At 37.5% G+C, this 72,089-nt stretch overlaps 3 protein-coding genes and 5 pseudogenes across 6 annotated transcripts; 7 read left to right on the forward strand and 1 right to left on the reverse strand.

The window, feature by feature from the left end:
• Positions 1 to 4,658: 4,658 nt before the first annotated feature.
• LOC143532191 (S-adenosyl-L-methionine:benzoic acid/salicylic acid carboxyl methyltransferase 3-like) lies at positions 4,659 to 6,150 on the forward strand (annotated as a pseudogene).
• A 7,009-nt stretch (positions 6,151 to 13,159) lies between these two features.
• Positions 13,160 to 14,787, forward strand: LOC143532157 (S-adenosyl-L-methionine:benzoic acid/salicylic acid carboxyl methyltransferase 3-like; annotated as a pseudogene). Its single transcript, XR_013135129.1, has 4 exons — positions 13,160 to 13,241; positions 13,333 to 13,742; positions 14,032 to 14,286; positions 14,459 to 14,787. The product of XR_013135129.1 is annotated as an S-adenosyl-L-methionine:benzoic acid/salicylic acid carboxyl methyltransferase 3-like (transcript).
• Positions 14,788 to 21,999: 7,212 nt separating this feature from the next.
• Positions 22,000 to 24,048, forward strand: LOC143532192 (putative methyltransferase TCM_000331; annotated as a pseudogene). The gene is made up of 4 exons (XR_013135135.1): positions 22,000 to 22,080; positions 22,227 to 22,636; positions 23,328 to 23,582; positions 23,693 to 24,048. The product of XR_013135135.1 is annotated as a putative methyltransferase TCM_000331 (transcript).
• Positions 24,049 to 26,715: 2,667 nt separating this feature from the next.
• Positions 26,716 to 32,291, reverse strand: LOC143532193 (casein kinase 1-like protein HD16). Its single transcript, XM_077027308.1, has 16 exons — positions 31,835 to 32,291; positions 30,778 to 30,903; positions 30,618 to 30,691; positions 30,444 to 30,513; positions 30,308 to 30,363; positions 30,130 to 30,201; positions 29,937 to 30,031; positions 29,751 to 29,817; positions 29,527 to 29,656; positions 29,214 to 29,432; positions 28,619 to 28,749; positions 28,116 to 28,290; positions 27,935 to 28,025; positions 27,251 to 27,408; positions 26,988 to 27,176; positions 26,716 to 26,905 (listed from the first exon to the last, which is right to left on the reverse strand). The coding sequence occupies exons 1-16, from the start codon at positions 32,210 to 32,212 to the stop codon at positions 26,846 to 26,848; spliced, it is 2,091 nt and encodes a 696-aa protein (XP_076883423.1). The 5' UTR covers positions 32,213 to 32,291; the 3' UTR covers positions 26,716 to 26,845.
• A 4,416-nt stretch (positions 32,292 to 36,707) lies between these two features.
• Positions 36,708 to 38,849, forward strand: LOC143532195 (photosynthetic NDH subunit of subcomplex B 2, chloroplastic-like). The gene is made up of 3 exons (XM_077027311.1): positions 36,708 to 37,189; positions 38,018 to 38,461; positions 38,541 to 38,849. The coding sequence occupies exons 1-3, from the start codon at positions 36,773 to 36,775 to the stop codon at positions 38,733 to 38,735; spliced, it is 1,056 nt and encodes a 351-aa protein (XP_076883426.1). The 5' UTR covers positions 36,708 to 36,772; the 3' UTR covers positions 38,736 to 38,849.
• Positions 38,850 to 41,531: 2,682 nt separating this feature from the next.
• Positions 41,532 to 45,208, forward strand: LOC143532194 (cellulose synthase-like protein D4). Of its 2 annotated transcripts, XM_077027310.1 has the most exons (4): positions 41,708 to 42,024; positions 42,187 to 43,873; positions 43,943 to 44,495; positions 44,798 to 45,208. In XM_077027310.1, the coding sequence occupies exons 1-4, from the start codon at positions 41,808 to 41,810 to the stop codon at positions 45,206 to 45,208; spliced, it is 2,868 nt and encodes a 955-aa protein (XP_076883425.1). In that variant the 5' UTR covers positions 41,708 to 41,807. The 2 variants fall into 2 exon arrangements, with proteins under 2 accessions (XP_076883424.1, XP_076883425.1); XM_077027309.1 differs by having other exon boundaries at positions 41,532 to 43,873.
• Positions 45,209 to 46,844: 1,636 nt separating this feature from the next.
• LOC143532197 (NADPH-dependent aldehyde reductase-like protein, chloroplastic) lies at positions 46,845 to 51,550 on the forward strand (annotated as a pseudogene).
• Positions 51,551 to 55,869: 4,319 nt separating this feature from the next.
• On the forward strand, positions 55,870 to 56,688 carry LOC143532196 (NADPH-dependent aldehyde reductase-like protein, chloroplastic pseudogene; annotated as a pseudogene).
• The last annotated feature ends 15,401 nt before the right edge of the window (positions 56,689 to 72,089 follow it).

The raw sequence follows: 72,089 nt of genomic DNA on the forward strand, positions 1-72,089 counted from the left end.
AATATTAATTATTATAATTAATCTTCATTCACAATATTATATTTTTCTAACAATCCCTTACATGAATGGAGATTGATCAAAACACACCAAAATGTCCAATAGAACCTCGACAGTTGAGTATTGCAGGATAGGTAGGTGTTAGTTTTGAACATTCCTTTGTGAAGCATACTTAGTCTCCTAGCGGTTAGTAGACGTGATGTCCTTGAATAAACCCCCATTTGTGTAGATGACAATACACTTCACACAATACTCTTTCTAGCTGGGCACATCCCCTCATTGTCGTGTCCATTATGGTCCTAGAACACTAGCCTGGTTTTGTGAAAGCTCTAGGAATTACGCGTCCCACAATTTTATTCGAAACGGCCTCACTTCTCTTTCACATAGGCGATTATCCTTAAATCATTAAAAGCATTCAAGATCGCTCCCCTACTTTCTCAAAACCTCCAAACTCTGATACCAATTGTTGAAAACTAGGCCTATAAACACGAACACGTAATTTTTATCTAATCCAAAATCGACTATTTCTTTTTATTATCATTCTTGATGCTTTAACCGCTTCAAGTTTCTATATCACTCTTTCAATTAGATTAAGGTGCTGTTTGTTTTTTAAGGGTAAAATGTCTGCATGCAATCTACGGACCACATCTGCAAACATCTGTAGAAGAAGAGGTGAACCAACCCCTCTGCAGTCTGCAAGAAGAAGACTGTTAGTTTTTTTAACGTATGAAGAATGCTAAAATAAACTAGTGGTGGTGTATGAACGGTGGTAATGGTTGGTGGTGGTGGACGGTGGTGTTGGTGGTGGTGGACAATGGTGGTAGGTGTGGCGAACGTACCACATCTGCAAGAAGAAGATTGTTAGTTTTTTTTAACGTATGAAGAATGCTAAAATAAACTAGTGGTGGTGTATGAACGGTGGTAATGGTTGGTGGTGGTGGACGGTGGTGGTGGACAATGGTGGTAGGTGTGGCGGACGGGGGTGGTGGTGGTGATGAACTTTGGTGGGTTGTGGTGGTGGACGGTGGTGGTAGACGGCGGTGGTGGGTGGTGGATGATGGGTGGTAAGTGTGGTGGACGGTGGTGGTGGGCGGTGGGTGTTGGTAGGTGGTGCTGTTTAACCCTCTGCAGATCTTAGAAGACCTTAGAAGTTAATGGCCAAGTCTGCACCAAGAAGAATTCACGGAGACGTTTTTTTAATGAAATGTCTTAAAAAAAACAAACTGTTTGCAGATAATAATGTCTGTGCGTGATTTATATACGACATAGACAAAAAAGCTTACGCATACAATATTTGAAAAAACAAACACACCAAACTTTCAATGCATGCAACGTACAACACCTTGTTTTTGCCGATGGCCCAATTAAGTTACAAGAGTTACAACCAATAATGTTTTATCCTTTTCTTTTCACTCAAACTTTCTTATTTTACATTTTATTAAGCTATAATAATAATAATAATGATAATAATAATTATTGTAAACTGTATTCACAGTGATGGAGCCATATGTGCTTCACCAGGTGCGGCCGAACCTAGTCAATTTTCGGTTTCATATAAAACCTATAGGTATGATTTAACGAGCGAACCCATTTTTTCTGGCGAGCGAACCTAACATCATTTTTAAAAAGTATTCGAACCAGTTGATTATGAAAAAAATGGTTAAAAAGGTTTTTTAGTAATGAATAATATTCTATAAAATATAAAAACTTTTAAAAAAACTACAAATATTAGTAACAAACGTTATTAATCAGACCAATAATAACCCACATATGTTATATAGCTTATAAAAAAGCCCAAAATTATAAATAATATGTGTTAATAAGCCCTACCCAATTAACATTAAATATAATACTAAAATAAACGTTAAATAGAAAAATAGCCAAAAACAACGACCGGACAATTTTTGTATATCAACCAGTTCCAGACTATAGCCTCTTTCACCAGTTCAAGCTGAAAACAACGATGATGTACATTTGTTGTGATAGCGATATTGTGTTTTATTTATTAGGCCAAATGACCGACCCGACACATCCGGGCCCACAAACTTTGACGCCGGAAAAAGATTGAGCACCTAAAACTTTCAAACCCATAAAAGAAAATTCCTACTTCCACCACTGTGTATTCAAAACTGGATTTATTTAGCTATTTATTTGATTCATTCTCCATATAGGTTCACTCGAAAAGAAAGTTTATATGCAAGATATATATTCCATAAAAAAATACGTTATCTTTTAACCCAAGAAGAGTATTCTCCAGTGCGTTATTTCATGTCCACGGCTTGCTTATCGGCGTGAAGTACGTGAAGTTTGTCTCGACTCTCAAGTGATAAGCAAGCTCTACAGCAACTTTGGTCGTACAATTTGTACGCTTTAAGACGATGAGACTTTTTTACCTTTTCTTTTCTTGTCTCTATATATGTTTTCAAAGTAATTAAATATGTAAAATTAATCCTTAAATTTATAGAAAAAATCTAGAGCCACTGTTCACAATCTAAAGCGGCGTGTTATACTCGCGGGCTTTCCCACTCTACCGCAAGCCACCGGCGTGATGTTCCAAACTTCCGCCGTTCCGCGTACTCCATGTCAGTCTCCTTTCCCACATCTCCCTATTTTCTTCTTGTTGTGCGGTATACCAATCATCTCCTTTCCCACATCTCCTAAATGGCTTAAGTTCAAGTCCACATTGTAGCATATTTTCTTTTCTTTTTTCTTCTTTCTTCTTTCTTTTTTTTGCTTTTTCTTTGTATCCATCTATGTATTGATTGTTGTATTAGTTTTTTTTATTAAGTTTTATTTGTTTATTGTTTATTTCTTTTAAATAAGACCAAATTATTTTTTATGTTTAGTTCTCGTACATGTAATGAACCTAATTGACACCGATATAATTCGCATCGAGTCGGTTTAACGCCAATGTTTTTGTTTTAATCCCGTATACTCACTGACTCAACGCCCGGAATCGACAATGGTCGGGTTTTACCAACGCTCGAGTTTTACCTACAGACGCCACCCTATTGGTTCACCTCATTTTTTATTTTATATTTGGTTTTAATTCTGATACGATAATGCGCCTCACCGAGTTCGCATTGACTTACCGGTTCAACGCTTGGGTTTTACCACTGTCCAAATTTTACCGACCTGCCCGACGCAACGCGCCGGGTTAAAAACTAGTTCTTAACAATCTTAGACCATACAACCTTGTGGGGTGGCGCCCCATGCCACCTCTCTAAAAAACTTAGAGCATCTATAACGTTGGATCCTCACAAACTGACAAATCAGCGTCATATTAGATTTCAAACTCCTTTCAAAAACCTCTATTTTCTTCTAGAACACCAAACCTTATTAAAAATTATTAAAACTAATTAAAAATTATTAAAACTATATATATAATAGGTATGCATATATTTATGTGAGATGGGTGTGGTGATGTGGCGTCCATTTGTAAGTTTGCAGCCAAGGTCTTAAGCTCCACAAAGCTACACTCCTTCCACACTAATCATAATATAAATCAAAATATGTCGGGTGCATGCTTATTTGATCTTATTATGATTTAATAACTCTATCGGTACGTAGAGGTAAAAGAACAAAAAATATAGTTACTTGGAAATGTGTAAATCCGTAAATTTTAATATAAAGAGTAAAATAGTCATTCTATAATTTATTTTAAGACAATATTTTAAAATGGGTAAATTTGATATTTTTAATTTAAGGGCCGGGATATATATAATTGAAATTTTGGGTTGGTATATATGTAACTAAAATTAAGGGTAAAATAGTCATTTAATCAGATAATTTAAATGAAATGTGTAAATATGTAATATATGTGGTTTAGGAATAAGAAATATGTAACTGATTTTTATGAGTTGGGTAAATATGTAATAAGAGATATATGTAAATGCCCCTAATTAAAATTTGATCTGTTGATGATTTCAATTACTTCAAGCTTATCAATTTGAAGTTGTTTACAATTTGCTTTAATAAAGCGTAATAAAAATTGAAGGGATATATCCCGGATCTAGCTCGGATCCGAGCGCAAGCTTAAGCAGACCAAAACTGTCAAGAGTGAAAACGCCAAAAAAGGGGAACACACAGACGCATCACTTGGAGCAAATGAGTCCAAGAATGCCATACATATGGAGGTACATTCGGGACCACCATTAGTATCAGAGCTACGCATAGTAATAAGCACTAACAGGGTGGCGCTACTTATACCTCAGGTTTGCGTCAAACCACGGCGACAACCACACAAACGAGACAATATTACTAAGCAGTGGGCCCAGTGCAAAACGGCATCCACTATCGACATTCCATACCCGGACACCATCAGATGGTAAAAGGAATCTGATCTTACTCTAGCCCCCCCCCCCTCTTCATATAACGAGGCTAACAACATTGTTATTGTAGATCACAACATATTCATGGATTCTAGATTCTCGGTTCATCCACAACCCATTCACACCCCGGTCAAACTCGTGTTTCTTCAGTTATTAATACAAAACTATCATAATTAAACAATTAAGTATAGTCTAATCCATAAAGGTTTATTATTGGATATTGACATTGACGCTCTCCTGACCTGTTAACTTTTGCCCTTTGGAAGTCCTCAAGGCCTATTTAAAGCCATAACATGAAGCACTACCAGTAGCACAGAGTAACCACTAACCATGACATTAGAAGACATTCTTCATATGAATAGTGGGAGTGGAGATTCAAGTTATGCCAACAACTCCATTTTACGGTCTCTTTTTAATCTCGAAGTCAAATTTTTTGAGCATACTATTAATTGTTCTAACTTATACTTTTAATAATGGTTTCGCTAATTGTTTTATTCTTGCTTTCTGATCTAGAATATCGTGATGCAAAAAACGGCACCATTTTTAAAGCGTACAATTAAGGCTATGGCAAATCAAGATATCTTCTTCGGCCATTGTTTCATGGTTGCAGATTTAGGATGCTCCTCTGGTATGAATACGTTGTTGGTTGCATATGACATTATAAATACAGTCTATGAGGTGTGTCAAGAAAATAATCACAAGACACCACAGTTTCAAGTGTGCTTAAATGACCTCTTTGGAAATGATTTCAACAATGTTTTCAAATTACTACCCAACTTTTATAAAACCCTTAGAAAGGACAAGGGCGAATGTCCTTGTTTTGTTTCAGCTGCTCCCGGATCCTTCTATGGGAGACTCTTTCCAGACAAAAGTTTGCATCTTATTCACTCCTCATACAGTGTTCACTGGCTTTCTCAGGTTTGTGTAGTATTTAACTAGACACTAGTGATGGAACATATGTCTAGAACATCCTGCATGTATTATTCTCAAGATGGAATTAAAATATAATATAAGAGACAAGTTTTTGAGAAACAAATCTGCATAGATGTGTTTCGTAGGAATCCCATTTAACCAGTATCATATTTAGGTTATTTTGTGACTGTTTTAGATGATAAACTTCGGTTCATGTAATATGTGAAGGTACCTGAAGGCCTTGAAAATAATAAGCTAAATGTGTACTAGCGAAAACAAGTCCTGTAGATGTATTGCAAGCATATGTAAAGCAATTTCACACCGATTTTACAAAGTTTTTACGACTAAGATCTGAGGAAATCGTACAAGGGGGCCGCATGGTTTTAACATTTCATAGTCGGAGTAGCCTTGATCCTACTAAAGATGATTGTAGCACTTTCTGGGAGTTACTCACCATGTCACTTCTCGAAATGCTTAAAGAGGTATAAAGGTTTCATGTATCCATGTATAATATACTAACTCGAATTAACGAAGAATATGCTAGGCTAACTGTTTATGCTTTCACTCACAGGGGCTGGTTCGAGAACCAGATATTAACTCATTCAATCTTCCATTTTATTTTCCACACGAGGATGAACTTAGAAACATTATTGAAGCAGATGGATCATTTGCTCTTGTGGACATGGATATTTTTGAAGTCAACTGGGATCAACATGATACCGATTGTAATAACCGTGTGAACAACACAACCAAATTGATAAGAGCTGTTACAGAACCATTGTTCACTTCTCATTTCGGGAACTCCATTATCGACGAGCTATTTAAGAAGTATGAGAAGAATGCGGCTGAACAATTAGCTACTAACAAAACAAGACACTTAACTGTCGTCATTTCATTGATAAAAAAATGAATCACTCAAATGTTCAGACGGGTATATGCTGTTTGATTAATCTTGACAAATTCAAAGTGGGTCATGGATACGGGTCTGAAGCGGATCAAAGAGGTTGCAGAAGTTGGGTTATTTTATTAGTTACGTTTATTTTATGATTTATTAGGTCTATGATCGTGGTTTGAGTCGTCGGATGTTAATTTTAGTTATCTTTTATTGCTTTAACTTAATCTTCTTTGTCACACACACCAAGTCTGACTCTAAATCACACCTGCTTTGCTCAAGAACAATACAAGAACAGAGGAATACAAATGAGAACGAGTGAACAGCCAAATTGAGACTATTAACGCAACGATTTGACCAAATCAACGTACAAAATCATGAAACCTTCAATGAAAGTCTAAATCTGACGAAAGATTAGTGATAATTATTATTTTTTTCCATATCCTTGATATCTATCGTTTATATAACAAGCTAACCCATTAACCAAAGCAGCAAGCACCAGCCCAGCATCAAAAGCCGAAGTTGCCCAGCATCAAGCTTAAGTTAATGTCTTCAGCTTTCAAGCCCACGAACTCTCCAATTACTAGCCCAAACACAAGAAAACACCATTAAACATCAAACCTGTTTGATATAAAATTGATAGATACATGTTGCATTTTCAACATTCTTAATTCTATCAGACAATCATGAAATTACAACCATCCTCATAGCTTTAAGCATGCTAGATGTCGACTACAACATTCTCCTTAATTAATTATATATATAGGTTACAGAAGAGTGGAAATTGATCTAAGCCATCCAAATTCAACCAACATTCAATCACAGCCGTCTAATATCATAAAAAAGCAGTTACTTCTTTCATCACGTGTTAATTCGTCTCTTCCGGCGGTTGCGGTCAATCTCTCCCACGTTTATCAAGCATTAAAAATGACATATATATAATCGGAGTTCATCCTTTCCGTCGAATCTCTTCTCAACCAGTTTCTATAAATCGGTAATTTATTCACAGTCATCTTCGTGGTCTTCATAATTTACAGGATTTGTGGGTAAACCCTCGATGTCAGAAGTTGAGATTAAGAAAGGTAGCTGCTTATTACATCAAGGTTATACATCTTTAATTAAGGATCATCCTCCAACGACGTAAGAGATTTATTCCATTGCACATCAGTTGTCATCTGTCGGTTTACTCTACTAGGAATTCTCCTAATTATTGTTTGGATATGTAAATGCTAATTTCCTTAGAGTTGAGTTGAGATTTTTGACAAGATTTCAATTTGGAAGGCTTCTGATATGCCGGTTATGTACCACAGGTGATCTATTTCACGTCATGCATTGCTCAATTTCACAATGAATTGCAAATTGAGCCCTTTAAATTCATGGAACCGTTACCATCCAATGTGGTGTAGTGGTAGGGTACTTGGGTTTCTCAATTGGAGACTCAAGTTCAATTCCCACTTACAACACTTTGGAGGAATATGGGTGGCTCAATGAAGGAAGACTGAGATCTTTATGATTTTCAGTTCGATCCTTTTGGCATCTGAGTTTTACCACCAGTGGGCCTTCGAGCGATGAGTTTTCCCCGGAACTGGAGATAACTTGGAGGCGTTTAGGGGCTCCGTACGGCTGGGTTGGGCCAGCTGATGGTGGACTTTTACCAATGGGTCACCCCGTACGGAGTACCTAGGCATTCTATGTTTGTTGGCCGTTAAAAAAAATCATGGAACTGTTGGAAAATATGGTGAATGGATAATTGATGGTTTTATTATATGTGACTCTTCAAGTGATGAATTGAAGACTAAACTCTTAATTGATGTTTTATGTTTCTTAACTATAATACTTATATCACTTTATTAAAGGTTTAATGTATAATAATATTAAGTCTCTAATTAATAAGAGTTTCTTCAAGCATGCATGGTTCTATATAAGAGTTCTATTGTGTCTCATTCATAGAGAGAAAGAATTCTTGAAGAAGTGAGAACACTTGAATACCTCATATGTGGAAACCTATAGAGAGGAGTACTCACTACTCATTTCCGTAAACATCTTATTCTTTCCTATTTCTTTTCAATAACACCACTTTACCTAATGCAATCTTGGGTGCGAGTGCCATCTCCGGCAGTACACGCACTGTTCCGGTTGTTGTATCGTGGGAGGCAGACGGACTCTTTAGTAGAGACCCGAAATCTGTTTTAAGGGAAACGTATTAAATGCGTGCCTCAACCACGCTTAATATGTATATTTTTTTGTTCATCCTTTGTTGCAGTCAATGGAGTTAGCCACACCAAAGAAAACTAAGACGAATGTGAAGACACTCAATGGGTGGAAGACTCAAGTCAAGAAGTTACTGTTGAAGTTTTCACCAAAGACATCAGCATGAATATTTATATACTTTATATTTATTTCCTTATTTTTTTTAATTTTGCACACGGTATTGTACTAATGTATTTTTCTTGTATAACGAGAGTATCGTTATACTTATTTTATTTTATTATTTTTATAAATATTGTGACTCTATGTCCTACAGAAACTTTAAAATTTAGAGCAGATTTCAAAATTATTTTGTTTATTTCTAGCTAAATTTCAAAATTGATTTGCTTAGTTAGGCCTAAAGTTCAAAGCCGATTTGTTTACTTACGGCTGGATTTCAAAATTGTTTTTTTTAATCCGTAATTTGTATATTTGCTGGCATGATTAACTACAGAAAGGAAGTGGGACTGTGGTTCACTGCTGTTGGCGCAAGGATATTCTTATCATATGTTGTATTATTAGAGGTTCAGTTATAGCTTTTCTTTTTTCTTTTCCTCTACATTTTTTTCCCATATTGCTTTGTATTAAGCTGTTCTTACTGTAGGTGTAGACGTATTTGCAGTGCAACTTCTCGCCTTGTAAGTATGTATTGTTGATTAAATACGTTATGCAGTATTAGTATTCATTGGATTTATGATTATGTAATTTATTTATGTTGATATTTCATTAAAGTTTTTAATAGACTTATATTTATCATTTATATCATATTGTAATTAATATTATTTAGTATCGATGACTAGGATCTTATCTCCAAAATATGAGATCACATACGTATTATCTTAAAGGTGAATGAGAGGAACGAAGGGACTTGAGCAAAAATATTATCTCTTTCATATTTCTATCATGGTATCAAAGCAATTAACCTAGCTAGCCACCACCTACCTTTTTTTTTTCACTTGCGGCATTTTATTCCGATCCCACACTTCCGCCCCATACTACATCTCCTTCTAACCTCTCTTCATCATCTTTTGAACAATGGAATCTAAACTACATCCTGCCGTCACCGTTACAAACATAAAAAATTTTATTCCCATAACCCTAGACAACGAATCCGGCCAATATATCTCGTGGTCGGAACTCTTTAAGATCCATTGCAAAGCGTTTTTGGTATTTGATCATTTCACTACAAACAAACCTACACCCACCCAGAGCTCCTCAAAGACAGCAGATGACAAAACCTCGTTACCTCCTCCTCTTGCCCTTGATTTGTGGGAAAGAATTGATGCCATCGTACTTCAATGGATTTATAGTACCATCTCAAACGGTTTACTTCAAACCATCTTAAACAAAGATACCACTGCCTTTGACGCGTGGAGTGCCTTAGAACAGATCTTCAATGACAGTAAAGCTACTCGTGCCGTCTATTTGAAAACGAAGTTTGCCAACACCCCGTCTTGATAATTTTCCTAATATGCATGCATATTGTCAAGAATTAAAAGTGCTCTCCGATCAACTTGCAAAAGTGGATGCTCCAGTTTCTGAAGCCCACTTGGTCATTCAATTAATTACGGGTCTTAATGAACAATACGAAGGAATCGGAATGTCATTCAAAACACCGAACCCCTTCCATCGTTCTATGCTGCCCGCTTTCGTGTCACAATGGAAGAACAACGAAAAAATATCAATCAGCAGCGGCCGCTTCGACTGCCGGTACAGCCCTACATGCAACTACAAACTGAGCCAGTAATTCCCCTGACCCTCGTTTAGATTATGCATCGGATAAGGGACGTGGTCGCGGCCGTACGCTTGGCCGAGGTCGTGGTTATGGTCGAAATTATTTGGGCAGAGGACGTGGCTATGGAACCGGAAATTATGGGAATTCTAATCCTAACACCACAAATTGGAATGGCGAGAACCAACAGTACCCATCCCACCCTACTTGGACTCAATAAATTTCTTAAGCCCGAAACCAAACCTGACCCAATCAGCAAAATCAAACCTGACCCAATCAGTTTCCTTGGCGAACTCAACAAACCTGGCCCAACTCACCAAGCCCATACCCAACAGCTTCTCGGCCCATCAACACAAATGCTAATCCTGGTAATGGCCTACTTGGACCGAGACCAAATCAAGCCTATGCTGCTGCTTATGCTCCTACCATTATCGAGCAGGCACTTTACACAATGTCACTCAACCTCCCGACCAATGGCTTATAGACACTGAAACTACATCCCATATGACCAATAACCCGGGTAATTTTCAATCTCTATTTACTTTCTTTAACAGGATTAGGTGTCACGTGTTTACCAGTTTTAGCTGGCTTATCGATTTTAGTAGAAGACATGTCATTATTAATAGCAAAAAGTAAAGCTTCAACCACACCGTTGTTTTTGCTCTTAAAAATAGAGCCCACACAACCATCAAAAACATTCAAAATACTAGGAAAGGAAACTGTTTTAAGTTTATTATTATATAAAGCACAAACTTTAGTCCAGTTCTCAATTATTACTTCATCTGCACATGACGTAGAAGCATTAGTATTGCTCTGCCATTCAGGCGCTGACTCAACGGGCTTGATTGAGCTCGTTTCAACGGTGACCTCTTCAACTCTTTTTCCATACGTTAGCTTAGATTCCATCTCTTCGTCCTCTTTAGTTAGTTGAAGAAACATATAGTTATGATTGTAAGGAGTAGGAACTCTATCAAACGCAATCCCTTCACCCCTTTTATCTTTCCATTTTAATTGGGTTTCAATTATGTTTTCAACAACCTTACTAGAAACATCAAATTTTTTAAAATTAAAATTAGCATTTTCAAATTTGATTTTTAATGTGTCCAGTTCAGCCCTAAGTTTAGCAATTTTGGCTTTGGCATCTAGATAGACATAACATTTTTCACTAAAGTCATTCTTAAGTTTAGAAATATCTTTTGACTAAACATCTATCTTTTCTTTATAGTCATTCTTTTTAATTGTGTTACTTTCACGTCTAATGTCCTCTAATTCCCTAACAAAGGTCATTCTTTTTAATTGTGTTAGTTTCACTTCTTTTGACTAAGCATCTATCTTTTCTTTATAGAGTTTTTCATTCTTTTTAATTGTGTTACTTTCACATATGATGGAATAGATGGATGAGCTCTGGAGGAAGCTTGATTTGATTTTTTTTATATATAATACCCAATCATTTGATTTTTTTTTTTAAATATCACAGTTTTTATAAACAAAAGTTACAAAATAGTAGTCAAATAGTAAAAAGTTTTTTTTTATAAAACTCAAAATTGAAGGGGGCTATTTGATCTGACCTGAACCGAATCACCGACACGAACCAAATCGTTAACCGGAAAATTCTTAGGTTCGTGATTTCGGTCACCCCGTAACTAAGTCCAAGCTTCGCCACATGATATACTTACGCTGTTGCACATGTGACTAGTGAGGGACACCAACACATGCTATCGGGATACCCCATAACTGTGCTATTTAGGCTTTTGGAGGCATGTGTATGTGGTCGACTGCTAATTAAACGTGACACTTAGTGTTGTCATTTTACTGACCACACCAAAACAAAAATCTCAAGCGTTCAGATCACTCTATCTGACGTAAACAATCTTCAGCCGTCTATTTATTTGGGTCTTATCTAGATATGTTTTTCATATTTAAAGTATTAGTTTATATAATTTATATAAAATTATATGTTTTCTATGAGACTGTGACAGCCTAATTGAAGGTACGATCTACGAATAGAAAGTAATGCATAGATAGCAGTTTAATACTAGAAATTACTATAGCGTGAATACTAATTGTTTAATAATTAAAATTTGTTTACAAGAATTGCAATTAAAACAAGCTATGACGGCATAATGCAACGTTGCAAACAGTGTTAGCATCTTTAGATAAACAAAGAAACCTACACATTAAAATCCCACGTTACCACATATGTAGCATAGAGGGTGTGTAAAATCGTAGAGTACTATGGAGGAAAAAGTTTTAAGAGTTTATGTTTGGCAAAACTAGCTGGAAGCTGTAGCTTTTAGATATATTTACGTGTTTGGCAGCGAAAGCTTTTAATAAAATGTATATGATCAAAATGGGCATAACTAAAAAACAATAATATTAAATGTACTTATTTTGAAAGGTTATTTAAGTAATTAAAATACTAAAAGCTTGTAGCTCTTTCTAAACGCTACTAGTTGGAGCTTTAAGCTTTAAACTTTTTCTCATGACCTAAAAACTTCAAGCTCCTTCAACCAAACAAGGCTTTTAATTGAGTATGAGTTTTTTCTTAAAAGCATGAAGCCTCTAAAAGCTCCTTGCCAAACATACGGTGTGAGAGATGAGCATTGTAATAAATATATTACTATTTACATTTTACTATTAAGCATGTATATGTGTATTTTAAGTTTTTTGGCTATTAAGAACCAAAACCAATCCAAATTAATAATTGATTCCAATACAAAATAAACCATAAATCTAAACCATGGTAAATCCAAAAAGGGTTTTGCGATAGTAATGTTATGGCTTCAAGATCAGCAAATATAGTTTTTAAAAGATTGGGTTTTACGATTCAAAAAGGGGTAACGGTGCAGTTTGTTGCCCGCTTGCCTTCTGTTTCGATGTAATTTAATTTGTATAAACTAGATTGTTTGTTGGATTTCAATAATTAAAAGATCCAAAATTACAGGTGTCGGTTTCATAAAAATAGTAAACAACCCTATCATGACTTGACTTGTGGAAGGCCTATGTAAAACATTAGCATGAAGGGCATGCAAGAGCAGGGCAAAGGAAAGTAACCATGACACTAGTAGACATTCTTCATATGAATATTGGCTATGGAGATTCAAGTTATGCCAACAACTCCCTTCTCCAGGTACTCTTTTTAACTTTTTTAGTCAAATGTTTTGAAAATACTATGCATCAATACTGGTTTCTCAAGTGATTCATTCTTGCTTACTTTTCAGAAAACTGTGATACAGAAAGCTACACCAATCTTAAAGTGTGCAATCAAGGATATGGCGAATCATGGTGTCTTCTTCGACACTTGTTTCATGATTGCGGATTTAGGATGCTCCTCCGGCATGAATACATTGTTGGTTGCATCTAACATTATTGACATGGTCCATGAGGCGTGTCAAGAAAATAATCGTAAGACGCCTCAGTTTCAGGTGTGCTTAAATGACCTTTTTGGAAACGATTTCAACAATCTTTTCAAATTATTGCCAACTTTTATGAAGCCCTTAAGAAGGACAAGGGAGAAAAGTTTGGTCCATGTTTTATTTCAGGCGTTCCAGGTTCCTTCTATGATAGACTCTTCCCTAATGACAGTCTACACCTCGTTCACTCCTCTTACAGTGTCCATTGGCTTTCTCAGGTTTGTGTAATATCTAACTATGTAAGTATATAATAATAGTCAACGAAAGAAAAATATACACTACTACATCATGTTAATACAACCGGTTTAAATAAGTAATATAACCCCAAAATCCAACCGGGTTGTGATCCAAGGAGTCCAATACAAAGGCGAATAAGGTTGCAAAATTTACCAAGTACTAAAGTGTCAAAATTTTAATACAACTTGGCCAATTTAGAATTCCATCTAATTAACCAATTGAGATCATATTTGGGTTGTTTTGTGACTATAGCCTATGCAATATGTGAAGGTACCCGAAGGTCTTGAAAATAATAAATTAAATATACACATGGCGAAAACAAGTCCTCTAAATGTGTTTCAAGCATATGCAAAGCAATTTCATACTGACTTTACAAAGTTTTTACAACTACGCTCTAAAGAAATAGTATGTGGTGGACACATGATACTAACATTACGTAGTCGGGGTAGCCACGATCCAACTAGCGATGATGGTAGCATTTTATGGGAGTTTCTCAGTGCATCACTTCTTGAAATGCTCAAAGAGGTATGTTAGCGGATATAATATATTAGTTATTATATTGTGTGTTATTGATCAACTGTTTATGAAAGTACAATGACGACGATTGCAAAGGAAGCTTAATCATATTGTCTCTCATATATGGTATAGAATAAAAATTGCAATAAACCGTAACTAATATATATTGTTTAACGCCCAGGGGTTGGTTCAAGAATCAGATATTATCTCATTCAATCTCCCACTTTATTTTCCACATGAGGATGAACTTAGGAACATTATTGAAGCCGATGGATGGTTCTCTCTTGATAACATGAATGTTATTGAATTCAACTGGGGGCAAGATGATACTGATTACAACGATAGATTGATCAGGGCCATTACAGAACCATTGTTAACCTCTCACTTTGGGAAATACATGATTGGCGCATTATTTAAGAAGTTTGGGAAGAAAGTGGCGGAATATCTAGCTACTAAGAAGATTAGCAATTAAGTGTTGTCGTTTCATTGACCAAAAAATAAATTATTCAAGTATACCTGTGTGCGTAGTAGTGTACCATGTTAGGTTGTACTGGTGGCGGTATCTATGTAGGTCGAGTAAACGTTCACTTACACAAGGGACGTGCCTTTCTTACTCTTTTTTAAATGTAGCTTTAGGCTGATCTAAACTGAAGCAACTAGGCCTGTAAACGAACCAAACGTTAGGTGAACTATTCGTGAACTGTTCGACGGGAAGTTCGTTTATCTTCGTTTATTTAATGAACGAACGAACACGAACAAGATATTTGTGTTCGTTTAATTAAAAGAACGAGCATGAACACATGCTTCGTTCGTTCATTTATTTTCACGAATGTTCATTTATTTATGTTCGTTTGTGTCTGTTTATTTATGTTCGTTTAGTAATAATAGAAAATAATTAATTATTATCAGGATGAGACATTTAATTAAAGGTTTATATTTTTTAATTTGAGTTCATTTAAGTGTTTTCATTTATGTTTGTTTATGTTCATTTATGTTCGTTTATCTTTGTTCAGTTATGTTTGTTTAGATTATGAACAAATGAACATAAATGAACACAAATGTGTTAAATATAACAGTGGAGTCGATGAAGATCAAGAATAACTGATCTCCTTTATGCAGAATACAAAACAAATATTGTTGATCTGCAGCTGCTGTACGTACAGCAAAGAACAAAGGACAAAACCAAAAAACAACTCAAGTTGGGCTGCACTATTATAAATTGGAAACAAAGAATTCTGTTGACAAACAAAAGAAACCTTCGACTCCTTCTTATTAAGAAAAAGACTAACTTAAAAAACTTAATAAACCAATAGGAATTAGGATAAGACTAACTTAATTAAAAAATAATAAATGAATTGTTATTTAAAATCTCCTCCAAGCCACCCCATGAGATTTACCGAACCGCCCTTAAATATCGTCTCGTTTAACACTCCCTCTCGATATTTGCTTCCTTCATTCCCAAGCGAGTACAAAACTTCACAAGCTTCTCTTTTGGCAAACTCTTCGTGAACATATCAGCAGCTTGCTCCAACGTGTTAACATATTTAAAATCAATTTCTCCGTTCAACACCTTCTCACGAATAAAGTGATAATGAACTTCTATATGTCTCGTACGCGCATGAAACGTGGGATTCTTAGCCAACAATATTGAAGACACATTATCCCCATACAAGGTTACCTTCTCGTTTTTACCTTGATTTAACTCGTTTATAAAACGAGCCTGCCACACGCACTCTTGCGCAGCCATAGTCGCAGCCCGATACTCCGCCACGGTAGTCGAAAGTGACACCGTCGGCTGCCTTTTGCTACACCAAGTAACAGCACTTGAACCAATCAAGAAAACATACCCGGTTGTACACCGTCTCGTGTCCGGATCTTTAGCATAATCGGCATCGCAAAACCCGATTAATTCCATACTCGACTCCCTCTTAAACTTAACACCATAGCTCGGAGTCGACTTCACATACCGCAACACTAACCGAGTGGCTTCAAGGTGCGGTTTTCTCGGAGCTTGAACAAATCTACTAAGCACACCAACGACATACGCGATGTCGGGTCGAGTCAAGGTCAAATAAATAAGACTTCCAATTATTTGTCGAGTCAAGGTCAAATAAATAAGACTTCCAATTATTTGCCTATACATGGTTACTTCTTCCAACTCTTTTCCTTCTTCGGCTTGAAGAGACCCGTTTGGTTCGATGGGTACCTGTATCGGTTTGCAACTTTCCATACCGAATTTTACCAAAAGATTAACGACATACCGATTTTGGTAAAGGATAAACCCATCATTCTCGTACTCGAGCTCTAGACCCAAAAAGTGCTTTAATTTTCCCAAGTCTTTCATGAAAAAACGAGTGCACAGATTCGTTTTTAATTGCTCCACCACGTAGACTAAATCGCCGGTTATAATTAAGTCGTCTACATAAATGAGGACAATTGCGGTTTTGTCACCTTCGGCTCGTATGAACACACTGTTATCGGCTATTGTAGGAACAAATCCGTTAAGTTCTAAAAACTCACCGATCTTACCGAACCAGGCCCGCGGTGACTGTTTTAAGCCGTAAATTGCTTTCTTTAACTGACAAACATAATTAGGAAAATTTTGACTTACAAAACCTCCCGGGTGGTCCATGTATATTACCCGATCCAAATCGCCATATAAAAATGCATTACTCACATCCGTTTGCCATAAATCCCAACCTTTGCATGCGGTGATAGCTAAAATTACTCGAACCGAAACGAGCTTAGCTACGGGACTAAACGTATCTTCATAATCGATCCCGTACTCCTGTGAAAAACCCCGTGCCACTAATCGAGCTTTATATCTTTCTATTGACCCGTCGGCCCGCCTTTTAATTTTAAAAACCCACTTACACAAAATCGGATTGACATCACCCGGCTTCGGAACAAGATGCCAGGTCTCGTTACTGGCTAAAGCATCTAACTCTTGCTTCATTGCTTCCATCCACTTAAGATCTCGTATAGCTTGTTCTACCGTCTCGGGTTTGGTTTCTTGACTAACAAGTAAGGCGACATTTGCATATTTCGGGTTCTGTTTTCTCTCCCGTTCGCACCTTCGAACAACTTGCACATTGTCTTCAATGGTTGCTGAACTGTTAGGATTGTCGGACTGAGACCCAGACTGACAGGTCGACAACCCGGTGCGCCAGGGGCTGATCCGTGGGCTGCTGTGTAAACCCGCACTTTCTGTTTGATTCTCAATCGGTTGAACAGTGGGTTCAACCTCCTCTTCATTGTTTAACTCCACAGCAACATACTTGTCCACTTCTTGTCTTAAGTCTTGAGTTTCGGGTAACACTTCTTTACTCGGTGACCACCATGATGAGTTTTCATCAAATATTACGTCTCGAGACACGTAAATTCGCCCGGTACTCGGCTCACAACATCGCCACCCTTTCTTTTCGTTATCGTAACCAACAAAAATACATCTCGTTGCCTTTTTCTCTAACTTGTGTCTGAGATGCCCCGGGATGAACACGTAACACATGCATCCAAAGACTCAAAAATAACTAACATTCGGTCGGATTTTGAACATCTTCTCGTATGGTGACTCGTAGCCCTTTCCTTGTTGTGGCAATCGGTTGCCTGTAAACGCAGCGGTACTCATTGCCTCAGCCCAAAATCTCCCCGGTACATTCTTGTTGTGCATCATGCTTCCGATCATGTCGGTTAGGGTCCGGTTCTTTCTCTCCGAAACCCCGTTTTGCTCGGGAGCATTAGAACACGTTAGTTGGCGTTTAATTCTATTTTCTTTAAGAAACAAAGAAAATTCACGGGATGTATACTCGCCTCCGTTATCGGAACGAAGGCACTCGATGCTTCGTTTTAAGTCTCGTTCAGCTTCCAACTTAAATTCTTTGAAATGTTCGAACGCCTCGGCTTTCTCCTTCATGAAATATACCCACAAATATTTCGAATAATCGTCAATAAATGATATCATAAAAATCATACCTTTGACCGTTGGTTGCTTTACCGGACCGAACACATCGGTATGAACGAGCTCGAGAGGGGCTTTGGCTCGATAACTAGAGTTCTCAAACGGTTGCTTATGAGCCTTTCCAAACTGACAACCGCCACACACTACATCCGTTTTTATTTTATTAAAGGAATTCAAAGAAGCAAAGGAGAATGTTTGTAAACATAACATTCTAGTTCCTTAAATATATGGAAAATTTTATTTTCTTATGCTTAATATAATAATTCATAAACTATTATTCACTTTATATTACAATGAAATTTTCTATAACACATACATATATTAAGATCAGAATAGAACACACGAATTACAAATCATTATCATTATTTATTTATAATATTAATATAGGTATAAACCGTAGAGAAGTGGAAAAGCAATTTACTCCAAGACCTTAGATTTCTTGTAAACATTCCGTTATTTCAAGCAAGTGAGTTTTCATGACAAATCCTTTTTTTATATTTTTTTTTTTGGGATACATGCAAGCTAATATTTATCAAGATGAATGTATTTAAGTGTATCTACTTTAAAGTAAACGTATGTTAATCATTAAGCTTCTTATGTCGAGGTATGTATACATTGATATCACCACTATATATATTTTAGAATTCATTCTTGCGTAGAATGTGGTGTGGTGTGTTTATGGAGGTTGTGAACTAAAAGTGTGTGTGTATATATATATGTGTGTGTGTTAGCAAATATTCTTGTGGGAATAATAATTGATTTATCGGCATGTTTTTTTTTTTGTACTTTACAAGATGATACACATAAACTGATTATTGTTTTATACTTTCATGAACTCAACAACTTTATGTTGAAACGAATATTTTTTGAGCATGCATTCAGAAAAAGAGTAGTAAGTGTCGCAGAAAGCATCGGGTGGCTATTTGGCATAAGCAGTATTTGACACAAGGAACTCTGATAAACATAGTCTTGTTTAAGTTTGTTGTACTTTTGTTTCTAAAGACTTATAACTTCCACTGTGATTGCCAATAAAGACGATGTGTTTTCATGTAAATCCAACTTTTCGCCGCACCCCTGTTTTGGGGTGTCACAAGTTGGTATCATAGCTATAGTTTAAGAGATTTAGATGCTAGTATTTTGCATCTAAACTTAAACTGAGATTTAGGTAACTTCAAGAGGTGTCAGATAAGTGTCAAATAGCCAAATGCCTTATAAGGATGGGAAGCTAGATACATTGAGTACTTGACTACTTAACGAACGATAACTAGAACATATGAGTAAAGGTAAATGTTTAATCACACCTAGCTAATGTTGGCATAAGTAGTACTTGACACAAGGAACTCTGATAAACGTAGCTTTGTTTAAGTTTGTTGTACATTTGTTTCTACAGACTTTTGACTTCCACTGTGATTTTCAATAAAGTGGCTTTGTTTTCGTGTAAATCCAACTTTTCGTCACGCCCATTTTGGGGTGTCACACTAATCATTAATTAACGAAAGGATTTAATTGCTTAAATTCATTATATTGTGCCAAAAATATTCCGACCCAAATATATCCAGCCCAAATGGTTAAATAAATCGAAACCGAACCGAACCTAAATCAAAAAACCCAATTCGAATGGTTTTTAATAACTCAAAATCCAATTTTTTGTTTCTTGGTTCGGTTTTAGCCCAAAACCGACCCATGCACGTACACCCGTGGCCTATAGTCCAAATTGTCCCATTTATAAGCAAACGGTTCTAGGAAGAAGATTATCTTGATTGTTGAGATGGATATTAACTTAACTTCAAACAAATTTAGCAATTTATACATTGATGACACAAATTTCTACTTTCTTTACATCAATAATAGGGGTGTTTGGGATTTCTCATTTTAACCCTCTAACTTTAGACGATAAGTTATAAGTTATAAAAGTGTAAATTATTGTAGGATAGGGGTCACAATATTATTTAAAAATAATAAAATAAAATAATTATAACGATACTCTCGTTATACAAGAGAAATACCATAGTACAATACCATGTACAAAACCAAAAAGTAATAAATATAAAGTGCAATTTATATTATTATAAAGATTCATGTCGATGTCTTTGGTGAGAACTTTAACAGAAACTTCTTGACCCGAGTCTTTCACCCGTTGGATATTTTCACATCCGTCTTAGTTTTCCTTGGTGTGGCTATACTCCATTGACTGCAACAAAAGATGAAGAAAACAATATATATATTGAGTGTGGTTGAGGCACGTATTCAATACGTTTCCCTTAAAACAGATTTCGAGTCTCTACTAAAGAGTCTGTTTGTCTCCTAGGGTACAACAACCGGAACAGCGTGTGTACTGCCGGAGATGGCACTCGCGCCCGTGATTGCATTAGGTAAAGTGGTGTTGTTGAAAAGAAATATGGAAGAATAAGATGGTGATGGAAACGAGTAGAGAGTACTCCTTTTTATAGGTTCTCACATATGTGGTTTTCAAGTGTTCCCTTTTCTAAGAATTCTTTTTCTCTTATCTAAATGAGACACATAAGAACTCTTGTATATTAGCCATGCATGGATGAAAAGTCTCTTATTAATTAGAGACTTAATATTAGACATTAAACCTCTAATAAAGTAACATAAATACTCTAGTTAAGAGATATAATTCAATTCACCACTTAAATAGTCACATATAATAAAACCACCAAATATCCATTCACCATATTTTCTAACAATTATGACTTATTCCCCTCGCAACTTTTAACTTATCTAAACACCGTATAACTTTTTAGAAAAGTTATAAGGGTATCCACAACAACAAACTTCTACAAACCGTCACATCAATGCCAAATAATATTTCAAACTTTTTTCAAAAACCTTGTTTTCTTCCACAACAAACCCCATTAAATACTATTAAAATTATATATATATATATGTATGTATATAATGTATATACAGGTGTATGTGAGAGAGGGAGAAAGAGAAACTACCATGTCATCATCATTTTCAAGTTTGCAACCGCAAACTTAGATGTGACAAACTTTCTCCTCAACGGTGCTCGTCAGTGCTGCCTTCGTGTGCCCTGCCACCTAGACATGGACCTCGGGCGTAGACGCTTTAAGTCATAAGTAGGGTAAAATAAGCAATCCCTAACACCTCCTAGGATCACAATAAGGTTTGACTTTTAGTCAAACCCATGGATTAATAATTCTAACTTTTTCGTAGGGAGAAAATGGTCGATTCATAGAACAAGAATTACCTTGATGTTGCTAGATTGTTTGTTAATTGACGAATCATTGTCAAAAACATTGTTTTCGGTCTCAAATAAGGTTCGAACCAACTTCCAGGCCATATAACCAGCTAAAATTGCTGAGAAAAACACCAGCAGAAGTCTCATGGGACACATTGTTTGTTTTGTTGTTGATTGAGATTAGTTGTTTTTCTTTAAGGTTGTGTTGGAAAGTAGGATATGATTTGGTTACCCACCTCTTTATTGTAATTGGATCCTTTTGTTCAATATATGAATGAAAATATATAATTTGGATATAGAATAATAGCAGGTGGTGCTGGAAGCTGAAGTGATTATGGAATCAATCAATGCATAGCCAATGATTATGGAATCAATCAATGCATAGCCATTTGTTTGGAATCGGCCATATTGACTCGGGTCCAGAATTCGTATATCTCATCTGATCATTCCTGGAAGCTGAAGTCGTCGCATATTGACAAGTAACTACATAGTAAGGTTTCGATTGAATCGAGTTTTTTGTGCTACCTTAGGCAGTTCATGAACCATCATAACACTTCTAGACATTCTACATATGAATAGTGGCGATGATGATTCAAGTTATGCAAGCAACTCCCTTCTCCAGGTATATCTTCATAGTCTCTTTGCCATTATAATACACATTTAGATCCATTCCATGAATATAAACATATACGTTTGTGTAACAATATATATAATGTTCTAACTTTTGCATACAACAACGGGCTTCTCAAAGTAATGCTTTCTTTACAGAAAATTGCAATCCAGAAAGCGGCACCATTTTTGAAGCGTTCAATCGATGGTATGGCTAATCAGGATGGCTTCTTTGACAACTGTTTCGCGATTGCTGATTTAGGATGCTCCTCTAGCATGAATACACTCCTGGTTGCATCTAGTATCATTGATACAATCCATGAGGTGTGCAAGGAAAATAATCGTAAAACACCACAGATACAAGTGTGCTTAAATGACCTCTTTGAAAATGATTTCAATAATCTTTTCAAAATATTACCCAACTTTTACAAAATCCTCAAGAAGGACAAGGGTGAAATTTTGGTCCATGTTTTGTTTCAGCTGTTCCAGGCTCCTTCTTTGGTAGACTCTTTCCGGACATAAGTTTGCACTTTGTTCACTCATCTTATAGTATTCATTGGCTCTCTCAGGTTTGTGTAATATCCAGCTCTATGACAATCGTGTACGATATGATCATTATAATTAAATATAGGCGCAATAAAATCATAATAAGCCTATACACTAATACATTTGGAATTGAATAGAACCGAGGGAGTCCTATTCGAATTGATGTAATATAACTAGGTTGCACAATCGGGTCCCTCAACTAATAAAACCCGGTGCATAAGATGGAACTATATATTATTACTCTTATATATGATACAGTTTTTCAAAAGAAACATGACATTCACACTATTAAGATGATTAATATTGCAAAAAGATTTGTCTGTTTCTCATAAAACCGGATTATATTGGAATGTGTGTTTTTGTAGTAGTGATGGAAGAGTTTAGAACACCTAAATGTAGTTTTGATCTTCAAGATGGAAATTACAGATCTTCATACGTGTGTTAATATCTTGGAATCCAACTCACAGTGGCGGATCCATGTGTTAGGTTTTGGTGGTGGTGGTGGTGGGGGGGACCGTCTACCTTAATTTTTTTTTTTTAGTGTTATTTGTATGTAAAAATCTCAATCGTCCCTCTTAAAATTAGTGTTAAGTTCCGATGAACACCCCCCCCCCCTGGAAAATAATTCCTGGGTCCGCTACTATTAACCACACAATCAAGACCATATATAGGTAATTTAGTGACTATACTTCTGAATGCACTATATATGTGAAGGTACCTGAAGGACTTCAAGATAATAAATTAAATATACATATTGGGAAAATAAGTCCTCTAAATGTATTGCAAGCATATGGAAATCGATTTCTCATAGACTTTACAAAGTTTTTACAACTACGCTCCGAGGAAATAGTACGTGGGGGACGCATGGTTTTAACTATACCTAACAGGAGTAACATTGATCCAACTAGTGATGATTGCTGCGAGTTCTGGGAGTTACTTACCACATCACTACTTGACATGCTCAAAGAGGTATAAGGTTTTGTGTATCCAAATTCTAACTTAAAGCAATGTAGAACATTGTATCCAAAGTTAGGTTCTAGTTAGCTTCATCGACTAACTGTTTATAATTTAACACATAGGGATTGGTTCGAGAATCAGATATCAACTCATTCAATCTCCCATTTTATTTTCCGCATGAGGATGAACTTAGGAATATTATTGAAGCAAATGGATCGTTTTCTCTTGATTACATGAATGTATTTGAATTCGAGATGGATGAGCAAGACACTGATTTCGACCGTGATGGGGAAAACACAGCTAAATTAATTAGGGCTATTACAGAACCTTTGTTTGCTTCTCATTTCGGGAAATCCATAATTGACTTGTTGTTTAACAAGTTTGGGAAGAAGGTGGCGGAATATCTTGCCACTAAAGAAATAAGAGACTTAAGTGTTGTCGTTTCTTTAACAAAAAAATGAATTGTACAAGTGTTTAGATAGATGTTTATTGGATATTAAGTGTTCTATGAAAATGGTTAGTATCCCAGGATGTTTGAATTATGTTGTGCAACTGTGTGAGATGGTGCATGTAATCATCAATATTTACACTATATGTAATAAAAGTTTTTATGGTCTTTTTGCCATGGAAAATTAAATCATCATCATCATCATCGTACTCAGTATATCCCACCAATAGCAAAGCTATAGTAGGGTCTGAGGAGGGTAAGATGTAAACAGCCTTACCTCTACCCCATAAGGATAGAGAGGCTGCTTCCGGTGAGACCCCCGGCTCGATAGTAGTTTTGCATCAAGCCTTGGACATAAGGCACATAGCACTCAATCATCGGGACACCGGCTGATCGGTGCATGTACCCTTGTCTTTCGGCTATCAACGCCACTACATGATGCCTGATTAACCGTCCGTCACTTTTAACGTTATTTTCACGAGATTAGTAAAATAACGTCAAAATTAGTGCAATTTCACTTTTGCCCACCCGAGGGTTCACACATATATACATCATATGTGCGCACCGCAAGCAGGGCTACCATGGAAAATTAAATCTTTTACTAAATTTTTTTCTCAAATTCAAAAACCGAATCCAGTTTATGAATATGATGTTCTAGCTCAAAAGATTACAAGGAAATTCGTTGAAAGAAGAATACAATCATCCATTAAGATTCTGTCATTCGCTAATTAATGTTTAATATCTAAAAGGATGTTCACCATTGATCTTTTAGGCTATCCGCTATGGTGGGGGGCTTCGAAGCCTTTCCACAATGCCACGTCATCGCCTCATAGAAAACATGGCTTCGAAGCCCGCCCCGCTATGGTTTAATGCCTCTTGGGCGCCCCCAATATATATATATATATATGGGTTAGTTAGAATAAAAACCCACATGAGTTGTGAAAACTCTAGAAACACATTCTCAACCATATATTTTTAATTAAAGATTAAATCATGTGGTCCACAATTAAAGTTAATAAAAAATGTTAAAGTTTATTTACATTTTCTCTCTCTTGAAAACATATATAAAAAATACTAAAAAAATGTAAAAAAAAAATAGCAAAACATTTTTTTTTATGTTTTCGATGTTTTGTATTAAATGTAACAAAAAAAAAACGATGTTACATAGGGTTTATACGGGTTTTCTCAACTCAAGAGGGTTTTCAAACTATACTTCTCCTATAGGGGAAGTATAACATAAAAACCCATTTGAGATGTGAAAACCCTATGTAACATCGTTTTTTTTTTTTTTGAACATGTAATATATGTCGATATTGCCCTGCTGGCGGTGCACGCATATAATGTATATATGTGTGAACTCTCGGGTGGGCAAAAGTAAAATTGCACTAATTTTGACGTTATTTTACTAATCTCGTGAAAATAACGTTAAAAGTGGGGGAAGGTTATTCAGGCATCATGTGGTGGCGTTGATAGCCGAAAGACAAGGGCACATGCACCAATCAGCCGGTGTCCCGATGATTGAGTGCTATGTGCCTTATGTCCAAGGCTTGATGCAAAACTACTATCGAGCCGGGGGTCTCATCGGAAGCAGCCTCTCTATCCCTATGGGGTAGAGGTAAGGTTGTCTACATCTTACCCTCCTCAGACCCTACCATAGCATTGTTATTGGTGGGATATACTGAGTACGATGATGATGATGATGTAATATATGTCGCTACATTTAATACAAAATATCAAAAAATAAAAAAAAAACATTTTTATTTTTTTACTAATTTTTATATATGTTTTCAAGAGAGAGAAAATGTTATATATATGTTTACATTTTTTATTAACTTTAATTGTGGATCACAAGATTCAAACTCTAATTAAAAACATGTGGTTGAGAATGAGTTTTTAGAGTTTGCACAACTCAATTGGGTTTTTACTTTAACCTAACCTTATGTATGTGTGTGTGAGTGACGAAGAAAGAGAGGGCCCACCACCATTCCTTCCGCGCCTGTCTTCCTCTTGGCGCCTCTCCCCTCCGCGCCTCTACCGACGGCGCCCCGCGACGGTGTTTCGCGCCCTCTAAAAAGTGCCCATTGCGGGCAGTCTTAGAACGGCTAACTGACACACCTACCACTTCTAGATCTACCACTTTTGTCCATCATGTGGTCCTAGACATTTGACCCTAAACTAAGTCAGTTAGGTACCCCCAAACTTTTGGTGTCGTTTATAAGCATTACCCCAATATAATGGTAATCCTCACTACCTCTTAAACAAACTTGACTCGCTAGTGCAGCACTGCGGCCCGTGGCCCATGAATACAGGTCAATTTAAATCGGAACACATAAATCTCTTATGTCTTGCTTTCTTTACTGTCTCTGGTGTGTTCCATCACTATTATCTCAAGAGTACATGTAAGATTATGCATTGACATAACATTACGATGACAGACGAGCACAAATGCCTATCATGTCATGTCAGTTTCTTTAATACTGCTCATTAATTAAGGGCACGCCTACACAATTATCCTTTCTTTGTACGCGAGAAAAGTTAAATATGCATCTATCTCAAGTCAAATACATATAGATTTCATTTCCCATCATTAATAAAATCTTCGAAGGGTACACAATAATTTTGATCACCAACCAGGTGTTCTCATTCATCTGTTGCGCCCTAACTTTAGATCATATACGATAACACACATTTCTCTTATCTTTCCGTTTTTCCTTGTTCTTCTCATTATCATTCTTATTTTGATTTTACAGCAACATAAGATGATCCCCTCACCGACTTTATGCTCACATGTAAACCCGGTTTGTAAAAGCTCCAACGGTCAATTCTGTCAGCATACGGTTCGACCATAACACATGGATGCGATATAAAGATTCTTTGACCATTTTTCCTACAGCATCAACACTTTAACTTCTTCAGTGACTACAAAAATTGCAATAAATCAATATTATTCAAGAAGATAGGGTCTTTACCTTCACATGGGTACTTGGGAAGGCAGACGTTCTCAAAGTTTCTTGTGTTTCATCCACTATTTTACGTCTCGGGATACTTAATATAAAAGCAGCTTGATCGGCTGTGGCAGCCATAGCTGTTATCCTGTACCCACTTTCCCATCTATGGTGGATACCTTCACTTGGGTAAAGAAAATCGAGTTCTACAACCTAGAGTATTACAAGAGCACTTTAATCATTTGTTAATAATAATTAACAATAATAATAATACCAAATAATAATACCTGTTCAGAGAATCCAGAATTCCGTGACATCACAACACCCCAACGACTGCCAGCTGTAGCCATTGAAGTCACATGAAATCCTTCTTTCCATTTTTTGCTGATCCATTTAAATGGAAATGATTCACTCACTTTATAGGATTGTTGAGTGTAAGGTGTTCCTGAAAGTTACACAAAAGTTAAAAATATAAACAAAATAAAAGAGCAGTTGGTTGCTACTATATTGGAGTTTATTATCTAATTATTATGAATAATTAGTGATTGATAATTAGTTTCATACCAAATACCACAGCAAAAATGATTAGTAAGCTCTCTGTTTTCTTCACAAAATGTCCTTTTCAGTCATTCTATCAATGAATTTATTATATAACTGAATTTGCCACATGATAAAACATTTTAATATCTCATTACTACACAAATTCAAACATGCACACCTCCAAACTCCAGTAAGTTTTATTACAGTTGATTTTTCTTACTCGAATTATTCAATTAATTTACAAAACATATAAAGTAAGGTTTTCAAAACTACTTTTATAAAAACGGTCAATTTTTTTAAAACAATCCTATTTTTTTCAATTTTGCCAACAGAAACAGTTACATAAAGTATAGCCTAAATTAACCCAATTATACATGGCTTAAAATTGCATCATTTACAATAAGAGAAACTGCAGCAGAAGAAAATCTCACCTTTAGACATGACAACCAAAGAGCTTTCATTGGCTGCACCGGCAATGGAACTGATGTAAAAATTCTTCTCCCACTGTTTCATAATCCAGTCCTGAAGAAAATTTTATAAAACTTGTAAATATATAAATGAAAAATAACATGAAATTCAAAAGGCAAGAAGAATCATCAAAATTACAATAACCTTGTGAAGGAAAACAGGTGAAATGTCATAAACTTGGGAACAAAATCCAGTTCCTGCATCCATAATTAAGGCCCAAAGATTTGAGGCTGATGCCACACAGCTTATGTATAATCCGTCTTCGTTGCCCTTTTCTACATGCTGGCGAAGTCTTGCATCTGCAACGTTGTAGTGATATCTGCAAAAAGAAAGATTATTACATTAACCAGAAATACCAAACAAGATCTTTGTTGTTTGTGCACGTTTATTGTTCATTTAATAAACAAGAACAAAAGTTGAGTAAACGAACACCAACATTTCTTGCTTTTAACCAATGAAAAAAATGGGAAAGGGATGAGCTTATCTGTTTATGGAACTCTATTTATGCCAACTTTTAAAGTTCCTTTGTAACTGCTAATATATATATATATAGAGAGAGAGAGAGAGGGAGAGAGGGAGAGAGAGAGATACGATAATATAATATAATATTTCTTAATATATCACTAAAGTATAATAACATAACCCACCTTTGTTTCATCTGACGACGAGCGTTATAAACAGAAATCCATTGTGTAGCAGGACTACCTAATCGTACTTTCTTTTTAGGTTGTTCATCTTCTTCTAAATTAACCGGCAGTCTACCCCGTTTTTGTCCAACCTAAATAGACAAAAAAAGACACATCAAAAAGAGGTTTATATCAAACACTACATATATAAATAGGACCATATGATAAAAAGGTACTAAAACGTATGCAATTTTCCATTTGAGTTGTCATTTTAAATGTATCAAACTCTTTTTATGCATAGAAAACGACGTTTTGCATGCAAGTAAGAAAAACTTAGTCAGCAGGTCATGTGTACTGCCAAGTAGGAAGGCAAGTGAGGTGATGTGGCATACTACATGTACTGCCACATAGGCCAACGAGGTGACGTGTCATGCCACGTTGTATCGCCATGTCTGCAACTTGAGCCGCATCTGCTTAAAGGGTCAAAAGGTCCTCTTGTATGCATAAAAAAAAGCCGGATACAATTTGCCTAAAATGGAAAATTGCATAATATTCTGTTCGTTTTCATGCAATTTGCCCATAAAATAAAATGAAAAGTATAAAAATGCAAATAAACCTTAAGTGCGCCATCAATTCTGATAGGTCTTAACGATGTCACGGGTTCAATAAGGCTCTCAAATAAAGAAATAAGCTTTGAATAATTAGGCTCCTCATCAAATTTCAAATTTGTAACTGCTTCAAGAAAATGTTTAAACAGTGCGGGACAAAAGCAACACATCAGCTCAGGAGATGTTGCCATTTTCTTTTTACAAACAAGAAAACTCTTGTTGTCTCCCTGTAAGGTTAAACTGAAAAAAGTTAAAACATAACCAACAAAACCAAAAAAACAAAAAATAATAAAAATTTAATAATGAAAAGACGAAACTGACCTGGTAACCTTGCCATGGTAACCTTCCTTTAATGAGAAATATTAGCGTGTATGCAAGTGACTCAAGATCATCCCTTCGGCTCCCAGTTCGACCTAAATGTGCATGCACACTTGCATATCTAATTGTACCTCTGCAAAAAAAATGTGTGAAAATTTATATTAATATATAATCATATAACTATATAAGTATTTAAGTACATAAAAAATGCACATGAAGTGACATACCTGAATATATCCGGTCGTTGATCATATTCAACATGTTGACTAGATGTTGACTCTTTCCATTTTGATGCTGAAATAGTGACAAATAACAAATGAATGACAAAGTAATGATATAGAATATAAAGAATCTTAAATTAAGATATAATCATACAATTACAAAAATAAAGTAATAAATCATATAAAGCATACCTAAACCAAGATCAATAAGATATAGTTTCTTTTCATCCACTGATCCTTGTTGACCAAGTAAGAAATTTTCCGGCTTCACATCTCCATGTACAAATCTTCAATTAAAAAGAACACAAAAAAGGGCCAATGGTATGGTCAACAAAAAGAAGTCTTTAAATTTGCAGCTATATTGTTATAAAAAAAAAACGCCTACCCCTTCGAGTGAAGCTTTTCAAGAATTGATATTGACTCAACCGCAATGCAAGCCACCATACTTGGTGACATTCTGTTAAGGAAATAAAATAAATAGTTAATGAAAAATCATGCATGTGAGAAGAATAATATAAGATATTAAATATAAAATAATTAAATTAAATAAGCTATCAGCTTACGATTGGCCTAAAGAATTCCAAACATCCCAAAGACTAGGTCCAAGCATGTCCATAACCTGCAAACACAACAATGTAAATAATAATTATTCTACTATAAAGTGAGTGTTTTGTGATGTCAGTCAAATTCTAAACTCACCAGAATGTAAAAATCGCCTTGCCGGCCCTTATAGTGAACCCATGGAATCCCATAGCATCCATTCAAGGTGCTTTTGTAACAGAAATTAGATCACAGTGTCATATTGTCAGAACTTGAGCTTTACACATATTATTAATTTAATGACTCCAAATAATTTTTAGAAATGATAAATACCTGTAAACCTGCCACTCATACGGAGGACCATAGTTGCAACCTTTACTATTACGATGCTCAAACTTTAATGCTACCTAGAAAACCGAATTCAAAAAGGAATTAAACTTTTGGTGACATTAATAGAGTTACTATGAAAAGCTTATATCGTTTTTTAACATACCTCAACGGCATTAGGCCCGGTTCTTTCTGTTCCACCACTAACCCTCCTACCAACATAAACTTGACCAAAACCACCTTTCCCCAATTTTCTATCTGTCTTATATATAGGAGAATTACCCACTTGTACCTGTATCAAACCAATAACACAGGTTAATTTACAACTTTTATGCAAAAACATAAGTTGATTAAATGATTCTTGTGAATTAGTATTGTAATAATTAGTTTGAAAGTGTTTTGGTCATGATCATTCCACTACGAATGGAGCTTGTTCATGATCATTCGTTTAACTTTATCCGAACAAATAAACGAGCACAAACAATTAAATGAATGGACTTTCTTGTTTGTGTTCGTTCGCTAAGAAAATGAATGTTTTCGTGTTCGTTTTTGAAAGTGTGTTAATATTCTAACCAACAGACAAAAGAAATGGATTGATTCCGGCTAGCTCGAAGGGAAGGAAAGAGCGCTATAAGAGAAAGAGTGCCTCGATCATATTTGGGATTTTTACTGAAAGCAGAGGAAGCATTCGATGCATCATATAAAAAAAAAGTGCAGCTGCCAGAGCCCCTTACCAGCGTGGGTCCCGAGATATTCTATGATCAAAGGCTTTGTGGTTGTCACGAACTGGATTCGAGCCAGTGCCTCCGGGAGCAAAATACATAGGAAGGAAGCGAGGTACTGAGTTTAGCGTCTACAAGTGGATCTTTATTCTCAATGATATGGGAGACAGTCAAAGCATCAGTCTCAGCATCAACAGAAGAAAAGGACTGACCAACCGCCGTTCAAGAGAGATCCCTTTGAAACATGGGCCGAAGGAAAGAAGAAGACCAAAAAAAGTCGCGGTCAAAGCAAAGAAAAAGATGCCAAAAAGATACCAAGACAAGCCCAGTTCTCGCTGATAGGCGCTGGTAGCTTGCTTCCAAACGGTTCACAAATACAAATGAACATAAAGTAACATGAGCTAAAAGTAAACGTGAATATCCAAATTGAAGTCCAAAATACCATTTGTTCATGTTCATTAATTTAATTAAACGAAAACTGCAACAAAATTTTGTATTTACCCTTCCAGGCACAGCAGGTGTATTTCCTTCTTCTTCAACTCCCATTATTTTATCAGCACTTCCACCCTCCATGCCAATATTGTTATCTGCAACCGCGTCTATTCTATTTAAACCAGGCTCACCAACCGGAAGAGCCGCAGGGTCAGGAAGAATACTACAAGGCGGTTCCTGGTCCAAACCAATCAATCTAGCACCTCTGCCTCTACCTCTAGCAGTCAGCCTATTACCACCAGCATCACCTCTTCCCCTTCCACCACCAGTCTTCCTTCTGGTTCGGGTTGGTGCAGCTACGTGTTCGGTTTGGTCAATCGGTTGAGAAGCAGGCTGGAGATCACCGAGCCGTTTTGATCTCCGTGCTCCACTTCGCAGTTGTGGCATCGTCACCCATGCAAGTTATATCAAACTCATATCCAATGTGGCCCGTTCAAGCCTGGAAGAAGTTATCTATAGTTCTATACAAAATAAAGAAATGATATGAATCTTATAAACAATGTTGCTAGTAAAGGCAGTAAGTGTTATGAAGTGTTATGAATCCGCAAGTACAGCAGAACAAAGAGTGAAAAAAGTTGCTTAAGCAGAAAGCATTTTAGATATTTATACAGATTGTAACATTTTAAAAAGAAATTAAAAAAAGTACAAGTAGATATTTATAAAGATTCTACAACAATCTACTTGAAATATGATTCCTTAGGGACCAAAAATCTAGCAAAGCAACAGCAGCATACATGGTATAATATAAATCTAACAGCAGTGGTGGTTTTGGAATCAAATCAATTCAATTCACTCACAATTTCAATGAATTGAAATAATAAAGCCAAACAGTAGATCGATTATACCTCAGGAGGTGGAAAATAGAGATGATCGGAACGAAATGCTTGATTAATCAGCGAATTTGAGAGATGAAACCCTAACGTTTGTGACTCGATCGGCTGTTAGATCGGTGTAGTAAGGTCTGTGAATTGAGTTGTTTAGCTTATCTGGTGAATTGAAAGGAATTCAAATGTTCTGCAAATAAATAAGGTGGAATAAGTCTGTTAGTTAGGTTAGGGATGATGAGATATGAGATTTAAAATGAAGAAGAAGAAGAAAAGTACATACAGTAAGTAGTATATATATTAATAATCGGCATATGTGTTGAGTTGTGTTGTTTGCGGCTGTCGGTTTGTTTGTGTTTGTGTTTGTGTTTGTGTTTTATATTTTATTTTATTTAATAAAAACACTTGTGTTTTTTATAAAAATAAAAAATAAAAAAAAAACCATTGAAAATAATTATTTGTCTTTGTCGATTCAATGTACTTCTTATTTTTGGTAAACATATTTTTCCTCTTTGGGTAAACACCAAAATATTCAACAAATAGGGCTATATCTTTTCATGATTTTGACTCGACACTTAAATGATTGAATATGAATACTTGACTTATTAATTCTTACAATTCCTGCCAATAATCTAATTCCAACTCAACCTATTGCATTGCATCTGGTAGGCTCTGTTAATTTTTTTTTTCTTTTAAGGGGAAATGAGATTTGAAATTAAAAATAATTTTATTTGATGCATGGATATTGTTATAACAATGGTTAAAATTGTGTGTTTGAATTAAGGGTGAGATAATTGTAGACCATCAGTGCTATACGTTACAAATACATTTAATGTTGATATGGTGTTTGATTCGTTTGACCTGACTCTAATTTATAGGTAAGTCATATGTGACTGAAAGAGAAAAAGTAATAGCTAGTTGTAAACGAGTGTATTTAATGTTTATTTTGTCACGTTGAGTGAACAAGCTTTGTAGAGTACATTATATGTAACGATTGTGAATCTTGTTAGATGAGGAAGATCCCTTTTTAGGCATTTGTTTGTTTTGTGTAAGATATGCTATGTATTAAGACATGGTCAGGTGGTCTTGTGTGTTCTTTTCATGCTTGCATATCTTGACTATGATATATATTATATGGTTTAGGCCGGCAATGGTTCATATATATATGGTGTAGAATGTGATTAGCTTCTGATTTAATAAGATATGCATCTATAACACAAAAGTTGAGCAAAACCACCAATGATCAATAATAACATTATGAAATCATGGACTCTGATCCAACAAAAGCAAAACTCATATATTATCAAGCATAAGGATTCATATGTTAACGACAATGAAATTGAAAACCCAGTAGCATCTCATCTCATGCATGAGACATCTTGTTTTGTATTAGACAACTTTCAAGACAGGCTCACAACTTCAAATTTTTATCTCCGGCCATACTTTCTAGATTCATATTTTCGATTCTAAAAAAAATCCACCTATATGATATTTCTACATTTATCACAAGGTAGGTACGCCATTGCAGGTTTTATATTATATTTATTATATTATGTACTAGATTTTTTCCCCCGTATTACGGGGTTGTTTTACATTATTCATTTTCAATATTTATATATGTATATTCTGATTGCTTGAGAGAATGGTTGTTAACATTTTTCGTTTTCTAATATTTACTTTTTGGATTTTAATTTTCTTTATTATAAGAAAGTTAATAATATACTTAGAGTTTGATGATTTGATGAAAGGGTTTCATAAAAAAAAAATAATATGACATGTTATAACCCCTTTAAAAGCTATTTAGATTTGGTGACACGTGACCCGCTTATTTTTTTTTACTATAAAATTATTTATTAATTATAAATAAGGTTTAGGTTAAAATAAGAAGTTAATTTTTCTTTTTCTTTTTAAATTTGATATTAAGTTTTAGCATATCCCTATTTTATAGGAATTTTCTATCAAATAATTGGTAATATTAATTTTTAATTTAATGAGATGTTATAACACATTTAAGAGATGTTATAACCCATTTAAAAGCTATCTGGATTTGCTAACCCATGACCCGCTTATGTTTTTACTATAAAATTGTTTATTAATTATAAATAATATCTTTTTCTTTTTAAATTGAATATTAAATTTTAGCATATCCCTATTTTATAGGAATTTTCCATCAAATAATTGGTAAGATTAATTTTTAATTTAATGAGATATTATAACCCGTTTAAGAGCTATCTGGTTTTAGTAAGACCCATACCCATGAATTTGAGTTAAATCAACGAGAGGCATCCATTTAAAAATCAAGCAATTTGATGGCTTCTATAAAAGGGGGGGAACAACCACATCGCGACAGGTAGAATTTTAGGGTTTTCGTTTATATATATTATAGATAGATTTAATAAATGTGATTTTTTTAATTTAGTAGCGTTTATTAATATGAGTCTAAACTCTAAGAGTCATAAGCCATCTAGAAATTTTTTTGTATTAGCTTGTTTTGACTAATGTTCTTCATATGTTCTTGAACATTCGGTCTTATTGTTTAATATAAATTTTAAATAGCTTTTGTTATTAATAAAAAGTTTACAAATTGTCATGTGTACGGTATACCTAATTTTGTGTAGTTCTCATTTTCATTTTCGACATATATAAAAATATACATTTATTGTTTTTTTATAAATTTAAAACAGCATTTGTTCTTACTTCTTAATAAAAAGTCTACAAATTGTCATGTATACCTAATTTTGTGTAGTTTTCATTTTTTCCGAGATATATAAAAATATACATTTAGCAAACAAAGGGTATTTGTAGTGTATGGAGAATTAATGATGAAGATTTGTGATGAGAGACGGATCAATGAAGGAATGCTATCACCTCAAACTTAAGAAGTGTATGAAGATTTATGATTGGTTAACCCCACATATATCTTGCTCCATCGACATTTTTATTCGGTTTGGTGAAATCTAAATGGGAACCTGAAGCTTAATGCCCAAGTGATGGCAGTTTGGCATAGGTGTACCCGACTAAGCCGATGAAACTCGAACCCAGTCCGGGAGACGCCCCTAATACCCTAATGTGGCATAATATAAATTCTAAGCACATGTCCAATTACCCAATATCAACATATTATCAACATGAAAAAGGATTGGGAGTTATTATCAAAAAATATAGTAATAAATATCACTCGGTCATCGTTTACGCTATGATTAAGCATGAGTCAGTTTGATTCGATTATAGGCTAAGCGAAACCTATAATCGATGTTCCATTTTTTAGGTTTCTATAACTAATCGAGTTTGGCTATTGTTCAACTAATTCGGTTGTATGAATAGATGGTTAAGTTAATTCGGTTAATCATCGAACGGCTTTGAACGTGAATCAACTAAATCCAACTATATCTCTGCCCAATAAAATCTTATGAATCCTTTAACTCATAAAAAAAATAAAAAACATTTAATATGTTGTTTATATACGTCAGCATAAAACCTTTTCGACATATAACATAGTATCTATAAAAAAAATATAATGGTTTCATTTAATATGATTTCGGCTAAACCATTTTTTTTTCTTTTTACATAATTTTTATCAAACCTTAAAATCCGGCTATAAAAATTTCATAACCAAAAACCAAATTTTCAATCGGTTAATTTTTTTCGTTACATCAACTTACTAAAAAAACCTGCTACGTTATTTTAAGTTTCTTATTTTGGATTGGTGTAAACCATTTTATTCTAAATGCGATTATCTTTCCAATTCTTTGTATTCGTCTTTGTTTTCTAACATCTTGCTAGTTTTCAACAAAATTTCATCGTTAAAAAAAGTAAATATATTCTGAAAATATTTCAAACGGAGATCAAATATCATAACAACTTGGTGCCCGCTTGTTGCCCGCTTGTCTTCTGTTTCGATGTAATCCAATAAACAATTAATACGGCAATTATTGTTTTTAGATTTTTTAGTTAAAGTTTGTGTTCACTTGGTGTTACATCCATAGTTGAAGGTCCTAACCTGTTTACATCCAATAGTCCACGAGCAAAAACAAAAATTCCCAACGACCAAACAACCAAACAAAAACAAAATTTAAACATTGGACTTCCTTCACTTTATCATCATATCATCATCTTCAATTCCATGGCTGCAACTTCTCTTCTATCTCTCTCCCTCCCAAAACCATCCATACTCATTCCCAAATCAACCGCTTCAATCGTAACCCCTTCGGTTACCGTTACCGAGACCCTTGATCAGAAATTTGGCAGGAAAGGCATCAAGTTCTTGGAAAATGATGATGGGACTCAGGATGCTGAACTTACGGTCCGAAATGGCAGTTCGGTGAAAATTGGATTGAATAATGCACATGTTACTTCGTATAAACCGAAAGTTTACTGGAAAGATGATGGGTTTGAAGAGGTTTTGTACACGACGTTGGCTAAGAAAGGAGGGATCGGTTTGGTGATTGATAGTGTTTCGGATGATTCGAAGTCGAAAGGTGTTGATTTGTCGCAATGGGTTGTCAAGGATGCTGATTCGGATTCGATAGATGCTGTGCAGGTGATGTTTTTGTTTTAATTAGTTAATTGCCAAGGTTTAATCATTATTAACGTGTCTTGTAATATTTTTGTTGTTGGTTTTGAGTCGTGTTATTGTTTTGATGATATGATTTGTACGATTTTTAGTAACTTAATATGTTTTGTATAAGTGATGGTTTTTTAAATAATTGGTGAATTACAAAAACTAGAGGTGGCAATTCTGGTTGGATGATAGCTTTAACTACGAGTCGATTTTTCTGTTGACTATGTATATGCGGATAACATCACTAAAACGTATGGTTCCTAAGTTATATATGGGGATATGGCATAAGTTGACTACCAAGATTTTGCATTGTTATATTGAACTTGTTTAATAAGCATGTCGTCTTTCAAGTTGACTCGTATAGTTACTAAGTCATGTTCGGGTTTACCCGTTTAATTAAACAGGTTGAAATGTCAACCTGTTTAATTAGACAATTTGGCACGTCAATATGTTTAATTAGACAAGTCGATTTGCTAACCCGTTTAACCTATTTTTTAAAACCCAGCAACGAGATTAGCATGTCTACAACTTGATAACTATTCGCCAACTTCAACCCATTGACACGTTTAGATCAAATGGATTAAATGATTTGTGTTTGGGTCATATGGTTCTAAGTGTGTGCGGGTTAGGCCTAATGTTTTAAAAGGAATAAAGATATGGGTTGTGTTTGGGTTGACTAATTCAATCTGCCAATCTGAAACTATCAGCCTGCCAACTCGACACATTGACACCCCTATTGTGTTGAGATATATATGTTTCCTCACTTTTTGTGTTTGTCTCAACATTAAAGGGAATTCATTTGTGCAGGTAGAATTGAGTTGCACCACTAGTGGAACCCTTGACATAACCTATGTGATCACACTCTATGCTCTAAGCATGGCAACCGCAGTTATAGTAAAAAACAATGGCCGAAAACCTGTTAATCTAAAAACAGTCATACTCAGCCATCTCAAGTTCAAGAAACGGGGAGGAACCGCCATCGATGGGCTCAAAGGTTCCTCATATTGCACTCACCCTCCTTTATCTTCTCCATTTGAGATTCTATCACCATCCGAAGCAGTAAAACCAGAAGATCCAGCCTGGTTTTCCTTCGGGTGGGAACCAGAGAAGAAAGTAGGAGTTTGGAGTGTACAAGATGTACCCATCACCATTTTGAAGAATAAACTTAGTCGAGTTTATGGCACTCCTCTTGAAGAGAGATTAAAGGAGTTCTATAACACTATTCCATCAAAGTACGAGACACTTGATCAGGTAACTTTGACGATTATTTATTATCTTAACTAATGCAATTATTATCGTGGCGTCTATAAATCCTTGTCCTTTTTTGCAGGGACGAGAATTGTTTTTTAGGGTAATAAGAATCGGGTTTGAAGACATTTATTTGTCAAGTCCCGGATCACTGTCCGAAAAATATGGGCAAGGCTACTTTATTTGCACAGGTCCGGCTTCAATATTGACTCCGATCACGATTGAACCTGGTGAAGAGTGGAGAGGGGCACAAGTTATTGAGCATGATAATTTGTAAATAAGTATGACTATATTTATTTTATTAATGTCAAAAACTTGTCATAATTCATTTCGTTATGTACATGTTCCAAGGGTATTTACATACAAAATTTTGAAATGAAATTATATATATATACTCAAATGAATCTTGGGTTGTAACCGAATCAACGAACATAACACATGAGTTTTAAACAAACAAAAGAAACGAATGGATATGAGATGCAAATAAATTAATTAGTTTATGTGTACGTTCGTATATAAGTGTGTTTGTGTCTGTTTTGATCATTTAATATTCATATATTTGTTTTGTCTTTAGATATGCGGTAAAGAAAATTTAAAGATTGCACGTTGAGTTCATGTTATATTGATAGCCTAAAACCAAGTATTACATAAAGATCAAAGATTTAGTTCATGTTATACTGCTAGCATAAAACCAACTGCATCTTTCGTTTCAACAAGTAATCATTCAACCTAACACTCTAACAGGACTCTGTCTCTTTCTGTATTAATGGCTAATACAATAAACAAACATTAAGAAGAAAGGAGTAGCACCAGGGCCGGCCCAATAGTTTGGTTGGGCCAAGCTAGAGCTTTAGACCCCAAAAATCTAGAGGCCTCAAAAATTTTTTAATAAAAATATAATAAATATATTAGGGATTTTCTTTGGCCGTCGATGGAAGATTGGAGAAATTGATGCGACTATATTGGTATCTTCCAAGCAAACGATTTCACAAGATTTATGGAATGGAAAGTGGAACTGAAGCATGGGATTTATTTAGTTTGTGTTGATTTCAATTTATTCTTCAAGACTTCAAGTGTATTTGTTATATTGCTATTATAATATGCCAATTTAAGTTAGTTTATTTTATCACTTTATGTTATTAGCTTTACAATAATTTGACAATTTATAATCTGCCTATTTGAATTATTGCCTAATTGTATTAGAAATTTAGAATCCATCCTAATTGAATTCTCACCCAACTATATTAGGGTTTGGAAATTTAGAATGTGCCCTAATATAATTCTTGCCTATTGTTATTTGCTACTTGTTTCAATGTCACATTGACACCGAAATTATGAATCTGGTTATGCAAAAAAGACTTGAAATGGAGGCTTTAATTGAATTAAAAAAAGAAGATATTTCTAATTTTTTCACATCCACAAAAACTACAAACAATGACCCTATAAATGACGACCATCTTATAAATAGTAAATTTACAAATGACGAACAACCTACAAATAATTAACATACAAATGACAAGCAACCTACAATTGATGAGCTAACAAGTGACAATGAACCTATAAATGATGATCAACTTTCAAATGAGAATCAAGCTAATGAACCTCCAAGTATTGTTGACCCAAGTCAATGGAATAATATCAATAGTAATTTAAGGGATCTACTTGTAAAAAATGGCCCGGTTAAAATTTATGGTTACAAATTTCCAAAAGATGAATATTCAAGAAGCTTTAATACTTTTCTTTATATGCGAAAGTTACCGAATGGAGAAAAAATAGAAAGAAAATGGTTGGTTTATTCTATAGAACTAGTTATAGCATTTTGTTTTTGTTGTAAGTTATTCAATGTGAATCAATGTACAAGTAAATTAGTATTTGAAGGTAGTAACGATTGGAGAAATCTTAGTGCCAAATTAAAGGAACATGAAATAAGTAATGCGCATATTATCGATATGAGAACTAAAAATGTTAAAGGGATATTATAAATTTAGAATCCGACACACTTATTTATATATTAAATTATATTAAAAACTTTGATTCTTTTTCGAATGCTTATATTGCCTATAGAATTGTGTTAACTATTCCTGTAACTGTTGCTTCCGCAGAACGTAGTTTTTCCAAATTAAAGTTGACAAAAATTATTTAAGATCTACAATGTCACAACAAAGGTTAAACGGTTTAGCTCTTTTGTCGATTGAGAAAACCTTTTTAGAAGAAATTGATTATAATTATTTCATTAAACAATTTGCATCTAATAAAGCTAGAAAAATAAATTTCATATAAACATCATTTTTAACTAACACGATACAAATAAAAAAAAAATTAATTTCACCAACTATAAACTTTTTGGCTTATTATTGCCGGTCCCAAGTCCGGATAAAGAAGGAGGATTTATATTAAAAAAAAGCCCTCAATTTGATAGTTAGCTTGAGGCCTCTAAAAACCTTGGACTGTCACTGAGTAGCACTTAGTGTTTTGATAGCCACAATTAAGTGTGTGTATTTTACAACATTCACCCTTGGTCATAAACAATAACTTGGTGGTTAAATATTTTCAACCTTTAATTTCACCTCCTAAGGTTGTTCACTACAGAAGGGCTTTCACGTCATCATCACGTAGAAAACGGGGCTTCGAAGCCCTTCTCCATAACGTCTAGCTGTGGTTTAAAGCTCCTTTACTGTCCCATTATATATACACACATATATATATGTATGTGTGTGTGATAAAGTGAGACCCCCCCGGAGCGCCGGTCTTCGTGAGCCCCCTCCCATAGACGCCTCCTTCTAAGCGCCCCTCGGCGGTGTTCAGGCCCGAAGGCTCCCCAACCCTGCCCCCAAACCCGCCCATAGCGACCCATCTAAAAAGTTAAGGTTAAAACTTTTGTCATGAAAGTTTCTATTAATAGAAAGCAACAATAACCAATTGTTTCGCCAATTATCTCGCCTCTAGGAACTCCAACCATTCTCATTCAACTCACAACTATCAAACAACAATTGGAAAACAAACAAACAGGTTTCAAAATCTGACAACAAAAAACACGTGAAACCTAGTAAAACCAGATGATAATAACAAGGGAATGGCAAGTTCCCAACCATCTAAAAAACCGTCCAAGGCCACCGTGGGCGGCGGCCCATCATTAAAGTTCGCTAGGCGAACTTCAAGCGGCCGTTACGTCAACTTATCAAAAGATGACGTCGACACGTCCAACGACTCAACTGGGGATTACACAAATTACACCGTTCATATCCCTAATGAACTCCCGGAAGCATCAGTGGCTACAAAAGCCGAAGAGCAATACGTTTCGAATTCGCTTTTTACCGGAGGTTTCAATAGCGTGACACGCGCACATTTAATGGACAAAGTTATCGACTCCAAGGTGACCCACCCGCAAATGGCTGGAACAAAAGGGTCTTCATGTGCAATGCCGGCTTGTGATGGCAAGGTGGTTAAGGACGAACGAGGTGTCGATATTATTCCATGCGAATGCCGGTTTAAAATTTGTCGAGATTGCTTTTTAGATGCACAAAAGGATACCGGGTTGTGCCCGGGGTGTAAAGAAGCGTATAAAACCGAACTTGATGATGACGCACCAGCCGGAGTGTTATCTGTAACGGGACCGGATGGTAAGCGTTCTTCGTTGGTTAAACGAAACCAAAACGGGGAGTTTGATCATAACAAATGGTTGTTTAACGAGACTTCGGGGACTTACGGCGTTGGGAACGCGTATTGGCCGACGGATGGTGGGAAAGGGGGTGGTGGCGGGTTTGAGGATCCGGAAGATAAGCCGTGGCGACCGCTTACTCGGAGGCTACCAATGCCCGCGAGTATTATTAGTCCTTATAGGTTATTGATAGTTGTTCGCTTTGTAGTTTTGATTTTCTTTTTGACATGGAGGGTTACTAACCCGAATGATGATGCAATGTGGTTGTGGTTCATGTCGGTTATATGCGAGATTTGGTTCGCGTTTTCGTGGATTCTTGATCAAGTCCCGAAGCTTTGTCCCGTGAATCGGTCGGCTGATCTACAACTTCTTCATGACAAGTTTGAAGCACGCGATGAGGTTAAAAACCCAAAGGGTCGGTCTGACCTCCCGGGTGTTGATTTCTTTGTATCGACCGCAGATCCTGAGAAAGAGCCACCGTTGGTCACCGCCAACACCATTCTCTCGATTCTAGCGGTTGAGTACCCGGTTGAGAAGCTCGCGTGTTACATATCGGATGATGGTGGGTCGCTTTTGAATTTCGAGGCATTGGCCGAGGCATGTAGCTTTGCCGATTTGTGGGTCCCGTTTTGTCGAAAACACGACATCGAGCCGAGAAATCCCGATACTTATTTCTCGCTGAAAGGTGATCCGACTAAAAACAAGAAACGAGCGGATTTCGTTAAAGACCGGAGGCGGGTTAAACGAGAGTATGACGAGTTCAAAGTGAAAATTAATAATTTGCCGGATTCGATAAGGAGAAGGTCGGATGCGTTTAACGCGAGGGAGGAGATGAAGATATTAAAGAACATTCGGGAGCGTGGGGTTGACCCGACCGAGCCAATAAAGATCAAACGGGCCACATGGATGGCCGATGGTACTCACTGGCCCGGTACATGGGCTAACCCAAGCCGTGATCATGCCAAGGGCGATCACGCTGGTATCATACAAGTAATGTTGAAGTGCCCTTCCCCTGACCCATTATACGGGTCAGGGGAAGAAGGCCTTTGTGGCTACTCAGACATTGATATAAGATTACCAATGCTTGTATATATGTCACGAGAGAAACGATCCGGCTATGACCACAACAAGAAAGCCGGGGCGATGAACGCACTTGTGCGTTCATCTGCGGTTCTATCTAACGGACCGTTTATCTTGAACTTAGATTGTGATCATTATATAAACAACCGCATGGCGGTTCAAGAAGGGATTTGCTACATGATGGACTGTGGCGGTGAAGACATTTGCTACATTCAATTCCCGCAACGGTTTGAAGGAATCGACCCTTCAGACCGTTACGCCAATCACAACACCGTCTTCTTTGACGGAAACATGCGTGCACTAGACGGCCTACAAGGCCCGTTCTACGTGGGGACCGGATGTATGTTTAGACGTTTTGCATTATACGGTTTCGATCCCCCGAAGGTTGACTTTACAACACCTAAGAAAAAGGACGGTGCGGGTTCAAACCCGCCCGCCGAGACACAAGCATTAAAAGCATCCGATTTTGACCCGGACCTCGATGTCAATGAACTCCCGAGACGATTCGGGAACTCAACACTTTTGGCGAATTCAATACCCGTAGCCGAGTTTCAAGGCCGCCCTATCGCCGACCACCCAGCGGTAAAGTACGGGCGACCTCCAGGCGCCCTCCGAAACTCGCGTGAACCTCTAGATGCCACTACCGTAGCCGAAGCAGTTTCTGTAATTTCTTGTTGGTAATTAAATAAAATAATAAAGATACTCTCGTTATTCATAAAATAAACCCGTGTTGTTTTAAACAACAGGTACGAGGACAAAACCGAATGGGGCGATCGAGTGGGTTGGATTTACGGATCTGTGACCGAAGATGTGGTGACCGGGTATCGAATGCACAACCGTGGGTGGCGGTCTATATATTGCCTGACAAAACGAGACGCTTTTCGTGGCTCGGCCCCGATAAATCTAACAGACAGACTCCATCAAGTGCTCAGATGGGCCACCGGGTCCGTTGAGATTTTTTTCTCGAGAAACAATGCATTTCTAGCGTCAAGACGGCTTAAATGGCTGCAGCGTTTAGCGTACATTAACGTTGGCGTTTACCCGTTCACATCTCTGTTTCTCATTGTGTATTGTTTCCTCCCGGCGCTCTCGTTATTATCTGGTCATTTTATAGTTAAAAATGTCAATGCAACTTTCTTGATCTACTTGTTGTTGATGACGTTATGTCTCATTGGACTTGCGATGTTGGAAGTCCGGTGGTCGCAAGTTTCGTTAGAAGATTGGTGGCGGAACGAGCAGTTTTGGCTGATTTCCGGTACGAGTTCACATTTAGCAGCCGTCATTCAAGGGCTTTTGAAGGTAATGTTATCATTCCTCCTGGGTAAACAGTTGTGTTTGGCGGGGTAAGGGGTCAGGTTGGGTCAGAACGTGTTTGGGTCAGGACGGGTTTGAGTCAAGAGGGGTTGTTTCAAAAAAATAGTTATCTTGGTTCGGGTCACAACGTGTTGTTTTCGAAAAAATGGTTGTTTTGCTTAGTTAAAATAAACAGTGGCTTTGATTTTGGTGACGAGTTTGTTTTAAAAATGGTTATTTTGGTTTGGGTAGATTGTGCAGTTTTGAAAAATGATAATACATCATGTACTGATTTGATCTTGTAACAGGTAATGGCAGGAATCGAGATCTCGTTCACTTTAACCGCAAAAGCAGTTGAAGACGCCGATGACATCTACGCGGAGTTATATCTGGTAAAATGGACGTCGCTCATGATTCCCCCAATTGTTATCGCGATGATTAACGTTATCGCGATGGTGGTAGCATTCTCGAGGACGATCTACAGCATAACACCACAATGGGGGAAGTTTGTGGGCGGTGCGTTTTTCAGTTTTTGGGTGTTGGTTCATTTGTACCCGTTTTTCAAAGGGTTGATGGGGAGGAGAGGGAAGACGCCCATGATTGTGTATGTTTGGTCCGGGCTCATCGCGATCACGCTCTCATTATTATGGGTTGCTATAAACCCCAGCGCCGGCCCGGCCAATGCAAATGCAGGAGGATCTAGTTTTAAATTTCCATGAAAGAATAAGATGGGTGTTTGTAACATTAGTGTAAACCATATTAGACCAGGCTGTGCAGTTGATTATTTTTTTTTTCATTTGTAGTAGTTATTTTTAGTTTTTTCTTATTATGTTAGTATGACATTTTAACTAAAGAAAAACATTAAAATCAATTATTATTATTATAACTTATAATCTTTTAACACCTACATATGCTATTAGTGAAAAAATTCTCATGCTCCTGCTCATAATTCTAAGCTAAGAAGATTGCTTCGAGGTTCATTTGAAGGCACTAGACAATGGGGCATCTCCTTGTCAGAGAGGTAGACATCAATCAGGGGAGAAAATAGGTTTACCATCCGACCAGAATTTGTTAGAATTTTTATATATCAAATATAAGTTTTATTAAGAAATATTTGAGTTGTGCAGATACTTTTGTGAGACCATCTACAATAATAGATCAATAGATTTTTAGATGATGTTTTTTTGAGTGTTTGTCCACCTCAATAATTTTTTAGTGTGATGTTTAGACCATCTGCAATTTTAGATGATTTTTAGAGATATTTTTCTACAAGAACAAATGAACTTGGCTTTTTGGAGGTGGTGGGGCCAGATTGGGAGGTTTTGGTGTTTAAATATAATATTTGTTTTTGAATGATGATGTGGTAATGTTTTTAGATGTTTTTATGATTTCTTATTAGATGAGTTTTAGATGTTTTTAGAGAATTATGTTCTTATGATATGAGATAACAAAACATGTTTTAAGGTGATTTTATGTTTCCTTATTGTTGATGCTCTAACCGCTTACTAGTGACCACTATAAATTTCCGGTTCTATCACTATGGGTGCAAATGAGCCGAGCTACTCACGAGTTACTCGAGATCGGCTCGTTAAAAAGCTCGATCGAGCTGAGCTTAATCGAGCCCAAGCCCGAGCCTAAAAATAAGCTCGTTTAATAAATGAGCCCGAGCCCGAGCTTCACTTATCAAGCTCGAGCCGGCTTGCGAGCCTAAACGAGCCTGTCATTTTTATAATTTTTTAAAATTATATATTTAATAATTATTAATTAATACATATAATGTTATGAAAAAATAAATAGAAATAACTAAATAATATATATTATTTTATACATAAAGTTATAATAGAAAAAAATTATATAAAAATAATTATAATTATATAAAAAATAGTTGATATATAGTAAATGAGCCGAGCCCGAGTCGAGCTCGAGCTTGAAAATCTGCTCACGAGCCGAGCTCGAGCTTTAAAAATTGAGCTCGAATCGAGCCGAGCTCGAGCTCTGTGTAAGCTAAACTAGCCAAGCTCGAGCTCGGCTCGTTTGCAGCCCTATATCCATCACTAACATCAAATTATTAAAATATTAAAGAAAAGTAGAAAACTTAAAACTTTAATAATTAAAGTTTAAAGCTTCATATTTCAACCAAATTTTATAATTAACCAACCAAAGGTTAGTCATTTTTTATGAAATGTTTCCATTTTGACTATAGGTTATCTGTTTTTTCTGCTTAGCAGTGACTTAAGCAGTGACGAGAATTATTCCCGCTGATGAACTCAGCGGTCCACATTCTTCGCTTCTACTTACACCACCACGACACTACCACTAAATCACTCACTCAAACCATTAAACATAAACATACCTATGGCCGCCGAAACCAACACCACCCAATCTCAACTCCATGACCGGCGTTGCAATCGTCACCGGCGGCTCTCGCGGCATCGGCAAAGCCATCGCCCTCCACCTCGCCTCCCTCGGCGCCAAGCTCGTCGTCAATTACAATTCCAGTTCCACTCAATCCGATCTCCTCGTCTCCGAAATCAACTCCAAATTCCCATCCCAATCACACTCTCCACGCGCAGTTTCCGTCAAAGCCGACGTCTCTGACCTAACTCAAGTCAAAGCCCTATTTGACGCAGCCGAATCCGCCTTCAATTTTCCCTTACACATCGTCGTCAACGCCGCCGGAATACTAGACTCCTCATACTCCTTGTAGGGGTATGGTACTAAAACCCGGTTCTACGACCCTAAATCTATTATGTTTGGCTTATTTCATTACATGGACTAATACGATGTTATTGAGCCGGGGGGGTTTTGTGGAGGTAACCCTAACTGGGCTAGGCCCATTAGGGTACCATGATGGTGGCCATGAGACTCTATATAAGGAGGTCTCCACCTCCTTATCATGGGTCATGCTCAGTAAGAGCCACCACCACTTTTTGTGTCTGTGAACAAGAAATCCTCAGGATATCTTAGCAGTCGCCTCCACACCCCCGAAACCATTGCAGGTCTCGACATTGCAGGTCGCCGGCGCAGCCGCAGAAGAAGAAGGAGATCAAGACGTGGCTCGTTCATCTCGAAAATCCGTGGAAACATCGTCATAGATCAGGTAAGATTCATTTCGTGTTTCGACATTGGCGCCATCCGTGGGACGGCAACGAACTGCCCTTCGATCTTCATCTCGGCTGTCAGATCTCTCCCAAGAAAAACGCAGATCTGGAAGTTTACAGAAAAAGGCTTCAAAGCTTGTTCTATTTAAAGCTCAAAAAGATCCATAGATCTAAAAAGAGGCTTCCAGATCTGGGCAAGAAGAAAAATCCGTGATTCGAATGATCAGATCTCCGAATCTGTGAATCTGTGATTCAGGATCTCCGAATCTGTGATGGTTTTAAATCTGCTCCGAATCTTCAGATCTGATTTACAGATCTAGGTCTAGATTACAGACCTGGATTTTAGGTCTAAAGTTGCAGATCTGACTCTTAAATTGCAGATCCAGAAGTTACTAGACTTCCGCCGCCATGTACGCACGCCCGGGGGTTCTCACTCCGCAGCCGTGCATGTGCCGCCGCGGGAACCACCATCTGGGTTTTGCGCAAGAGACCTCCGCCATGCACATGCACTTGCGAGTCACCACTCTATCGCCGTGCATGCGCGAATCAGGCTATGCGCCAAAACTTCAAGGTTGGGAATCCTCCTAATATCCCATATGGCTACGCGCCAAACTTCAAGGTTGGGAATCCTCCTAATATCCCATATGGCTACGCGCCAAGGTTGGGAATCCTCCTAATATCCCATATGGCTACGCGCCAAACTTCAAGGTTGGGAATCCTCCTAATATCCCGTATGGCTACGCGCCAAACTTCAAGGTTGGGAATCCTCCTAATATCCCGTATGGCTACGCGCCAAACTTCAAGGTTGGGAATCCCCCTAATATCCCATATGGCTACGCGCCAAACTGCAAGGCTGGGAATCCTCCTAAGATCCCATATGGCTACACGCCAAACTTAGGGGTTGGGAATCCTCATACCATATGTTCACGCATCACATATGCTCATGCATATTACACATGCTTACGCATCACATGCTCGCACATGTCACAGTCTACACGAACGCGCACGCAACATCTGCGCGTGGCGCATAACACAAAACCAAAGTCTACGCGCACGTGCATGCAACATCTGCACGTGGCGCGTAACATAAAGCAGCCCGTAAGTCGCCTCACGCGCAGGCCTTTATTATTCACAGCTCATAAGACGCCTCGCGCGCAAGCTGTTATTATTCTTACGGCCCGTAAGTCGCCTCACGCGCAGGCCTTTATTATTCACAGCTCATAAGACGCCTCGCGCGCAAGCTGTTATTATTCTTACGGCCCGTAAGTCGCCTCACGCGCAGGCCTTTATTATTCACAGCTCATAAGACGCCTCGCGCGCAAGCTGTTATTATTCTTACAGCCCGTAAGTCGCCTCACGCGCAGGCCTTTATTATTCACAGCTCATAAGACGCCTCGCGCGCAAGCTGTTATTATTCTTACGGCCCGTAAGTCGCCTCACGCGCAGGCCTTTATTATTCACAGCTCATAAGACGCCTCGCGCGCAAGCTGTTATTATTCTTACAGCCCGTAAGTCGCCTCACGCGCAGGCCTTTATTATTCACAGCTCATAAGACGCCTCGCGCGCAGGCATTATTATTCTCAAAGCTCGTAAGACGCCTCTCGCGCGCAGGCTTTTATTATTCTTAGCTCGTAAGACGCCTCATGCGCAGGCTTTATTATGCTACAGCTTGTAAGACGCCCCTCGCGCGCAGGCTTTTATTATTCTCAAAGCTCGTAAGACGCCTCTCGCGCGCAGGCTTTTATTATTCTTAGCTCGTAAGACGCCTCATGCGCAGGCTTTATTATGCTACAGCTTGTAAGACGCCCCTCGCGCGCAGGCTTTTATTATTCTCAAAGCTCGTAAGACGCCTCTCGCGCGCAGGCTTTTATTATTCTTAGCTCGTAAGACGCCTCATGCGCAGGCTTTATTATGCTACAGCTTGTAAGACGCCCCTCGCGCGCAGGCTTTTATTATTCTCAAAGCTCGTAAGACGCCTCTCGCGCGCAGGCTTTTATTATTCTTAGCTCGTAAGACGCCTCATGCGCAGGCTTTATTATGCTACAGCTTGTAAGACGCCCCTCGCGCGCAGGCTTTTATTATTCTCAGCTCGTAAGACGCCTCTCGCGCGCAGGCTTTATTATTCTTAGCTCGTAAGTCGCCACTCGCGCAGGCTCTATTATTATAGCTCGTAAGTCGCCTTGCGCGCTAGCTTCATTATTCTACAAGCTCGTAAGTCGCCTTGCGCGCCAGCTTCATTATTCTACAAGCTCGTAAGTCGCCTTGCGCGCCAGCTTCATTATTCTACAAGCTCGTAAGTCGCCTTGCGCGCCAGCTTCATTATTCTACAAGCTCGTAAGTCGCCTTGCGCGCCAGCTTCATTATTCTACAAGCTCGTAAGTCGCCTTGCGCGCCAGCTTCATTATTCTACAAGCTCGTAAGTCGCCTTGCGCGCCAGCTTCATTATTCTACAAGCTCGTAAGTCGCCTCGCGCGCCAGCTTCTTTATTATTACAGCTCGTAAGTCGCCTCGCGCGCCAGCTTCTTTATTATTACAGCTCGTAAGTCGCCATGCGCGCATGCTCTCATTATTCTACAGGCTCGTAAGTCGCCGCACGCGCCAATTTTATTACTTTCACAGCTCGTAAGTCGCCTCACGCGCCAGCTCAATTATTATTTTCAAAGCTCATAAGACGCCTCTCGCGCGCAAGCTTTATTACTTTCACAGCTCGTAAGTCGCCTCACGCGCCAGCTCAATTATTATTCTCAAAGCTCGTAAGACGCCTCTCGCGCGCAGGCATTATTATTATTTTAGCTCGTAAGTCGCTTCTCGCGCTAGCTCCATTATTATTATAACTCGTAAGTCGCTTCTCGCGCCAGCTCCATTATTATTATAGCTCGTAAGTCGCCTCACGCGCGAGCTTCATTATTATTATAGCTTGCAAGTCGCCTCGCGCGCAGGCTTTTATTACAACATGTCACCATCATGAAGAAAGCCTCTCAAAACTCAGACAATAAAGACAAGGCCAAAGAAAATGGAAAAAACCGCCTCACACCTTATAAAGTCCAGCGCTCCACCTAGACGCTTGCGCGCCCAGGAGCAACACTGGACTTGGGGGGGCTTGTAGGGGTATGGTACTAAAACCCGGTTCTACGACCCTAAATCTATTATGTTTGGCTTATTTCATTACATGGACTAATACGATGTTATTGGGTCGAGGGGGTTTTGTGGAGGTAACCCTAACTGGGCTAGGCCCATTAGGGTACCATGATGGTGGCCATGAGACTCTATATAAGGAGGTCTCCACCTCCTTATCATGGGTCATGCTCAGTAAGAGCCACCACCACTTTTTGTGTCTGTGAACAAGAAATCCTCAGGATATCTTAGCAGTCGCCTCCACACCCCCGAAACCATTGCAGGTCTCGACATTGCAGGTCGTCGGCGCAGCCGCAGAAGAAGAAGAAGATCAAGACGTGGCTCGTTCATCTCGAAAATCCGTGGAAACATCGTCATAGATCAGGTAAGATTCATTTCGTGTTTCGACACTCCTCAATCCCTAACTCCTCAATTGAAGAGTTCGACCGTACGTTTGCGGTGAACACGAGAGGCGCGTATTTAGTCTGTAAGGAGGCGGCGAATAGGCTGAAGCAAGGCGGCGGCGGGAGGATTGTGTGTCTGACGTCATCGATGGCGGTGGCGTTGAGGCCGGGGTACGGGGCGTATGCGGCGTCTAAGGCTGCGGTTGAAGCGATGGTAAAGATTCTGGCGAAGGAGCTCAAGGGGACCAGGATCACGGCGAATTGTGTGGCTCCCGGGCCGATTGCGACGGAGATGTTTTACGAAGGGAAGAGTGAGGAGATGGTGAAGATGGCGGTGGAGCAGAGTCCATTGGGGAGGCTCGGGGAGCCCGAGGATGTGGCTCCGCTGGTCGGGTTCTTGGTTAGTGACGCGGGAGAGTGGGTTAATGGTCAGGTTGTTTAAAAGTGGTGACAGCATAGTATGTTACCTGCCATTTTGTTGTAATTAGATCCTTTTATTTTATTGTTAATCATATGGATTGAGGATTTCGGTTACTTTGAGAATGCGAATTTATTTGTTTATTAGATCTAATGTAGGCTACTTTGGCGATGAATTCGGTTTATTTGAACGAAAATCAAGCAAAATATTTCTTTGGTTTTGTAAATCCTAGGTTTATTAACTCTAATGATCGTTAGGTGTTAATTGTTTAGGGTGTGTTTGGTTTGAGCCATATCGGCTAAAGAGAAAACAAAACACTATTTATGAAAGAGGGGAAAACCTCTTTACCAAGACGCGTTTTAGCTCAATGTGCACTTCATTGGCTAAAACGAAACTGTGAGTTTCTGGATGAAGAACCCGCTATGACCAAAACGTATAATATCTTAGCACAGTTTATATTTTATAAGGGCTGTTAGAGCATTCCCAGCCCGTTCCTTATCCCATATCATATATCATATAATTACACTAAAAAACACTGTATTTTCTCTTCTGTTTAATTAAATAATATTTTTATACCTTTATTATCATATTTTCTCTCTCTTTCACTCTAAACTATTTTATGAAAATATTAAAAAAAAATGATACAGTATCTACAGTGAAACCCCAAATTTAATTTTTTCATATATATTTTCTCTCTTCTTTACTCATAACCATACTATATAATTTACAAATCTTCCACACATAATTTTATGGAATTCAGAATGCTCTTACAAACTTACAATTGCAAGCCGGTGGCTAAACTTGATATATCCCAATTCCCAAACACAATATGATCTGGTCACTGAGATTAGATTGGGCCTGAAAAAATAAAGCCCAATACTAACAGAACCTATACCTTATCTTTAGGCCCAGGACAGTCACAACCACTACACATGCAAATTGTAAATTTGTAATCCAAGACGGCCTACTCAGTTACTAGTCTGGCCCATTTTGAACTTTTGTGTTTGCAGATGTGCGAATACTAACCGCTTAATCCATCTGAAACCAGTGAAGGATTTTACAAAGGAGCCAGCTAATCGAAACAGGTTAATTTCAAAAGGTAAAAATGGTTAACCGGTTTTTAACCTGACCTAAGCGGTTACAATAACTTACAAAGGTTAGTGTTTTTTCACCCACAAACCTTAACCGATTTTTAGTCAAGTGTTCCTTATCCCATATCATATATCATATAATTACACTAAAAAACACTGTATTTTCTCTTCTGTTTAATTAAATAATATTTTTATACCTTTATTATCATATTTTCTCTCTCTTTCACTCTAAACTATTTTATGAAAATATTAAAAAAAAATGATACAGTATCTACAGTGAAACCCCAAATTTAATTTTTTCATATATATTTTCTCTCTTCTTTACTCATAACCATACTATATAATTTACAAATCTTCCACACATAATTTTATGGAATTCAGAATGCTCTTACAAACTTACAATTGCAAGCCGGTGGCTAAACTTGATATATCCCAATTCCCAAACACAATATGATCTGGTCACTGAGATTAGATTGGGCCTGAAAAAATAAAGCCCAATACTAACAGAACCTATACCTTATCTTTAGGCCCAGGACAGTCACAACCACTACACATGCAAATTGTAAATTTGTAATCCAAGACGGCCTACTCAGTTACTAGTCTGGCCCATTTTGAACTTTTGTGTTTGCAGATGTGCGAATACTAACCGCTTAATCCATCTGAAACCAGTGAAGGATTTTACAAAGGAGCCAGCTAATCGAAACAGGTTAATTTCAAAAGGTAAAAATGGTTAACCGGTTTTTAACCTGACCTAAGCGGTTACAATAACTTACAAAGGTTAGTGTTTTTTCACCCACAAACCTTAACCGATTTTTAGTCAAGTGGACGGTTCCCAACTAATATTTTCAAAACTAGTTAACCGATATTTGCACCTTGTCAAATAATCAAATGATTTTCCTTAACCTTATAAAGGGGCAAAACCTCTATGACGAGACCTAACGTTTTTCTTTCTTGTTTCAAATAGTATACTGAATCAGACCAGATCCATCATTATTCCGGGCCATACCCAATTCATGCATGCTCCAATGCAAGCCCAATTAATGGACTTCTGAGTTGCAAAACAAGACAATCTCGAAAAGTATCAAGATAGCAAGAACCAATAATTATGAAACTTTCATGAGAATACTTGTAAAACTTTAGCAGGTAATAAAAATTTTCATTTAACTCCACGAATCCAAAAGAAAATTCATGCTTGCTCGTTGCTCCATAGTTTCTATTGGGGAATTTCGTGATGTACGACTGGATAATCTGTGAGTCGTGTAAGGCACTTTCAGATTGACTTACTTTGGTGGTTTGTCTGAAAATTCAATTTTTGCGATTCAAAAAGGGGTAGCGGCGCAGCTTGTTGCCCGTTTGCCTTCTGTTTTGATGTAATCCAATAAACAATTAATACGGCAATTATTGTTTTTAGATTTTTTAGATAAAACTCGGTAATTTGACAAGAACTTGGCATGCGATTTTTGTGAATTTAAATAACCAGATTGAAAATGCGCAAAAGAGCAATTGGTTGAGGAATTTTATTGCACGGGATGAATAGATATTACGTCGATGGTAATTACCCACTTGAATTAGGGTTTCTTTGGAAATAGCACCCATTTTGACATAGGCTTTTATGTGTGACAAAATCCGAAAATTCATTATTAACTCCAGACGGGGCGTCGCCCCTTGGAAGCACGTTGGTTAAGCCCCTAGCAACATAACAGAGTCATGTGCACGCGTAACTCAAAAACTGTTTAATATAATTATAATTTACATTGATTGATCACAAGTCAATCCTCTTGCTTAGCATTTAGACTTACATCTTGCTTATCTAGTTGTTTGCCATAGGTACATTTTGAAAGGTAACACTTTCACATCATAAAGTTGGAACTTGGAACTACGACTTCAAATGCATGATGGAAAATCTTAATATGTGCATGCATGGCATTGTATTACGCGAATGATCTTGGGATTATTGTTTTTCCATGTAGTAAATAATAAGCTTATAGTATAATTTTAAATATATCTAAAGTGTTTCTGGTTGGTTTTAGGGTAAATAATCCGTAGTGTATATTTATTTATTCAGGTTTTGTGGAAACATTTATTGTTAAAAAAAAGTTATTCGTTATAACGGCAATGTCGGATTATTTAGATTTCTTTTACAGTTAGCAACCAATGACGGACACAGAAATTTTTAATATGGTTGGTCATAATTTTAACGCCATACAATTCTATTTTTTTTCATAGAATACAGTCACCACGTCCACTACCCTTGGGGTCTGCCCCTGACAACAATTAGATGTAACCATTTTAGGATTTTTTTTTTTTGGTCCTTTTAAATTGGGCGTAAGTTAAAAATTAATAAGGACAAGGAAATGTATAACTCTAGATAAAAAATTATTTTAGATTTAAGTTAATGATATTAATAATTTCAGAACTAAAAGAAGAAAAGAAAAATATCTTATGGTTCCGGACCTCATTTAAAAGCTTTGTCTTTAATAACCAACATACCATCAAACACCATTTAAATAGGGTCCTACATGTTAAGGACACTCAGACAACTTTCTATACCCTTCGTATAGGCTATACGAAACGTATTGAGTCCTCTATATGTTTTGTATAGGACTATACGAGGATACACGGGGACCCAATACGTCTGTTATAGTATACAAGACGTATTGATTGGTTTTTTAGTAAAAAAAAAGAGTGTCTTCAGAATTCTCTTTTAAATAATATTTTTAAATGAACACCACTTCTTAAATATATTTTTTCACCGTCATCATTTCATAAAGAAATCAATTAAGCAATAGTATTTTGGTAGGTTTGCTAGCTCATTTATTTTAGTCTTTCAATCATTAACTTGATTATTTGGTTTATCTGCCTAATCATTGGTGACGGCTTCAGCAGACTTTTTTTTTTGTAAACAACTAATTTTTTTTAATATGTAATTGTTTTGAAACTAATATAAGACTTTCTAACTGTTTAAAGACTTTGTCTTTATTAACATACCATCGATCATCAGTTTAATAGTCATTTTTCAATTAACACCATCTTTTTTATATAATTTTTTCATCGACACTAGCTCACTAGAGAAAAGACTCAAATCAAACAACAGTATCTCGGTAGGTATACTTATTTATTTTATTCTTCCAATCTCATTATTTGGTTTTTCTGTTTCTATATTGGTGACTTCACCAATGACGAAAATTTTTTCCACTCTTACTTATATCAACATATATCAAACCCCACAAATACTCGAATATTAAGCATACCTATGGCCGTCGAAACCACCACCACTCAATCTCCGCCCCTCCCACTCCATGACCGCGTCGCAATCGTCACGGGCGGAGCTGGCGGCATCGGCAAAGCCATCGCCCTCCACCTCGCCTCCCTCGGCGCAAAGCTCGTAGTCGGTGACATCTCCAGCTCCAACAAATTGGACCTAATCATCTCCGAAATCAATTCCAAATTCGCACATGCATGCGCCATTTACGTCAAAGCGGATGTGTCCGATCCAGTTCAAGTCAAAGCCTTATTTGACGCAGCCGAGTCCGCCTTTAATTCTTCGATACACGTTGTTGTCAATGCCGCGGGAATTAAGGACTCGTCCGACTCCTCAATCCCTAACTCCTCCGTGGACGTATTCGATCGGACAATTGCGGTGAACACGAGAGGCTCGTATTTAGTCTGTAAGGAGGCGGCGAACAGGTTGAAGCAAGGAGGTGGTGGGAGGATTATTTGTGTGACTTCATCATTGGTGGTGGCTTTAAGGCCGGGGTAAGGGGCGTATGCAGCGTCTAAAGCAGCGGTTGAAGCGATGGTGAAGATACTGGCGAAGGAGCTCAAGGGGACGATGATTACTGCGAATTGTGTGGCTCCTGGGCCGATCGCGACGGAGTTATTTTACGAAGGGAAGAGTGAGGAGATGGTGAAGATGGCGGTGGAGCGGAGCCCGTTGGGGGAGCCGGAGGATGTGGCTTCGGTGGTCGGGTTTTTGGTTAGTGACGCGGGAGAATGGGTTAACGGTCAGGTTGTTCGTGTTAACGGTGGTTATATATGAACGTACTGTGATTAAATTATGCATGGGTTTAAACTAATTATGCTGTTAGAATTTACCTAATTAATAAATCATGGGTTTGCTACTAGGATATAGATATGGTATCTGTGATACACGGGTAGTTAAAAAGTAAATAAAAAGTTATATTTAATAATATAAATAATAACATGCCTTATAGATTTATAAGATAATTTTTTTTCTAAAATACATAGATTAGTAAAAATATTTTATATTTGTATTTTAAAAGAAATCAAAATGGAAGATTGTGAATATATAACAATTTAGAAAAAGAGAAGGTTAACATCAATTCATCCTAGTTGAGTTGGTAAGCTACAAACATTTTAACAATAAGGTAGTGAGTTCAATTCTCACCAACAATATATTTTTCATTTTATCATTCATTAAATGGAAACTGTAAAAATGGAAAGTTATACACTTGTTATCTATGTGGAGGCTCTAGTTAAATAACATGTGGAAAAAATGTGTTACTTTAATAATATCTAATCTAACTAATATATTAAAGCAGCACAGTTTTGTTCACATGTCCTTCACCTAAATTGTTCACATAGGCTTCCATGTCATCAACCTTTCATAAATCTAATTTTCACATATTCACAATAAAATTTTAATCAATGGTATTAACTTTTATATTTTTGTAACTTATTAATGTAATTATGATATTAATTATTCTAATTATTGTTAGAATTATAAAACTTATTAAATTTACTAGATTTAAATTGTTCATCGTTTCTTCTATAAAAGGCACATGCTTCGTTCAAAAATCATAACGCTCCCCATCTTTTGTAACCAGATTATTTGCCTCATCTATAACCGGTTCTTCATAATTTGTCTGTTTCATAATCCAAACAACATCAAATATGTTCATCGTTTGCAATTATCATGTATGATATATATTTTTGTGTTTAATCGATTTTTGTGAATCACAACATCAACTTTATTCACAGTTATTGGATTTAAGGTTTAACTGCATGATTTTTTATACTAAGGATTAATAGATTTGATATTTAATCTATTCCTATTAATCGATTTATGTTTTAATCTATTTAGGGTTTAAATGTATGATTTTTTTATATCATCGGTTAATCGATATGATTTTTAATATGTTTGTTATTTAAAATCTAACTAATATATTAAAGCAACACAATTTTGTCTACATGACATTCACCTAAGTTGTCCACATAAGTTTCCATGTCATCAACCTTCCATAAATCTATTTTCCACATATTCACAATAAAATTTTAATCAATGTTATTGACTTTTATATTTTTGTAACTTATTAATGTAATTATGATATTAATTATTCTAATTATTGTTAGAATTATAAAACTTATTAAATTTACTAGGTTTAAATTGATCATCGTTTCTTCTTTAAAAGGCACATGCTTCGTTCAAAAATCATAACGCTCCCCATCGTTTGTAACCAGATTCTTCGCCTCATCTATAACCGGTTCTTCATGGTTTGTCGGTTTCATAATCCAAACAACATCAAATATGTTCATTGTTTGCAATTATCAGGTATGATTTATATTTGTGTGTTTAATCGATTTTTGTGAATCACAACATCAACTTTATTCATGTTTAACTGCATGATTTTTTATACTAACGATTAATAGATTTGATATTTAATCTATTCCTATTAATCGATTTATGTTTTAATCTATTTAGGGTTTAAAGGTATTATTTTTTTTAAAATAATCGGTTAATCGATATGATTTTTAATATGTTTGTTACTTAAAATCTAACTAATATATTAAAGCAACACAATTTTGTCCACATGTCCTTCACCTAAGTTGTCCACATAAGTTTCTGTTAGTCCCATTTTGTATATTTAGTCTTTTGTATTGTTTAAGTTATATGTTTGGGCCTACGGGTCATTTTGTATATTATTGGGCCACGGTCCATTGTAAAAAAGCCCATTAGGCATTTGACATATCATACTTCTCATGCATGCTTCCCTATAAATAAGAAGCATGCCATGAGAAGCAAGGTTGTTGAAGTTTGATATACATAAGAAAACCTGTTGCAAGATCTCTATTACTTTCTCTCTCTCTAACTTATACTATCCGTGACTGAAAATAAACTCAAGATCCGAGACCTCTTGGTTGCTTAGTGTGATTTCCGCTAGTACTAAGTTAGGTTGATCCAAAGACGTTGTTTGATCCACCCGACTTGGGACCTACAATTGATAGCAAAGCTTCGGCTCACTAGTTGAGGGTTTTGGATCACAACCTTGGGTTTTGATCTTGAAAAGAAGAAAATAAGTGTTCAAAATGTTCTTAAAAAAAATAAAAAAAATTGGCAACATCTTCATAAAATGTCTTAGAATGTGTTTGTGTTGAAAGTCATAAGTGTTAAAGGTGATATTTACGGGTTCCAGGTTTGTTGGTTTGATAAGGGATTCCTTTCGCTTCGCTTGGGATCCTTTCGCTTCGCTTGAGATCATTTCGCTTCGCTTGGGATTCCTTTCGCTTCGCTTGAGGCTATTTAAGCGAAAAAGGTTAACTGTTTGGAAGATTAATTTCTTTTGAAGACTTACACCACGGCCAGTACTGATTCAGAGTTATTGAAGGGTTATTTGTTGTTAGAAAATCAAGTTGGAACTCATCAGAAACCTCCTAAGTTTATGACCTTAGATGATAACTTCATTGATTTTAAATGGAGGTTCATGAACTTCATCTCATTAACTGAAACTGATTTAATGAGATGTTTTGAAGTTGGTCCTCATGTTCCAATAACTCGCACTGATGCTGGAGAACAGCCTAAGGCACCAGAGAATTATGATCAAGATGATTTGGATAAATTAGCACAAGATAAGAAGGCATTTCTGTTGTTGACAGTCTGTCTGTCAAATGAAATCACAAAAACACTACGAGAACACAGAAGTGCCAAGGGTTTATGGGAAGCTCTTGTTGAAATGGTTGAGAGAAATGCTGAAATAAGAGAAAACAAGAAAGCACTGTTGAAGGAAGAATTCAATATGTTCAACCATCGTCAAGGTGAAGCTGTGCTTGACTTAGTGAAAAGGTTTGAGAAGCTCATGGTCAAAGTAAGAGCTGCAGGTGTTAACATTCCTAACACTGAGGTAAATCACAAGTTGATGAACTCTTTGCCTTACAGCTGGAGTGTAAAAACAATAACTATCAAGAGAACCACAAATCTAAATGGGATGACAAATGGTGAACTAATATCCACCATCAAATCTTCGAAATGGATGAACAGATGAGGATAAACAATCACATGAATTGTCTGAATCAAGCCGGAGTAAGTTCTACATCCTCAAGTGTGCCAACAGCTTTTGTCAGCAAAACCCAACCGAATGTATATCCCGTGACTAATCCCAAGTACTCACCAACTATCCCTTCACAATCAACCGCTTTCATCTCCACCAACATCCCATCAACTCCATCCAGTGCAAGTTCATTTCAAAAAGCAGTCGACAGTGCAGTTGCTCAAGCTCTGAAAGCACATGGAATTTCTGCAACAAAACCTCAAACAAATAAGCCATCCAGCTATTGTGAAGCAATTCCCATGCTAAATGATTCAAATGTGACACTAGTTAAAGCCTTTCTGTCTTGTCATGAAGAGCTGTTGCAAGGGAATTTGTCACCTGCTCAGTTTGAAATAGGTGATCTGAAAGACATAAATCAAAAGGATCTTGAGAAAATGGACATCAAGTATCAGATGGCCATGGCTGTGCAAAGGGCCACCAACTTCATCAAAACCTACGGAAAAGACAGCTTCAATGATTCGGATCGAAAGCGAATTGGTTTTGACAAGAGCAAGCTTCGATGCTACAACTGTGCAGAGATGGGTCATTTTGCTAGAGAATGCACAAATCCTCCCAAACCAGCAAACGATATACAGGTGACAGAAGTAACTGAAGAAGAGGACGCAAAAGCTGCTGGAAAGAGGCCTGCGGATCAAAGGGCAAACAACTCAGCTCAAAGAATCGGAAATCGTTCACACAAGGGCAGCTCAAGCTCAAATTCAAGAGCCCTTGTTTCTCAAACAGGAATCCACACCGATATGAATTGGGACGAACAGTTTCAAGAGGTGCAGAATCCTTTAAATATGGCTAGCATGGCTTTCAGTTCAAACGATGAACCATCTTCATCTTATGCTGTCGATTCTTGTGCATCACACCTTGATGAGGTAAAACGAAATCTCTGCACAGAAGCATGTGTCAACAAAGTTACATACTATAGATATTTGCAAGACGAAGTTTTGGAAGAAAATGCAAATTCAGCTGAACACTGAATATGTAAAAGCTGATAAGATCTACATTGAAAAGATCAAAACTCGTCACGATGATGTCGCTAATCTTAGACTTGAAATTTTTCGAGAAAAACATAATGTCACTTACTATAAGGACATAATCAATAATTTAAAAGAAGAAATACGAAATTAAGACTCGAAGTTACTAATAAGAAAGAAATGGAAAAATAAGTAGAAAGGTTTGAGGCATCATTTGAGAAGTTAGATAATCTTATTGGAGCCCAGAGAAGTACTAAAGTTAAAACGGGGTTGGGGTACGACTACACGGCCGTACCACCACCATTCAATGATAACTACACCAGTTTGCCCCACATTAGCTATAATACTTCTCCTGATGAGGAAATGGCATACGGTGTTGGTAGGATACCAAAACCTGTGACATTTATTCCTGCAGCATCTCAGACTGTTGCTCCAATTCAATCATTTGAAAATGCTAACGTCAATGTGTCTTGTGAAGCAGGAAATGTAAACAATGGTGATTGTGGGAAAATTAATCAGGATCTTAAGCAACATGGAGGATTAGAACCACGTTTTGAGTCATGTGTGGGTCTAACCAAAAGCATTAATAACCCTGTCTGTAACAAAGTTTGTGAATCAATGTTAGATTGTTTAATGTCAGAATCAAAACCTGTATTTTGTGAAACATCTCGTGAAGAAAATTGTAAAGAAGTATGTAATGAAAGTGAATGTTCTTCATCTGATTCTGAGCATGAAACAATTTTTGATGAAACAAATGTAACTGAGGTTAATGAACAAACAAGTTCTAGGTGCCTGTCAACTGATCATGATTTTGAGGATTTACGAAAACAAGAAATTGTCTTTGAAAATGAAAAACCAAGCACGTCATGTAAATATATGCCTTCAAAGAAAACTTCATTTTCACAGAATACCACTAATAGAAATAGTTCTCAATCTTATGATCAATTTAATAGCACCTACTACTATACTGGTCATAAACCCAGGCAGTCAAATTACTTTGCATCGAATCATTCAAATGTGTTCATAGATAGAGGTTTTCAATCCATTAACTCTCCCATATCACCTCACCCCACATATTTCAGTGATCAACATGTCTATGATTGTAACAAAAGAAAATGTTGTTTTGTGTGTGGTAATCCGTCTCATCTTGCGAGACACTGCAAGAACTGGCATAAGAACCAAAGAGACGCCAAAAGCAGGTTTGGTGAGACATTTACTGAGTTAAACGTTCAACCTAAGAAAATGTCTTATCAAACTTGTACCTCAGCCAGTAAGACGGATTCAACAATTAAAAGAACCGACAAACCCAAGAAACCTTTTTGGCTTACACAAAGAGAAAGGAAGCGGTTAGCCAAAGGGTCAGAAGCTGAAAACTCTAAAAACTCCTCTAAACCATTTTCAAAAGCAAACAAAGAAGATTTGACAATCAAACCCAAGTCACAACGAAGGCAATCAAGAAAATCTTTTAAGAACCGAGGGAATCCCAACACCAGTTCCTCAAGTGATTGCACTTCAGATTCGGATTCTCCAAAAGATTACATTTTCAAACATCATAAAATAAAATTGGGTGATTTTCTGTTTGCTTTTCCCGAGACAAGTTCGTTTCGGGACCCTTCTACTAACTAGCTGCTCATGTATGTAGGGTCAGCCTGGAAGGCCTGTCAACAGTATTTGGTACTTGGACAGCAGCTGTACCCGACATATGACAGGAGATGAGTCCCTATTGTTCGATATAAAGCCCTTCGATGGTGGCCATGTTTCCTTTGCTGGTGACATAGGAGGAGAAATCGCGAAACAAGGCAAGGTCTCCAATGGCACATTGACCTTCGACGAAGTCAATCTTGTGGAACAACTCAATCACAACTTACTCAGTGTCTCTCAGATCTGCGATAAGAAATTTTCAACTCTTTTCACTGAAAATGAATGTCTTATTCTTAAACCAGGTTTTAAAGTCCCGGAAGAGTGGATCATGTTACGTACTCCGAGGCACAATGACGCATAGATTCTGGACATGAGAAGCAATTATTCCATGTGTACTGCTTCTTGTTTGATGTCCAAGGCCTCGGAGAACGACTCATCCTTATGGCATCGACGTCTAGGGCATGTAAACTTTAAGAACTTGAATAAGTTGGTTAAAGGTGATCATGTGAGGGGCTTGCCTGTAAAATCATTTCATTGTGCTGAAAAATGTTTATCTTGCTCTAAGTGCAAACAGCACAAACTCCCTCACCACCCTAAGATAGTCAATTCCATGAACTCCACTCTTCAACTGTTGCATATGGATCTTTTTGGTCCTGCTCAACCAATGGCAATAGGTCGAAAAGCCTATTGTCTGGTTATTACTGATGATTACTCGTGTTTCAGTTGGACTTTTCTGCTAGGTCACAAGGATGAGACATCTCAGTTTCTTATAAGATTCATTGTGTTGGTTGAGAATCAGACGTACAAACGAGTAAAGTGCATCAGAAGTGACAATGGAACGGAATTCTGCAACAAGGCTGTCAACGAATTCTGTCACAACAAGGGGATTCTTCATCAGTTCAGTGCACCCTACAATCATGAACAAAATGGGGTGGCTGAACGACGGAATCGTACACTAGTTGAAGCTGCAAGAACCATGCTGTCATACTCCAAACTCCCTTTATTCTTCTGGGGGGAAGCCATTAACACTGTGTGCTACACTCAGAATCGTATGTTGCTGAATAAAAGACTGAATAAGACACCTTATGAAGTCTTTTATGGAAACAAGCCAAGGGTTAATTTCTTCAAGACATTCGGTTGTCCTTGCACAGTGCTTCAATCAAATGTTGCCACAACTTCAAAGTTTGCTGAAAAGGCAAATGAGTGCTACTTTGTAGGTTATTCCGCTAACAAAAGCGCTTATCGTGTGTTCAACAAGAAATCCCGAGTGATTTTAGAGTCCTACAACATCGATTGGCAAGAACTAAACCCTACCGATGCACACAATGGTCCTGATTGGATGTTTGATTATGAAGGCTTGTTCAGGCAGTTTCGAGGAATGTATGTACCATCTTCTGCGCCAGTGATGTCTCCTGATCTTTTTGCACCAACTCCGACAATTGTTGATCTATCAATTTTGATGCATACTGTTATGAAAGGTCTGACAGACATACAGATTGCTGCACCTGCACCCGAATTTAATGTTCCACATATGGCTAATCAACCTGTCCCGGTAGTCAATGTGCAAACATCTGCAGAATCTACTGAAATACCCGCGGTCGAAGACACAGATGATTCAGACTCCGACTCATTTATATCAGCTGACAATGTTGAAGGCGTTCAGACCAATCAAGCGGCAGATCAACAAACCCACCAAACGAATACTTCCCCAGCTGTTGATCCAAGTATAGTTGAATCAGTTCCTACACCTTCCTCAGGTGAGGACGTTCATGGATCTGCAGAGGAAGCTGTTCAAAAGGATGTGCAGATTGACACCGTTCCCATTGGAAATTCTCGCAGCACCATCTCATCATCAGTTCCTGATTTTGTCGTACCTTTCTACGACAACCTATGGGAAGGCACCATCGCTCACGAACATTTGGTTGATCAAGAAGAAAACGCAAGGGATCCACAACCAAATGCTGTTGTCGATGTGACTACGGTCTTTTGTCCCATAGAGAGCCTGATCATTGAACTGGAGGCAATACCAGTCGTGAGTGTCGAACCCACTCCACAATTACCGATCCATCGTCGACATCCGACTGAGAACATCATAGGCGATCCATCCGCTGGCATCCAAACGCGCAGCACTTCTGGTAACATAAACAGATGTCTTTTTGCCTGTTTTATCTCACAGGTAGAGCCCAAGGCCTACAGAGTTGCTTTGAAGGAAAATTCTTGGGTTGATACAATGCAAGAAGAACTGTTGTAGTTCAAGAAGCTAAACATTTGGAAGCTGGTGAAGAAACCAAATCACAAGAAACCAATCGGAACAAAATGGGTGTTCCGTAACAAGAAAGATGACAAGGGGTGATCATCAGAAATAAAGCCCGATTGGTCGTACAAGGTTTTTGGCAACGAGAAGGACTTGATTACGATGAAGTTTGTGGCCAGATTGGAAGCAATTCGTATCTTTTTGTTCTATGCGTCGTATATGAATTTCAAAGTATATCAGATGGATGTGAAGACTGCTTTCTTGTACGGGAAAGTAAAAGAAGAAATTTATGTGAGCCAACCTCCAGGTTTTGTAGACCCAAATTATCCTGACCACGTTTACCGACTTGACAAAGCACTTTATGGTCTTCACCAGGCTCCTCGTGCTTGGTATGCCACACTGGCTGATCATTTGGTAAAGAATGGATACAAGAGAGACATTGTTGATCAAACTCTCTTTGTCAAGAAAGTGAAGGATGATTTGATTCCTGTTCAACTGTATGTTGATTATATTATCTTCGGGGTCCACGAATGAAACTCTGTGCAAGGAGTTTTCTGAGATCATGCAAAAGCGATTTGAAATGAGTTCCTTAGGGAAGATGACTTTCTTCCTGGGCTTACAGGTTGAGCAAAAGACGGACGGGACTTTAATTCACCAAGAAAAGTACGTTCATGACATTGTTCAGAAATTTGGATTTAAAGACTCAACTGCTTTTATGACACCAATCGCTACTCGTCCTGTTCTCGCTCATGATCCATCAGGAATGCCAGTCGATCAACATCTTTATAGGTCAATGATTGGTTCCCTGATGTATCTTACTGCAAGCAGACCGGACATCATGTTCCCTGTTTGCCAGTGTGCCAGATATCAATCTGACCCAAAAGAATCCCACATGACTGCTGTCAGACGTATCTTCAGATACTTGAAAGGGAGACCACGTTTGGGTCTTTGGTACCCAAAGAACCCTTGGAACTTCATGCTTACACCGACAGTGATTATGGAGGATGCCACTTGGACAGAAAATCCACATCTGGTGGATGTCAATTCCTGGGAGATCGGCTGATCTCATGGCAGTCCAAGAAACAACTCACTGTGTCTACATCCACAGCCGAAGCCGAGTACATCGCCGCATCCAGCTGCTGCTCTCAAGTGATTTGGATCCAGCATCAGCTGCTGGATTACGGTTTGAATTTCTACGGATCAACGATCAAATGTGATAATGAGGCGGCCGTTGCTATTGTCAAAAACCCGGTCCAGCACTCAAAGACTAAGCACATAGACATCCGAATACATTTTATTCGTGATTGTTATGATCGTAAGCTTGTCGACATAAAACGAGTCCATACTGATTTTAACTTTGCTGATCTCTTTACAAAAGCCTTCTGTCGTGCCCGATTTTTGTTTCTCGTTGAGTCATTGGGCATGGTCTCCTTTCAGTAAATTTTTATTGTCTATCTTTTAGTTTAAAACTGTAAATATTTTTCAAATATGTCACACTTTTAGAGGGAGAAAATGAGTTAACTCTAACTCTAACTCTAACTCACCAAAAAGATTTTAAATTTACTTTCAGTAAAAAAAACCAAGTCATTTGACTTAACAAAAAGATGTTAATTTTATAATTTAAAGAAAATTCAAAAAGAATTGTCCCGTTTAGAGGGAGCTCCTGCTTAGAGGGAGTCGGAAAATTAAAATTTTCAAATTTTTGAGAATTTGATCCGACTATATGGAAAATGATAGTACATTGGTTTGTAATAACTCTAGCACGTTACAAGAAAAGAACAAAAGGCTCCAAGGTCATTAATTGATGTGTAGGTAGGCTTGACAAACAAGTAAATGTCAAGTGATATAAACTTAAATTCTTGCCGGTGCTAGTGGATATACAAGTATGAAGCGGTTGCATGATTCCGTGTAGTCATATTTATGAAGGCAAAAATATAACTACATATGTCATACCCAAGCTTCTCTTTACCTGATCACAGTCGTCTTATGAAAAATCAGTGTCATTTTTAATTTTCATTGAGTCAAGAAAAAGAGTCAAATAAAGCGTCAAGAAAAGCAAGAAAAAGAAAAATCAAGAAAAAGAGTCAGTTCTAGGAATTTTAACTTCTGCTTTATTTCTTCATTTATTTTGATTCAAGCCTTGGATTTTCTCTGCGCGATAATATGGTATTATCCGACCTGATTGTTAAGGCCCTGAATCTTCTGCTTTGTTTTATTTTCTTTCTTTTGTTCAAGCCTTGGACTTTCTCTGCGCGATAATATGGTATTATCCGACCTGGTTGTTATGGCCTGAACTTCTGCTTTATTTTAATCCCTCTAGATTGAGTCAAGTGTGCAACGCACAAAGTGTCATATGTATTGTGTACTGTGTATAGTAAGTCAGTCTGTTAATAAGTGTACTGTGATCAACTAAGAAAGGTTTAAGTCAAGTTGAGGTGATATGTTAACACAAAGAAGGCCTGAGATATGACGGAATCAGTAACATGTCTGATTGAGCGGGGACCACATAAGCACCGTGCCAAATTGTACCTAAATTGTATCACTTTTGGCATCAAAACACTTGTCAAGTTGAAAAGAAGGACAATATCTACAGTCAATGATGAACTTGTCACAATAACTTCATAATGGAAACGCGATATAGAGCTTTGCAAATTAATGATTCCATATCGCGATCATTCTTTGAAAATTAATCAAAGAAAGTACTATGTAAATTAATTTAATATTATTATTACTTTGGTTTTAATTTTTTTTTTGTTTGTTTAATTTTATTTTATTTTTAAAAAAAAAATTTCTTTTATTATGTTGTGTTTTGACAAAAGAGATCGATCGTGCAAATGATAATAGTTATGGACCAACAAAAGAAAATTTTATAAACAATTTAGTGCTTGGATTCGGTGGGTAAATGTTTTTCGGGTTTGAAAATGCAAATATTGTTAAAAACCGAGGACTGAGAGTGCATTTTCGGTGAATACTCACGATGTTTTGACCTTATCGCGAGATAGGCTGACCCTATATATAAGGGAAACCTAAAATCTCTTTTACTATTCACCAAAATATTTTAACTTTTCACTCTCCTCTCTCTCTCTCTAATCTTCAAACACAAACCCAGATTTTTCTTCAAATCTTCAAAGCATCCGGTCCTCAATATTACAATTATGCCGTTAAATCCAATGTATCCACCTTCGGTATAACATCAAAACTTCATAAATCATTCATCTTCATATTTTCTGGGTTCATATGGATTGAGACGACGGTTCAAATGAGACGTCGGATCAATTCATAATTGATCTTCATATGCAATTGGTTCATCTGTTAAAGATTAATCTGTTTTGGACTTGTAAAACTTGAGTATCATCATTATTTATTAGTGTTAGGGTTATTTGTACAAAGTTTGTAGATTTAAGTTTTTGTTCATCAGTTCATAGGACAAATTGACCTAGAAATCATAAGGGCTTCAAGTTCAAACCCTCCAGAAACCCAACTCGCTTAAAGGCGATCTTGAGTAAAGTGAGAAGTGGCTAAAAGGGACTAAGTACAGGTTTTTCGCTTGAAGGGTCTTTCGCTTCACTTGACCATGCGAAGCGAAAACACTTTCTGTTTCGCTTCGCTTGTCCATGCGAAGCGAAACTCTTTTTCATGCGAAAAACTCATACTTAGAAAATTTTTCAGAAATTCAAACACAATGCAACTGACCTGTTATCTCAAACACACTGTTTGAAATTGTTGACTGATCTGAACTTGATCTTTGTACCTTTTGTTCCTATTAACTTGTAATTTGGCTGAAGTTAACTTATTATACCTAGAATGTACATAATGCTAAATCTAACTTATCTAATGTATAAACTATTAATATCCATTTAAATATCTAGTTTGTCTTGGTCTGACTTAATGATGATTCTCATGATCTTTTGTTTTTACATTTCAGGGTCATAAAAACTTTTGTACTCTAGCGTTGCCTAAAGCAAAGGGTGACAAGGTTTTTACTCCTATGGTCAAGGGGCTCAGGCAATCGCCCCTTTCATATGCCATCACCGCAGATCCAGCAATCTACTACAAGTGGATCTTAGATTTCTGGGCATTCGCCAAAATTGCTGATGATACTATGTCCTTCACCACGACAGTTGCCAGACAAGAATTAACTATCACAGAGGAGGATATTAGAAGGGTGCTAAAGATCGACGACCAGTCTGATTACAAATATGAGAGAGGAAATAAGAAGATGTTGGAAGAATTCGTTACCCAAATGGGGTATGATACGGAATGGAAAAGTTTAGAGAAGAGCCATCTGTCACCGTATTGAAGATTCCTCTTCCACATCATTACACACTGCTTCACAGATATTCGAGGCGGTTTTGACAGCATGAGCACATATTGGGTTCGAGTCATGTACGCACTGACCAACAAAGAGAAGTTTAATTACTCACGACGTATATTCTTGTGCATGCTCGCAAATATCAAGAGTGGGGCCACATGGTTGATGTACCCAAGATTTGTGCAGTTATTATTGGATGATATGATCCCAGACATTCAACGGCCGGGAGACAAGAAGGCAAAAGACAAGAAGTCACACCCCGAGCCATTTCACGTTCACGAGATCAAGATGTCAGTATTTGGCGTGCTGTTGAGCACCAAGGGCAGAGGTCATCAATACACTGGACCACGACCTGGGCCCAAGTTTGGATTGTTTGAAGACACAGAGCCTGCTGGGGATGAGGCATTTGAAGAAGGAGAAGGTGATGCAGAACCGGTAGCTGAAGGAGGTCAAGATTCGTCCGATGAGCCGGCTGAAGATAGAACAAAGGCCAAACACGATTTGAAGAGAAAGATAGCAGAAAAGGGCAAAACAATAGAGCTTGAGGAGGAGGAGGAAGACCAGCCGCCCCTAAAGCGTTTGAGGAGACATGGAGACTCCCAGAAGTCAACCAAGTCTCATGTCACGTCTCCCTCACAAGACAATCCCACAGACCAACCAAAAATAACCAAAGAAGCCCTAGATCAAGCCCTCAAATCCTTAGATGTGACCAAAATACAAATCCCTGCCCTCAAACCAACTAAAACCAGAAAGAAATCCAAAGCCAAGAAAACCAAAACCCTACTCCATGACTCACCTGATTCCTCACCTGAACCCTCACCTACAGACCAACCAATTCCAACTTTCCTACCCCAAATACCTTCCTCACCACACTCACCACCTCAACAACAACCTCACCCTGAACCTACCCAAGCCTCAACACCACCTTCACAGCCAACATCATCCATATTCACTTCCTCAGTTTTCAGCTCCCCAATTCAAACTACAAGCATATGGAGCAAAACCGTCCTTACTTCACCTACCCAAACCATCACACCAACTACGACACAACCAACACCACTCACCACTATAGCCTCACAAATTCTCACTCAAGCCATCACCCTACCCCTGCCAACCACCTCACCACCCATAACAACCACAACCCCACCATCCGCCATTATCTCTCCCAAACCGATCTCACGAGGGATGTCTGCGACTCCTCCAGTATACGCTGATCCTATCCTAGATAGGATCGTCGCACTGGAGGAATCAAACGCCAAAAGAGCAGAACGAGAGATTTCCCTCCTCAAGCTTATCAAGGAGATGAAGCAAAGGGCTCTAGAGGACGAAACGGAGAAGGCGGCCCTAAAGGAAAGGATACGGGTGTTGGAAGAGCAAAAAGCAGCAAGTGATGAAGTTGCTGAAAATCACCGGTTATTGACCAATACCTTCCACACCCGCATCCAAAATCTTCAAACTTTGATGAATCATGAGGCTTCCGAGAATGCTAATCTGAGAGCCGATCACGCTAGACGTGGAGATCGATTGGGCACACTTGAAAGAAATTTACCAAGTGCTAGTGCTCTCAGAACAAGCATTAACAAGAAAATTGAAGATGCCAAAAGAAGGTGGGATGTTGAGAAGGAAGCTACAAACTCACGAGTTGCTGATTTGGAAAATCAACTCGCTTCCTCCACCTCTCTTGAATTGCTCAGATCAGACATGGAAGCCATCAAAGAAAGATTAAAAGATCAAGAGCGTCTGAATGAGCTACAGCTCAAAACAAATGAAGAGATGGTGAGCAATTACCAAGCGGCCTCAAACCTGATGGGCATTCAGGAAGACGAATTTCATGGTCTGGAGGATAGGCTTGATGCTGTTTTTAGAACTTGGAGAAGGTCTGGTGAGACTTCTCAAGTTGGTGGATCGCAACCAGCCGCGGGTCCTTCTGTGGCCATGCGAGGAGTATCGGTTGCTGTGTCAGAAGGAGAGGCGACTGTTAGTCGGTTAGTACAACAGGGCGGCCAATCTAGCGGCGCTGATGGTGGATATGATGGAGACGAAGAGGATGATGGAGACGAAGAGGATGATGATGATGATGATGAAGATGACGACAACGATGACGTACATGACAGTTTTGATGATGAAGAAGATGACGACAACGATGACGTACATGACAGTTATGATGATGATGATGACGATGGTGGCAACGGTGGTGGAGGAGATGGAGGAGCCGGGACGGCAGGAGGTGGAGGTGGAGCTAACACTCAATCACTTCCACAATCTCAACATGATACTCAAGACCCTGCTAACCCCGGCTCAGCCAGTAAAGTCAGAGAGGATGATTCGATACTTGACAACTTATACAAAGATCTCATCTCTCCGACAGACAATACAGGTGTAATCGCTGACTTTATTAATGCAGGTATAAGCTTTGAGGAGTTCATAGAGGGAACTGAAAAGGAAATGGCGGTGAATGAACAAGAAGATGACATCAATTACTCGCTAAATCCAGATACTCCTCCTGCTCAAGCTTCGGAGGCTCCTGCAACAGCTCCTGTCCCTGCACCACCACCAAAGAAGAAGCGTAAGACACATATCGTCACGGACTGTGCGTCTGCCCGCGTGCTTAACTATCCATATCACGATGACTCGCTGATCGTATATGCTAGATATGATCAACGAAATAAAGTTTGGGCCATCAGACGCTACAGCGGGGATCTTATTTATCTTACTCATCACGAGCTGAAGACTCTACCTGAGCTTGATCTGAATTACTTTCAGAAAGCTTTAGGTCCTGGTGCTACTGGGAGTACGCTGGAAAGTTGGGTCCCGACTTACCTGCAGCGTCAATCGAAAGTCAACTACAAAGACTTCGAGCCAAATAAGGGTCGCAGATACCGGAACCCAAGAGAAATAGACCCGGCTACCGGAGAGCCTCGCAAGATGTGGAGATACAAGGCGCCCAAAGAATG

Source organism: Bidens hawaiensis, unplaced genomic scaffold (assembly GCF_021521415.1).
Source record: "Bidens hawaiensis isolate Kalapana, Puna unplaced genomic scaffold, B.hawaiensis_p1.1 tig00009385_1, whole genome shotgun sequence".
NCBI classification, from domain to species: Eukaryota; Viridiplantae; Streptophyta; class Magnoliopsida; order Asterales; family Asteraceae; genus Bidens; species Bidens hawaiensis.

What these genes read in the sequence shown, in the direction of transcription:
- LOC143532193 (XM_077027308.1), bottom strand. Translation starts at nt 32,212, where the DNA reads ATGCCACAACTGCGAAGTGGAGCACGGAGATCAAAACGGCTCGGTGAT. An exon ending in TACCATGGCAAGGTTACCAG is followed by an intron (nt 29,433 to 29,526) that starts GTCAGTTTCGTC and finishes TTAACCTTACAG; the next exon opens with GGAGACAACAAGAGTTTTCT. An exon ending in GAATTGATGGCGCACTTAAG is followed by an intron (nt 28,750 to 29,213) that starts GTTTATTTGCAT and finishes TTGTCTATTTAG; the next exon opens with GTTGGACAAAAACGGGGTAG.
- LOC143532194 (XM_077027309.1), top strand. Translation starts at nt 41,532, where the DNA reads ATGGCAAGTTCCCAACCATCTAAAAAACCGTCCAAGGCCACCGTGGGC. An exon ending in GTTTCTGTAATTTCTTGTTG is followed by an intron (nt 43,874 to 43,942) that starts GTAATTAAATAA and finishes TTTAAACAACAG; the next exon opens with GTACGAGGACAAAACCGAAT. An exon ending in TCATTCAAGGGCTTTTGAAG is followed by an intron (nt 44,496 to 44,797) that starts GTAATGTTATCA and finishes ATCTTGTAACAG; the next exon opens with GTAATGGCAGGAATCGAGAT.
- LOC143532195 (XM_077027311.1), top strand. Translation starts at nt 36,773, where the DNA reads ATGGCTGCAACTTCTCTTCTATCTCTCTCCCTCCCAAAACCATCCATA. An exon ending in ATTCGATAGATGCTGTGCAG is followed by an intron (nt 37,190 to 38,017) that starts GTGATGTTTTTG and finishes TCATTTGTGCAG; the next exon opens with GTAGAATTGAGTTGCACCAC. An exon ending in AGTACGAGACACTTGATCAG is followed by an intron (nt 38,462 to 38,540) that starts GTAACTTTGACG and finishes CCTTTTTTGCAG; the next exon opens with GGACGAGAATTGTTTTTTAG.